This window comes from Nyctereutes procyonoides, unplaced genomic scaffold (assembly GCF_905146905.1).
Source record: "Nyctereutes procyonoides isolate TBG_1078 unplaced genomic scaffold, NYPRO_anot_genome, whole genome shotgun sequence".
NCBI lineage: Eukaryota > Metazoa > Chordata > Mammalia > Carnivora > Canidae > Nyctereutes > Nyctereutes procyonoides.
Window position 1 is genome coordinate 34,330,853 of NW_026575030.1, and position 72,089 is coordinate 34,402,941.

A 72,089-nucleotide genomic window follows, 5' to 3' on the forward strand; every position below is an offset into this window, starting at 1 on the left:
TTTTATTTTTTTATTTTATTATTATTTTTTTTATGATAGTCACAGAGAGAGAGAGAGGCAGAGACACAGGCAGAGGGAGAAGCAGGCTCCATGCACCGGGAGCCCGATGTGGGACTCGATCCCGGGTCTCCAGGATCGCGCCCTGGGCCAAAGGCAGGCGCCAAACCGCTGCGCCACCCAGGGATCCCAACACCACTTATTAAAACCTCCATCTCTTCCCCATAATTTGAGATGCCATCTTTATCAAATACTTAAAGTCCATATTCAAATGGGGTTCTTTCTGCTCTATTATCTGTTCATGAGCTAATGTAACACTATTTTGATTGCAGGGGTTTTACAATATGTTCTAATATCTACAAAGACAACCCGCACTTCATCCCCCACCCCCATACACCACTTTATTTTTTATTTCTTTGACTATTAATGCTAGTTTGTTTTTCCAAGCAAACTTTACGATCATATACTAAGTTCAGGGAAGCAAAAGGGAAAGGGAAAACGACGGTTAAAATTAATTTTATAGTTTATCAAAAGGACATTGATATTTTAAAAAATTTATTTGATTTATTTTTTTAGTTTTTTTATTTAAGTTCCAGTTAGTTAATAAGCAGTGTAATAGTAGTTTCAGGTGTACAGTATAGTGATTCAACCCTTCCACATATCACCTTGGTGTTCATCACAACAAGTATACCCCTTACCCCTATCATCTATTTCACTCATCCCCCCACCCATCTCCCCTCTAGTAACCCTTAGTTTGTTCTCTGTAAATAAGAGCCTGTTTCTTGATTTGCCTCCCTCTTTTTTCCCTTGTCATTTCTTTTGTTTCTGAAATTCCACATATGAGTGAAATCATAATAATATTTGTCTTCCTCTAACTTACTTCACCTTGCATAATACTCTCTAGCTCCATTCATGGAATTGCAAATGGCAAGATTTCAGTATTTCCTATGGCTGAGTAGTATTCCATGGTATATTTGTGCTACTTCTTCCTTATCTATCCATCAGTTGATAGATATTTGAGCTCTTTCCATAATTTGTCTATTGTTGATAATGCTACTATAAATATCAGGTGCATGTATCCTTTTGAGTTAGTCCTTTTGTATTCTTCAGGTAAATACTTAGTAGTGCAATTGCTGGGTCATAAGGTAGTTCTATTTTCAACTTTTTGAGGAACCTCTATACTGTTTTCCAGAGTGTCTCCACAGGTTTACATTCCTGTCACCAGTGCAAGAGGGTTCCCCTTTCTACACATCCTCACCAAAACTTGTTGGTTTCTGTGTTGTTAATTTTAGCCATTCTGATAGGTTGTGAGGTGATATCTTACTGTAGTTTTGATTTATATTTCACTGATGATGAGTGATGCTGAGCATTTTTTCATGTGTCTACTGGCCATCTAGATGCTTCTTCAGACAAATGTCTATTCATGTATTCTGCACATTTTGAAATTAGATTATTTGTGTTCTGAGTGTTGACTTTTATAAGTTTTTTATGTATCTTGGATACTAACCCTTTATCAGATATGTCATTTGCAAATATCTCCTCCCATTCTGTAGGCTGTGTTTTAGTTTTGTTGAAGGATACTGATATCCTTATGATGTTGAGACTCAAGAACATAGAACATTATAGTTCGTTCACATCAAACCTTTTATGTTTTGTTAAGTTTCATTTGGATATTTTACATATACTTATTTTTTCTATCTATTTATTTATTTCTATAGCAGTGTAATCTTTTTGCTTCCATTATACCATCTTATTGATACCTGTTTGTATATGCAAAGGCTATTAATTTGTATACGTTGGATTTTATAACTTGTTATATTTGAAATTCTCCTATAATTTGAAGTTTCCTATTTCTTTTTATTTTCTACATATTATCATAACTGAAATTACTCCAATGATCACTCATATCACTAAAAGAGAGACAATTACACATGAAGTACCATCTAATGGAAATATACAACACCATCTATGAGGTGTACTAAGTAAAACAAAAATCAAGCCTGGATCAGATCAAGCCTCTAAACCCAATTACTAATTGAAATGAAGCATAGGGAATAGTGGAACATATTAAATGATAATACAGGGTTCAATCAATAAAATTCTTAACTGAAGGAAATTCTATAAGGAAGTAAATAATTTATGCAACAAAAGACTGCAGCAACGTATAGAAAGTTAACATTTAAACATTTCAATGAAAATAGAAAAAGTATGATTTTTATATCACACTTGATTTTTTATAGTAATTTAAATATATGTAATTTATTTTATATTAGATTTTGTAATTATAGTTGTAGTAATTCAAATATGCATTTTATACTCTTTATAACAAAGAGCATAGCAAAGAGTGTTTAAGTAAGTTTCCCTTTAACTTTTCCCTTTGGGGAAAAGTCACATAATAAAAAGTTGATTTTGAAAGCAGGCAAAATGAAGCACTATTAAAAAGATGGGAAAACAGAAAACAAATCACCATATGGTAACTAGAAGCCTAAATATATCTATAATTTCACTTTTAAAATCCAACTATATATTGCTTATAAGAGATACCTGTTAAATATAAGAACATGCCTTAAAAATTAAAAGAACACATCTTAAATATAAATATAAAGGCTGAAATTAGAAAAAGACATATCTTTAACATGCCTTAAAAATTAAAAGAACACATCTTAAATATAAGTAAAAAGGCTGAAATTAGAAAAAGACATATCATTCAAACACTGAGCAAAATAAAACTGGTGAAGTTATACTAACACCAAAGTAGACTTATAAAAAATAAAAAGTCCAGAAGACATAAAAAATAAAAAGTCCAGAAGACTTATAAAAAATAAAAAGATACATCTCATGATAATAAAAAAGTCAACCCACAAGGAGGATATTACAATGTACAATCCATGTTCCTATAACAGAGCTCCAAAATACAGGAAGCAAAAATGGAAAGAAAACATAGAAAATCCATGTCACATATGAGAGACTTGAAAACAACCTCTCTTCATAGCTAATGGTATATACAAACAAAAACATTAGAAAAGATATAGAAGACCTAAACGAGATTAATGGTATTAACCTAATTGTCATATAAAGAACATTAAATCCAACCATTACTGAATAAACATTTTCTTCAGGGCAGCCTGGGTGGCTCAGCGGTTAGCTCCGCCTTCAGCCCAGGGCCTGATCCTGGAGACCCAGGATCAAGTCCAACGTCGGGCTCCCTGCATGGAGCCTGCTTCTCCCTCTGCCTGTGTCTCTGTCTCTCTCTCTCTCTGTGTCTCTCATGAATAAATACATAAAATCTTAAAATATTTTTTTTCTTCAAATGATAGTATGTTGAATCTGAAAGTAAGGCACAAAATTTTTTGAGCTTTAAAATCATCTCAAGGGATCCCTGGGTGGCGCAGCGATTTAGCGCCTGCCTTTGGCCCAGGGCGCGATCCTGGAGACCCGGGATCGAGTCCCACGTCGGGCTCCTGGTGCATGGAGCCTGCTTCTCCCTCTGCCTGTGTCTCTGCCTCTCTCTCTGTGTGTGTGACTATCATAAATAAATAAAAATTTAAAAAAAAATCATCTCAAAGCATTTTCTTTATTATACAGGAATTATGCTATAAATCATTCTAAATAGAGAAAAACCTAACATACCTGTTAGAAGTTAAGCAATTATATCCTAAAATATATTATAAGTAAACTAAGATATCACAATGGGAATCAGAAATCAATTTGAATTAAGTGATAATGAAAATAAAATATATGAAAACCTGTGGGATACAGCAAAAGATATGCTTGAAAGGACATCTACAGTATCAAATGCATAAAGTAGAAAATGAAAAAAATATGATACATAATGATCTAAAATTTCCTCTCAAGGAATTAACAGAGGAACAGAAAATTAAACCCAAAGAGAGTAACATACAGATAATAAAAAGAAGAAAAGGCATGAATTAAATAGAAAACACATACATTAAAAAAAGCAACACCACTAAACTTGGGTCATTTGACAACACTAATAAAAATGATACACTGCTATTACAGTTTATTAAGGAAAAATTAAAAGGAAGGAATGACTTCCTAGTATCAGTAATGAAAAATGAAACATCAAGTTAGAGATCCTAAACTTATTAAAATAATAAATAGATGTGATGAACTTTTGTGCCAGTTAACTTGAAAACAGAGATGAAGTGGAAAAGCCTAGCAAAACAGAATCCAATATAAATAAAAAAAATCTAATCTCATATCTAGTAATATGATCCTTGGCTATAGACCTTTCCACAAAGAAAACCTTAGACTTAAACAATTTCACTAATGTTCATCCAAAGACTTACTAAAGAAAAAAAGAATTACACAAAGTGTCCCAAAACAGAGAAAAAAAAATATTTTCTAGTTCATTAAAGAAGCCCAGAATAAACTTGGTATCAAAAGTGGAAACAGTCGGGATCCCTGGGTGGCGCAGTGGTTTGGCGCCTGCCTTTGGCCCAGGGCGCGATCCTGGAGACCCGGGATCGAATCCCACATCGGGCTCCCGGTGCACGGAGCCTGCTTCTCCCTCCGCCTGTGTCTCTGCTTCTCTCTCTCTCTCTCTGTGACTATCATAAGTAAATAAAAAAAAAAAAAAAAAAAAAAAAAAAAGTGGAAACAGTCATTACAATGTAAAAAAAAAAATTACTGAACAATCTGTACTATAAACACAGAGGCAAGACCTATATGCAAAGATTCTAAACAACATATTAGGAAACCACATTTTTTCATATATATAATGACTGTACCCTGACCAAGCTATGCTTATTTCATGAATGCCAAATTGGTTAACACTGGAAAACCAATATAACTCACCACATTAACAGAAAGAAGAAAAGTCATCATTGATCATGTCAATAATCCATTCATGATAAAAAAAAGGAATAATTTTTTTAATCTGATAAGGAACATCTATACAGACCCTCCAACACACATCAAAGTTAATAGTGATATTTAACTTCCCTACTGAGACTGAGAACAAGACTAATAATATGCTAGTGTCATCACTTTTATTCAACCTTGTATTGGACTTTCCAGGGAAAGGAAAATAAATTAAAAAATATATGGTTTTGGAAGGAAAAATAAAACTATCACTATTTATAAATTAGAAAATTTAAAGAGTCTACAGATAAATATCAAAATTAATAAGCAGACTGAGTATAGGCAAACCATAAAACAGGCTCTTAACTATAGAAAAAATGCTTAGGGTTGCTGGAGGGGAGGTGGGCAAGGCGATGGGTTGAATGAGTGATGGGTATTAAGGACCTGCACTGGGTGTTTTATGTAAGTGATGAATCACAAAATTCTACTTCTGAAACTAGTATTATGCTATTATGTCAACTAACTGGAATTTAGATAAAACCAAAGGAGAGAAGGAAGGAAGGAAGGAAGGAAGGAAGGAAGGAAGGAAGGAAGGAAGGAAGGAAGGAAGAAAGAAGAAAGAAAGAAAGAAAGAAAGAAAGAAAGAAAGAAAGAAAGAAAGAAAGAAAGAAAAAAGAAAAAAAAGAAAAAAAAGAAAAAAGAAAAGAAAGAGGGAGGGGAAATGGAGGGAGGGAGGGAGAAAGAAAGGAAGGAAGGTCAGTCACAAGATACAAAATTAAAGCCCAAGTGTCAGTTGTATTTCTATCTACCAGCAGTAAATAGAAAATGAATTTTTTTTTAAAAAAATCACACCTGCTACAAATAAAACAATAAAAAACAGTAGGAGTAAACTAATGAATTATGTTCTATTTCCTCGGAGGAAATCTCTACTAGAATACTACAAGACATTATTGAAATAAATTAAATAAATGGAGGGATATATGGTGTTCTTGGATTAGAAGATTCACTAGTATAAGGGTAATCTTTTTTAAGCTGATATCGTTTTGGCGCAATTCTAATAAAAAGATTAGTAAACTTTTTGTTTTTTAATTTCTGGTGGAAATTGTCAAGTATATTCTAGAATGCATGTGTAAATGCAAACCACCAAGTCAAAACAAACTAAAAGAAAATTTCTGGAGGACTTTACTACCAGATATAAAGCTGCAGTAATTAAAATACTCTAATATTGATTCAGCTCTATATACACACAATCTCCTGATAAATGACAAGGGTGTCACTGCCTTGTGAAGAAAGATATTCTTTTTAAATAGATGGGGCACTTCATTGCCCATATTTTTAAAAAAGTGAATCTTATCCCCTTCCCTACCTCTATAGTATACAAGTATAAATTCTTGTTAGATTGAAAGCAAATGTGAAAGTTAAAAAATAAAGTTCCTAGAAGACAACATATGTCTTTGTCCATTGGGGCTGCTATAACAAAATATCACAGATTGGGTGGCTTACAAGCAACAGGAATTTACTGCTCACAGTTCTGGAGTTTGGAAGTCCAAGATCAGGGTGCCAACTTCGTCAGATTTTGGTAATGGCCCTCTTCCAGGTTGTACTTTTTACTGCATTCTCACACAGTGGAAGAGGCTAAGGAACTCTGTGGGGTCTCTTTCATGAGGGCTCCACTCTACTGACTTAGGCATCTCCAAATGTCCCAACTTCTAATACTATCATGTTGGGCATCAGGATTTCAACACATGAATTTGGGAGGACAAAAATATCTAGGCCATACCAACATACAGTAACATATCTATGACTGTGGTACAGGTGACACTTCCTTCCATGGGACAGAAAAACTACTGACTATATAAAAGACAAATATTGATCAGATGATTACAACAAAAATGAGAGATTCTATTTATTAAAATATACCATACACAAACTCAAAATTTGACAAATTCAGAAATGGGAAAGGATATTGTTTAAGTATACGCACAAACACATAAAAGCAAAGGACTCATACAGAGAATATATAAAGCATTCCTATAAATCAAGCATAAAAGGCTACCCAATCGAAAACAATAACAGTGTTTATTTAGCCAGGCACTCTCAAAAAGTCACATCTGCTTCGTCATTTACAAATGTGACACACTTATAAATATATTTGGATGAAATGACATGATAGCTGGAATTTGCTTCAAAATCGCCCAGCACAGTAAGGGCCCGTAGCATGAAAACAAAAACGGGACAGGAGTGGCAATGCTTGATAACTATTGCAGCTGTTTGATGGGGATATGAGAGCCTTGGAGCTACTGTTGGGTCTTAACATGTTCCAGGATAAATATTCAAAAAGAAAAAGAAAAACTGTAGATAAGAAAAGTCAGGATGTATCATGGTTCTGAATAATGGCCAAGTATGCCATAGAAGCTTTGCTATATTCGCGTATAGAAACACTAGGACCCACAGAGGTCATACAGTGAAAAGGTGAAATTATTTTTGAATCCTAAACTCCCATTTAGCTTTTCAGTAAATTCCAATATTGGATGTTATGTGAGGCTGTCTCTTCTTTGCAAACTTAAAGACTTTCATATATTGAATAAATGCATTGAGAACTATTTGCTCATTCATTTAGCAAGTATTTATTTAGTATTTGTATGCTGGGAGAAAATATGAAATATTTGCATAACATGGTTTTATTCTCTAGGTTCTTTTAAGACACGAGCTATCGAAGTAACAAGTTGTGTGTGTGTGTGTGTGTGTGTGTGTGTAGAGCAAACATACTGACTTTCTCAGTGATTTAATTTTTTACTCTCACTTATGATCATTGTGAACATGTGTATATATAGGAGCTAAAGGGACAAATCAGCTATGTTCATTCAACTAAAATAATTGAAACAAAAACAGAGTTTTCTGGAGCTATTACATTCTCTCAAGAAGACCTTAGTGCAATTAACCAAACTGTATTGATTTATAATAGAAGTTTCATTTTTAAAAATAAAAAATAGGAAAAGTATTTTATTTTATACTAATTGCATTAAAATAAAACATATGGTAATAGACAATATAAAGGTAAAATTTTATATAATTTCTTCTTCATTTTTTAATAAATTAATTTTTATTGGTGTTCAATTTACCAACGTACACAATAACACCCAGTGCTCATCCCGTCAAGTGTCCCCCTCCGTGCCCGTCACCCATTCCCCCCCACCCCCCGCCCTCCTCCCCTTCCACCACCCCTAGTTCATTTCCCAGAGTTAGGAGTCTTTATGTTCTGTCTCCCTTTCTGATATCTCCCACACATTTCTTCTCCCTTCCCTTATATTCCCCTTCACTATTATTCATATTCCCCAAATGAATGAGAACATACACTGTTTGTCCTTCTCCGATTGACTTACTTCACTCAGCATAATACCCTCCAGTTCCATCCATGTCAAAGCAAATGGTGGGTATTTGTCGTTTCTAATGGCTGAGTAATATTCCACTGTATACATAAACCACATCTTCTTTATCCATTCATCTTTCGATGGGCACCGAGGCTCCTTCCACAGTTTGGCTATTGTGGACATGGCTGCTAGAAACATCGGGGTGCAGGTGTCCCGGCGTTTCATTGCATCTGAATCTTTGGGGTAAATCCCTAACAGTGCAATTGCTGGGTCGTAGGGCAGGTCTATTTTTAATTCTTTGAGGAACTTCCACCCAGTTTTCCAGAGTGGCTGCACCAGTTCACATTCCCACCAACAGTGTAAGAGGGTTCCCTTTTCTCCGCATCCTCTCCAACATTTGTTGTTTCCTGCCTTGTTAATTTTCCCCATTCTCACTGGTGTGAGGTGGTATCTCATTGTGGTTTTGATTTGTATTTCCCTGATGGCAAGTGAGGCGGAGCATTTTCTCATGTGCTTGTTGGCCGTGTCTATGTCTTCCTCTGTGAGATTTCTGTTCATGTCTTTTGCCCATTTCATGATTGGATTGTTTGTTTCTTTGGTGTTGAGTTTAATAAGTTCTTTATAGATTTTGGAAACTAGCCCTTTATCTGATATGTTATTTGCAAATATCTTCTCCCATTCTGTAGGTTGTCTTTGAGTTTTGTTGACTGTATCCTTTGCTGTGCAAAAGCTTCTTATCTTGATGAAGTCCCAATAGTTCATTTTTGCTTTTGTTTCTTTTGCTTTCGTGGATGTATCTTGCAAGAAGTTACTGTGGCCAAGTTCAAAAAGGGTGTTGCCTGTGTTCTCCTCTAGGATTTTGATGGAATCTTGTCTCACATTTAGATCTTTCATCCATTTTGAGTTTATCTTTGTGTATGGTGCAAGAGAGTGGTCTAGTTTCATTCTTCTGCATGTGGATCTTCTTCATCCTCCCCTTTTACAGGTATATAAATTCCAAGAATCTGTATCCTATAAAATTTTATATCCCTCCAAATGTTGCATACCGTAAGCACTTAGTAAATAGCTTACTTAAAATGAAGATATATATTTGTATATTATTTGAAAAACAGTGTACTATTATTTCAAGTAATTTATATTTAAGCATTTCCTGAGATCTGAAAGTAAAATTATAGTATTTTTTGATATTCTCTCTGTATAAAATGCAACTGAAATGAATATTAATTACTTGCAAAACTCATATTGTACAATTACAGTAACAGAAATAATTTTATATTTCAAAATACATTATTAAATGTAAGGGGCTTTTTTGTTCATACTCATTTCCTAAAATTTTTCAATTTGAAATTGGAATACACGGACTATTAATTTCAGATTCAGTGTTTTGCCTATCTCAAAGTTTATGTGTTCCTCTTTATCAAGTTGTTTGAAAATTTGTAAGTGTCAGCTGATTGAATGCTAAAGAAAACTGGAGTACAATTGAATTGTGTGCCGTTGATGAAATTCACTTTAATTTGTATCCATAATCTAATTTGAGTATTATCTAATTTTAGAAGGCTCATTTCTAGGAAGCCAGAAATTAAAACTCCCAGGAGTATAGTAGTATTTAGGTCAAATCCAGGTTCCAAACTTAATGATTTGATTTACTTATCCCTTACCTTGTTAGATTACAGGTACAAGAAATTATGTCTTCTAATATAGTTATATGAGCATTGCAATAGTCAGGAAAAACAGAAGACTTATCCTCCCAAAATGTCTGCATTCTCATCCTTGGTACCATTTAGATGTTATGTTACATTGCAAGAGGGAGTTAAGGTTGCAGATAAAATTCAAGTTTCTAATCAGGTGACTTTAAATTGGGAGATTTTTCTCAATTATCTGGGAAAGTCCAATATAATCACGAGGGACATTAAAGGATAGAGGCAGGAGGAGAAGTCCTTTTAGAGTAATGAAACATGAAAAGACTTGATTGGACATTCGCCATATAGATAAGGAAGATCCATCTGGATTCTGTTTCTGCTTATGGTACTCTTGGTGGGCCAGTTATCGAAGACTCTGCCAAGCTAGCTGCATATGCACACATTCTTGGGAGACCAGAGGAAAATTTCTAGAGAGGAAACTGCTTTGGACTGAATTGTGCCGCACCCCAAATTCATATCTAGAAACTTTAACCTCCAATGAGACTGCATTTGGAGTAAGAAAGTGGTTACAGTTAAGTAAGGTCATACGGGTGGGGCTCTAATATGATCAGTGCCCTAATAAGGGACAACAAAGAGCTCACTCTCTATGATGTAAGGACACAGTAGGAGAGAGGCTGTCTTCACATCAGGAAGACAGCTCTCAAGACGCCTGGGTGGCTCAGCGGTTGAGTGTCTGCCTTTGGCTCAGGCCGTGACCCTAGTTCAGGGATCAAGTCCCACATTGGGCTCTCTGCATGGAGCCTGCTTCTCCCTCTCTCTCTGTCTCTCATGAATGAATAAAATCTTTAAAATATTTTTTTTTTAAAGGAAGACAGCTAGCTCTCTTTAGAACCCAAATATGCTGGGATCCTGATGTCAGACTTCTGGCCTCTGGAACGGGAAGAAAATAAATTTCTATTTTTTAAGCCACCCTGTCTATGGTTACTTTGTTATGGTAGCCCAGGCAGACTAATACAGAAACATATTGAGTTAGATGAGGACAAGACAGATTTTTTTATTGCAAAATTCTTAAAGATTTGAATTCTTGAATTTTAGGGTGGCAGTGACTGTGGTTCTCTCACTCCTTGAAGGCTTGATTGACATCAGGCCTTAGTTTCTTCTAGCTCCAGCTCATGTAATTGTGGGTCAGTCCTCCTCTGCCACAGGGATTGTTAAGGTGTCGTTCATAATGTCCATCTCTACCTTTCCGCTCTCTTATATCCTGTGTTTCCCTGACCTCCTTGAAGTTGCTTCAAGAGTCAAGCTTGCATAGTACTTTCCCTCTGTTTCTTCTCAGAAGCACGTTACCATTACTGGCATGTCTTACATGGGTCCAAAACTACTAACAAGGACAGAAAACAAATGGTAAAAGAGCTTAGAGCAGAATAAACAGAAATCATTGCATCCCACATTCTAGTCCATGGTATTCTAAGTGGCTGCATTCACTTTAAATGTGTATGGTTCACAGTGGCTGTGGCTAAGAATAGATCTAGACATAAATACAGAGAAAGAGAAAGAGAGAAATAGACTTTTTATATTTATTTTTTTTATTTTTATTTTTTAGAAATAGTCTTTTTAAAAGACATTTCAATGATTCATAAAATAATGAATTGTTCCGTATGGAAGGTTATTAAGTGGGAATAGTACATAAAAATGAATTTGATTTTTCCTGTGTGTCTTTTGGATTTATTAGTATTTCTTTTTATATCAAGTTTCTTTTATATCAAGAAACTAGATCCACTAAGCACCTGGGTGGCTCAGTGGGTTAAAGTACCTGCCTTTGGCTCAGGTCTTGATTCCAGGGTCCTAGGATTGAGCCCTGCTGGGTTCCCTGCTGAGTGGGGAGTCTGCTTCTCCCTCTGCCCTTCCCCTTCATTCATGATTGTTCTCTCTCTCTCTGAAATAAATAAATAAAAATCTTAAAAAAAAAAGAGAGAAACTAGATCCACAAAAAACTCCTCGCTAAATTCTCATGAAAAAACATACTATATTTTTTATGACTCAAATCTTATTCTTTTATTAATTCATTGGTTACTCCCTTTAACAGTATTGATGGGTTTATTAACAATCATAGGCAAAGAACACAGTGTGTGGCATGTGATGGGGTGTGGTACCCATTGGGGCAGATGAAGAGTGCCTCCTCTTCCTTGATCACTCACAGCAAATAATAAGAAGCCCAGTTCTTTGTCCACAGACAACAACTATCATTAAAGCACAGTGGGCAAATGTGTGTATTCTGTACACTATACATCTTATTTTGTCTCCTGGTTTTAATCTCATGGAGTAACACCTCTGTGTCATCTATTGTATAACAGCAGTAGTGAAAGAAAGAAGGAGACCTTTTCTCATTACATAAAATCTAGGGAAGAAAATCTTTGGAAGTGGACTAAAGAGAAGTTTGTGCTCTCCTGGAAGACTTAAAAGAAAACTATGGGTGTTAAAATCCCTGAATCTTTTTATAACCATTATGTTGTTAATTACCACAGATTTTATTAAATGATAAAAGACGGGCTCCACTTGCCCTTTGTTGAAGATTATCCAGCCACACAGAGAAATCAAATTAGAAATTTGGTATCCTTAAATCTGTAGACCTTTCCTGTGTGTGCTGAGGGTTTAGAACCCGTCATCATCTTAGGACTTGCCTCTGTGTAATGACTGGAAGTGACTCTAGGGAAGAGTATGAAATGAATGAGATAGAGAAGGTACGCTGTTCCACCCCTTTTTCATCCCAAAATGCTTAGCACCATCATACTCCGATATACTCATTTCCACCAAAACAATCTGAAGAAAGGTCTGTCTTTACCTTATCCAATCAGAGCCACTACCTCAGTAAGTTAGAGAAAGCAGCAATTAAGACAACTAATACTTTCACTACCCAACTGTCATATCATTGTTCAGGATCAATGACCAGGATCTCTGCCTCCTGGGACGCCTGGGGAGATGCTGGCCAGGTGACAACTGTAACTGCAACATCAACTACACACACACACACACACACACACACACACACACACACACACCCTATTGCACTTTAATCTAAGCTGCTTCCAAAACTTCCCATCACTGTCTTGCTTTGCAATTGCAATAAAACAGAATAGGAATGAATGAGTTCTGGCCAGAATACAGAATGAAAGATTTAAAAACTCACAGAAGGAAATATATTCTCCGTACTCAGGTAACACCCAGGCAAGAGGAAGTGACTTCAAAGAGACGTCTCTTAGTGTATGCCCTGTGTTTACTTCAGGCTGCAAGCCCCCAACACATGCTTTCTTGCCCCACTGGACTTTATTCATAAAACATAAATTCAAAGATAACTTTATTAACAATTCCAAGTTAGAAACTTCAAAGCATCATGCCCCAACCACAAGCCCTACTGAATCTGGCACCCTGTGTGACTCACTGAATGAAGTAAGTTTCTAGACGCAGGATGGAACTGTTCCCAAGGAGGGCGCCACACCGGCACGCTGGAACTCTGATAGCTTTTGTGACGCTGTAAATGCTCCCTTTGACCAGAATGGCAATCTGGTCATCTACTCAGCCAATCCCCCAAAGCCAAGCCAGCTCTGTGCTCCATACTTACTTCTTTGTTCCCTATTCGATACCCTCTAAAAGCTTCTCACCTTCTGCCCTGTTTTGCAATTTTCTTGACTGCTTTGTGAAGTTTTAAATAAAGTTTGTTTGTATAACCGAAATTGCCTTCTTTAATTATTTTTTTAGCAGACTATACTGGTCACATACCCATAAAGCCAGAACTAGATGGATGGCATCTGGATGGAGAAAGGAGGAGATGTGTGAGTAAAATGAGCATCTGCTAAAGAATTCCAACTTGCTTTCTGTACAAGGAAATGTTATTTATCACATGTTTTGAAATAGGAAGATTTTATCCATCATTGTCCCCAAAGATCTTTTCTTTTCTAGACAGAATGCCCAGGAAATTATCAGTATTGCTAAAACTCAAATAAACCATCAAAACCAAAACAAAAGCAGTAACAAATATTATAAAAGTCACATTATAAAACAGCAGTATTTAGAGACTCTTATAGAAGGTAATTCTGAGAACCATCTTGACGTTCATGACTCAACTGCTCAACGTCTCTACCTTTAAGAATTTATTCTTCAGGGGATCCCTGGGTGGCGCAGCAGTTTGGCGCCTGCCTTTGGCCCAGGGCACCATCCTGGAGACCCGGGATCGAGTCCCACGTCGGGCTCCCGGTGCATGGAGCCTGCTTCTCCCTCTGCCTGTGTCTCTGCCTCTCTCTCTCTCACTGTGTGCCTATCATAAATAAAATTAAAAAAAAAAAAAAAAGAATTTATTCTTCACCAGCGTGAGAGCAGAGGACTGTAATTTATAAGTATATGTAACTATGTCCTACAGGCCAAATTGCCATTACAACACATGAAAAGCTGAAATCCAAGAGTGAAGCATCGCCTGGGACTGTGGACTTTGAAACCCAAACATAGCCAGGCTTTGGGAAATAGTCTCACAGTTTCTGCTTATTTCTTATTAAGCAGCTGTTTTTTCAGGAAGCAGCAAAAAAAAAAAAAAAAAAAAAAAAACCACATATTGTTTTGCTCTTTTGCTCTGTTTTTCTAAAGGAAATAAGGGAGTTCCCAGATTCTAAGTAGTATGCTTGTATTCCTAATCATGCACAAAAGTCTCAGAAAAGGTGATTGTTAAACCAACCAATTGTTTTGTTTTTAGAAGCCTTCAGGAAAATGCAGCATTATTCCTAACACTTTCCACTAAAGCAGCAGCAACTTCCATAGAAACTTGCCTGTACAAAGCTCTTGTTTCACAGCAGAGAGACCGGTGGAGAGAAAGCTCAAGTATGAGAAAGGTGAGGGTAAATTCAAAATCACAAGAGTCCATGGGAGCGACACAGTGGCCAAAGAACACAAAAACCACATAGTGAGCTTTTGACACCCTGAGAGTGGCTCAGGAGTTCTTTAGTATTCAAACAACAACAAAAAAGATTATTTTTCCCTGACAAAGATTAGTATAGGCCATTGAACAAGAAGGAGCTCTTGGGACCACAATGTGCTAGGTCTTGGTTCTCACAGAAGTTTTCTTTCCTCTAATGAATGCCCAGTGTTAATGATTTGCAGAGCTATCCTGTAATCCCCATGAAGGATACTCCAGATGGAGCCACTCTGTCCTCGTCATCTCTCTGCACTCTCTTATGTTAGCAGCGGGGAGACCCTCAAAGCTGGAGATTTGCAATGTAAAGAAAAAGACACAATTTATTATTCAGCTGGATGGATGTTGCCCATATGTCCATGTGTGACAACAGTGTTCTCTTTTCCTACATATGACTTTAAAAGGGACAAATTAAAACTGCAGCCTTGAGTAGGTATGGGGCACATGAATGCCCTCTTGATGTTTAATTGCAGGGGAAGTGATCCCTGGAAATGAGCCAGGGTATCTTGTAAATCCAACAGCCTTCATTTAGTGCTGCCTCTGCCTCACTGACACCGAGGTGCTATGATCTTATTCACTGCCCCATACCAAAAAGCTGTGTGCAATTTTCTGCTCTGTCTGGTAAAGATGATTTAGCCATTGTTATGTTTAGGTCATAGTTAATTTAATCACTCCTAATGTTAATGCACTGTAATGCATATGTTAATACTCATAGCATGCTGCTTAGGGGACCTTTGGGTTCTTTAGTGTCAGCCCATTTCACTAGCATAGACCAGGTTCAGGAAGTTTCTTTCACAAACGCATTTTGCACTCATTAATTCTTACAATGCTCTTGAGTATGAGGCAGATTATACTCAAAGCTGTAGCAGCAGTACTAGAAGAAATAGTATTTTTTGGTACTTTCCTACATGTGTAGCCTTCTTTGACATTCTTTGCCAAAAAAAGATTCGGTTACCAGCTAGGCATCACACTTTTATTACCTACGGCCTGTAGCTGGTGGAAGTCTGGTGTTAGAATCCTGCTGTGCCTGACATGGTGCTCAGGGAAACGATCCCTTCCCTGATGCACTTGCAAACATCTATTATAACCTATCTGGAAGGACCACAATCACCCAGACATTACCTCTGACCACAGCATTGCCAATAAATATTTTATTTACAGTCCTTAGGAAAAGTTTTGGTTTATTTCAGGTATTATCAATGAATCAGGGACTCCTACTATAATATTATATCTAAAAGTTACTCTGGAGATCATCTCATTCAACACACCTGAATGTCAAAGAAGGTAGGTGATTTCCCCAAGAGCATTCAGCTAATTAGTGTCAGAGATGGTAGTAAGGTGGATTTCCAGAATCTCTGTCCCTTCACTCCCCAAGCTCTCCAGAGACCTGTCTGTCAAAGCCTTGACTGAACTCTGTGGAAGCTTTAGATCCTAGGATCAATGTACTTGGTCTCTTAGGGCAGTGCTAAATGACCACCCATCATTTGATGAGAGAGCATTGAGCACTTACCAAGTGCTGGACACTGGACTTAAGAGTGGGGATACAGTTATAAAAGCCATATTGAGTCACTATGTTCAGAGAAATCTCTATTTTAGGCCATATATCCGGCACCCAACCTGGCGTCTGATATTTTTCAGATAGGTCTGGAAAAACCTCTTATTTTGTTGGGTAGAATTAGAAGATAGAAAGTAATGTCCATTTTCAATGGGGCTGACACCTGCAAGTAGAACTTAAACACTTTAGAATATAACCTATGAAATAGGTAAATATGCAGCTGGAATGATAACATAAGCAACTGGTTTTATATAAATAATGAAATTAAGGCCAAAGTGTCTTTTTATTAGCTATAAACTGGGGGGGGGGGATAAGTGCATTTAGTAGGTACGTAGAATAGAAGAGCACAATGAAAGTGACATATTGGAATTAATCATTTCTTCTCTAATTTATTAGAACTGCTTCCTGTGGGAGATGAGATTTCAAGAACTGTTTGAGTGATGAAGAAAAGGGAATTTGTCAGGGAGAATCAGAAGTTTTGTGAGAGAAAGCAATTTGCTCAAGGTCACTTAACTAGCCAGTGTCAGAGTACGGAATTAAACACACTGAAAAGAAATGAATGTTTCTATAGTGAGTCTCTTATAAGAACACCTTCAAGCTGATGTCAAGAATTTCCTCCAGCAGGTAGATGAGAATTATAGTAACCTTCGTGAAATTACACATTGTGTCTCGGAGAAAAGGGGCTCTGAGATTTTTTGACTGAGAAATCTGGGTTCCAAGGGCAGATCTAAACTTCCCTTCCATATTATCCAGGAAGATGCTTTTCAAATTTGTATTGAACCTAGAGCAAGACAAAAACACCCCTCTGAAAAAGATGAAAAGTTACTTCACTTAACCTTTCTTCATCTGACAAATTTAATCCCCATTTTCCTCTTGAAAATAAGAGTAATAAATGAATGTAAACATTCATGACAGTATGTCTGTCAAGAATCTCTCCCAACTAATTAACCTGAGTAAGAATGGAGCAAAGCAAGCAACTTGGCTGATCACATAAATGCCAAGTCAGAGAGAAATTTCTTTCAATTAGTCGTATCATCTGGACCTGAAAATGTACCTTCCTTATGATCTCCACACTCCCCAGCCCTGACTATTCCGTTCCTTGCTTGTTCTTCATAGTAAGCATCCCTATTTGAAGTTATATTACTTTTTTCCAGCTTCTCTTTCCCCTCACTGGAATGAAAACTCTATGAAGGCAGAGTCCTCTTAGTTCACTGCTGCAGCCACAGCACTTAGAATAGGACCTAGCACATAACTAACATTCAATAACTATTTGTTAAATAAATGTCTAAGAAATGTCATGAAATACTCAAAGTAATTGTTTTTGTTTTTCCAAATGACAGCAAAACACTCAGAGAGTGAAATTATTGAATAAAAACAAAGGGTAAAGAAAAGTCATTTTCCATGATACAATGTTTCTCTATTTTTAAATAGTATATTTTATATATTGTGGACAGTATCTTCTAGTGCAATGTATAGGATTTCGCCTACATATACATGGGAGCTTCATCTGAGACACGAAAGGTCTAGAGATCATGCATTAAAAATGATCAATGGAAATAAGAATACATTTTTTTAAACATACATCTTATCTCAGAATCAAAGAAGTCCAGATAAGAAATAATACGGTTTCTTAAAAGATGGTATGACTACAGGAATGGTCACAGATCTTAAGAATCTGTTACATCTGGGATTTGGATCTTAGATCTGCTATTCACTGAGCCTGTGACCTTGGGGGAACATAGCCACAGTGAGATTTCATTTCTCTCTCAGTTAATTGGATAAAATAACATTCACCTTACACTAATGTTGTTGATATTAAAATAATACAAATTATCAGAATGCTGTTTATATACTACTGATATGTTACATAATATCACCACCGTCACCTTAATAAGTCATGTACCTAAAGCCTGAGGCACAGTAAAGTTAACCAATTCTTGTTCCTGCCCAGTCCACCTTGCACCATCCACTGTCTATTTCCCCAACATCTTTTTCCACCCAACCCGCACTGCCCATAGTGCCAAGTGCATGGCATGTTTAAGGTATCAGTGGAATTAGATGTATTTCCAAGTTTAGTAATAAGTGGACTGGGGAAGATGGGTGTTAGACCACTCAATCAGCTGTGAATCATAAAGCATCTTATCTGCATGTTTTCGGATCTTATAAGCTTTCTCAGATGCATCTTAGTGACTTGCATGCACACTCTATTTCTCCTGCAAGATTGTATGTGCCTCAAAGGTAGGAGGTGAATGTTTATCATCATTGTGTGCCTCATAGAATCTTAGTATCCTTCACATTGGTAGTGCTTAAAGCACTGTTTAATGACTAAACATGAATTTGATGAGGATCTCAGACAAATTTTTGCCTTCACCATATATAATATGTGCATTTAATCATTATACAGCTGTACAAATTAAAGTTATAATTTTAAGCCTTATCCTAATACTGTACTATTGTTCTGCAAACTAATTTTCAGTGAAAATTCAAGTTTTTGTGATTTATCTTAGTACCTTTTTACTAATGAAGTTAAGCAACATTTCTTAGAGTATTTTGTTTCCTAGCCTATGAATGTGCATTTATAATCTTTCGTGTTTTGTATGCTAAATTGTTTATTTGAAAGAAATTGGTACTTTTGTTGTTGTTATATGTTCTGAACACTTCCAGCCAACAGCTTGTCATTTCATTTTTTTTAAGGTAACTTTTTAAGAGAAATTTTTAATTTTAATGCCACCAAATTTGAAAGTTTTAAAATTTATGTTTATTTTTAAAATAGATATATCCAAAGTTGGCTGGATGTCTTAAAAATAGCCTCCTATATTTTCCCTATCATGCTGAAGCATAACTTTTACTTTAGGATTTTACTCCACCAAGATAGGTTTTTTTTTTTATTTTTATAAATTAATTTTTATTGGTGTTCAATTTACCAACATACAGAATAACACCCAGTGCTCATCCCGTCAAGTGTCCCCCTCCGTGCCCGTCACCCATTCACCCCCACCCCCCGCCCTCCTCCCCTTCCACCACCCCTAGTTCATTTCCCAGAGTTAGAAGTCTTTATGTTCTGTGTCCCTTTCTGATATCGCCCACACATTTCTTCTCCCTTCCCTTATACAAGATAGGTTTTTTAATTATATGGTGTGAGGTAGAGATTTGTTTGCTTTTTTCCAATTTGGATAACTAACTCCCAATAGCAGTTTCTAAGTGATCCATCTTTTCCTTGTAGATTTACAATAACACTGCTGAGGCATTTGAAGTGTTCATATGCATGCAGGGCTCTATTTGGATCTATTGATTTATCTCTTCTTGTGATAATTCCATTGACTTAATTACCAAAGATTTACTTTAAACATTGATACCTGGTAAGGTGAGTCCCTCTCAATGGCTTCGTGTTCTGGTTTGTTTTGCTTTGTATCACCTCTTCTCAGTGCATAATACTTGATGATTTTGGAAAACTCAATCATATTGAAAGAGTACTTACGGTTTTATCTACTTTTTAAAATTCTATCATTTCTAAGTGTTTGTATTGAGGCTTCCGAGGTGATTTTGACAGATGCTAATGCATCTGTACTGCATTTCTCTTGGATTACTTTATCTGCCGAGCGGAACAGGCAACATAATTTGTGGGGCCCAACATAAAATGAAAATGTGATGCCCCTTAATTGAAAGTTATTAAGAATGTCAAGATGGTAAAAAAAACAGAGCATTGAACGAAGCATTCTAACCTTTCTTTCTAAACATGTAGGTGTCATTCCCATGGAGCCAGTTCTACTGTCCAGTCACAGGCTTGAGTCAACTGCTACATGCTTTTGACTCATTCCTCATGATCTCTCCTTCAGCCAGTTTAATGCCTGTTTTTGGAGGTTCCATGTAAGTCCACAGCCCTTGCCAGTCCTATGATTCTTTTCTAAATTCCTTCACAATTTCATACTTGGTGTCCCCACAATTATAACTAGGGCTTCATAGTGCCTGGGAAAGCTCAGTTATCAGATCTGCCATACACATCTCTTGGTTGCAGTAATGTTGGCAAATTTAATAAATGTTTATACCTCATAACTTTGTATCTGGTATAATCAAGAAGAAGGCATGACACATATAATTAGAAAGATAAGTCTAACACAACTGGCAAAACAGAAAAAAAATAGAAGATAATATAAGATAGGAGAGCCCGTAGTATTAAGAAAAACGCAGCTGGGTTCATATATCAGTTCTACTACCTCTTAGCTGCAAGTTACTTAACCTATCCAAGCTTCAGCTTCCTCTTTTTCAAAAATGGGGATAAAAATACTGCTTACCTCACAGTGCTATGTGTAAATTAGATACAAAGTCTGTAAAGCACTTGGTGGAATTACTAGAGAATCATAAATAATCAGAACTCTTTATTGTAGTTATTAAATTATGAAATTGTCTTACATAAGTGAAATGTTTATGGGAGTTCAGAAAAGAAAGTGTTATTTAAGCAATAAGGGAAGGGTTCATGCAGTATACAAGACAACTAGGTCTTCTCCCCATCTCCACCATGATCCCACTTTTTTTTTTAAGATTTTATTTATCCATTCATGAGAATACACAGAGAGAACAGAGAGAGAGAGAGAGAGAGAGAGAGGCGGAGACACAGGCAGAGGGAGAAGCAGGCTCTATGCAGGGAACCTGACGTGGGACTCAATCCTGGGTCTCCAGGATCACACCCTGGGCTGAAGGTGGCACTAAACCGCTGAGCCACCCGGGCTGCCCAGATCCCACTTGTTTAAGTAAACACCACTATTCCCTCAAATTTTCAGAATAACCTTCTAACAGGCACCACTGTTTCTTACTCTTCACTCTTTAGAAACCATTCTTCACAGAGTAGCCAGTGTAATAGTTTTAAAACATATAACATTTCCCACCCTTCCACCACTTACGAGCATTCCAGTAGTATTCCACAACACCTGTAAGTCACAATCCTTACCATGGCTTAGAAGTTCCTACATGATCTACTACTCTTGCTTACCTCTCAGAATTTTTCTTCTACTGCTTTCCATTCTACTGAATGACTTTTAAGTTTTATATTTTAAGTTTCACTGGCCATCTTTCTGTCCCTTGGGTAATTAAACTTGGTTCCTGACTCAGGCCTTCGTGCTCAAAGGTCTTTCTGGCTAGAAAGTTCTCATCCCAGATCTCCACATGGCCAGCCCCTTCCCAATGCCAAGGTTTTAACCCAAATGTGACCTTTCTAGGAATGTTCTTTCATTATTTTAAGTTTTGTTCAATTCAGTTACCATCTATTTTATCTTAAGCATTTTTTTTTCATAGCACTATCTGAAATTGTATTAATTTGTGAGTTCATTACAGGTTTCCACCCACTAGAACCAAAGTTCTTTTAGAGGGAAAGCCATGCTTGTTTTGTCTAGGTTTCTATTTCCTGTTGTTAGTTGCTAGATTAATAAATATGTATTGAGTGAATTAATAAATTCTAGAGGTTTAAGAGGGGGAGGGAATGGGGATAGTCTGGAGCTTTCCAGAGGAACAATACAATACACAGGACAGTGGAGATGAACGTGGCATGCAAAAAGTGTGAGAAGACTTCAGTGGGCTGTTTTTAGAGCTTTAATGTTGAAGCCATCGATTTTGCAATTATACAGTGAATTCCTTCAAGCCAGGGAACTGGTGACCCCAAATCCCAGTGCAGTGTGTAACTTATATTAGGTTTTCAATAAATGGTTGTTGAAATGAATTAGTTGATTTCTCTTAAATAGTGCACAAATACATTTATAGTTCCAGTCTTAAGCGCAGGAAAGACTTCCTTTTTTTCCTTTATTAGAAAAAACTCTTTTGTATTAATTATCAGCAATGAATTGTGATGAAAAGCAGGTCACATAGGTGCTGTAGTATGAACAAACATAGGTTTTATTTAATCGCTAAGATGGCATCTAACAAATCTATCAGTTGAGGTTTATGATGGTGGTTGGGGTAGAGATTCACTTAACTGCATATATTTGAAGGTGACCTGTGAATTCATTTTACATCAAAGCTTAAAAGGATGACTTTCTGGGGAGATTGTTTAGGAGACGAAAGGAACTTCTGCCCTCAGCTGAATATGTCACTAGTACGGCTGGTATGCAGTGCTACCACCCTCAGGAAGTGAGTCAGTCCTTGCAATTGCCTGACCCTGAACGTTCAAAGGCACCCAAAAGTTTCCTTGGCATTTCAGTGGCAGGGACATTTGATCAAAATGTATTTATGTCCAACACGAAACCTTAGTATGTGAAGTTATTCTCACTTCCTCTGAGTGAATATAAAAGGTCTGGATGAAGAGTTGGAAGTAGAAAGAAAAAGAGAAATGACTTATTGTTTGCAAAGAGGAAAACAACAGGCACCAGCATATTAAACAGAAGTTTAATGCAGATCACAAAGACTCATGGAGAAGTAGGTGATGTGAATTTGACTGCCCACGTAGTCTTGAATCTCATTGAAAACCGTGATAGATTCATTTATCTTTCCCCTCCAAAACACATAGCAGATATTACTTTAGAAAGTAAGTAGAGACAGGTGCTCAATTCAGAAAAATGGGTCATGGATTGACTCTATACTCACTTGCTGATCTCTTTTGCCAGCTCTTGGTCTCATGTTAAACAAAGATTAATTGACTACTCCTCTGTTCAAGATATAAGGTTAAATCCCTGGTCTCAAAGACTTTAATATATGGTAGGAAAAGTCTCATAAGTATAGCAGCAGCTAAAATACATATGAAGAATAAGGGCCATAGGAAAAAAAGAAAGAGCAGATATAGGCCACCTAAATAGTATCACAAAGTAAAATTTGTGTGTCACTGTTTAAGTTGAGCGATGGGTCTCAGGAGAAGTGAACAATGAAAATCTAAATAAAAAGATCCTCTTGTGGGTTTTAGGATTGAGAAACATTTTCAAATAGGGGAAATGGAAACAAGTAATGAAGGAGCCTGACTACAGGCATCGAGGTGGTGGCAGGGGGGCATGTGATAAGAAACACCAAATGGTCCCTTTAGGACTTAGGTAAATGAGCCACATTGGGCCCACAGACCATTCTTAAATAGAATCTAACTGATTGCAAAGACAGTATGTGTGGCTGAAACTGGGTTTGAATCTGTATACACTTTTCAACTCAGATTTTAGGGGGAAATGATGCAAACATCATTCTTTTCATTTGAGAAATAGAAATTAATTTAAGGATAGGGATAGGGTTAAATGTGATAATGTCAGAAACATAAGCACTCAGAAAAGGGTAGCTCTTAGCCTATATTGCATACCATCTGGCTATGCATATTCTCACCATGTAAAGGAAACACCAAAGCTGTTTACCTGGATATTTTGAATTATAAATCTAGAAGACCTGAAACAGCATAGTAGCTACATCCACAAGAAACAAAAATGCCAGAGGTGGTAGAAAATCAATAGCAATGGAAGCAAGTAAGGTCAAATAAGGTGATGAAAGGCAGTTTCATTTGTCAGGTAGGCAAATAGCTTCATATTTCATGTGGGCTAATTATGGTGCTTGTGGATAAGTAGGATGTACAAGAAACAATTTCCAAATAGTCTTTCTTTGTTTAAGTGATAACAAACTAAGCTACTTTAAAAGGGAGGAGGAGTCCTGAGAAGCAAAATGTCCATTTTCATTCTGGATTAATGATTACTATCCAAGTGTGAAATTAGATAAATACACATTCCTTCATGCCGAGCAAAAATTTGAAGTGTCCAGGGATTTTTGACAGTGTCACACAGTGTCTCTGTTTTTTCTTTCTGCTTATTTCTCACAATTTGCAGAATGGTGTCAAAATGTTTGTCACTATGATAGAGCAAAAGAGAGAAAAGAGAAACAAGAGGGCAGCCCGGGTGGCTCAGCAGTTTAGCACCGCCTTCAGCCCAGGTGTGATTCTGGAGACCTGGGATCGAGTCCCACATCAGGGTCCCAGCATGAAGCCTGCTTCTCCCTCTGCCTGTGTCTCTGCCCCCGCCCCCCTCTGTGTGTCTCTCATGAATAAATAAATAAAATCTTAAAAAAGAAAGAAAAGAGAGACAAGAGGTTTTATCATTTGCCAAAAGCATACTGCAAATCACTTCCAAAGCTATTTGGCTCCCTGATAAAGCAGATGAAAAGCAAAAAAAAAATATGGTTCTGTGTAAAGTAAGGTAATCTTCTATTTTAGTGATTCTGGAAAAGATCTCACATAAGCCTCTCTTAAGAAAGAGGAGGTTTGGCAATTGGGTGGCTCAGCAGGTTAAGTGTCTGACTCTTGATCTTGGCTCAGGTCATGATATTTTCTAGAAGTAAAAGAGTCAATTTGCAAATTGAAATAGCATATTATGCCTCAGAGAAGAATATTTAATGTAGAATGATGAGCACCAAGATATATCTTAGTAGAATTACTGGACTTTGAAGATATATAAAAAATAAAGAATTTTCTGAGCATCCATAACCAAGAAAGAAAAGAAAGGAAGGAAGGAAGGAGGGAAGGAAGGAAGACAGGAAAGAAGGAAGGAATAAAAGGAAGGAAAAAGGAAGGAAGGAAGGAAGGAAGGAAGGAAGGAAGGAAGGAAGGAAGGAAGGAAGGAAGGAAGAGAGGGTATCCTTATACATTGATTCATCTTCTCCACTTTTTTCCAGCAACATTCAGGGGGAATTGCAGCAACTGATTTAAAAAAAAAATCTTAGGAACAGGATAAGCTCTCAAGAAACTTTTTAATAAAAAACTATATTTGTTTCTGATAGAACAACAGGGTAATGAAGCCTGATTTTTTTTTGCACATTTGCTATAATTTGTTCAAAGAACTTTTCACTAACTTCTTTCATGGTTTGATATGAATAAGAAAGTTCTGCCACATTGAAGATATTTTCAGAGCAGAGCAAGCAAACAATGACAATCATGCACCAGAAAGAGGCTCTGTTTTTCCTACGCAGGAGTTTTATGATGCTGCTCGACATTCTCCTCCCCACTGGGAGGGAGAAAGGTAGAGCAATCCCAGAATATGTAGTACATTTCATCAGGAAAAAATAAACTGTCTATATCAAGAGGGCTACGATTTGATCTGGTGTGCACAACAATCTTCTGGTTCATATTATGCAGTGACGTAAAATTCTCCATCCTCAATCTAGGTAAAGAGGGTGAAGTATCCCTACCCTGGCTACACAATCAGATCCTGTGAGATCTGCTGGAATTCAATAATAAACACTCATAGACCTTGTTGACTCAATATTCAATTTGACACATTTGGATAAAGCCAGCATTGCCCAGCTGTTTCCCCAACAAGGTGGCTAGGGAAGCAAGACTGCATTGGAGAAGCCTCAACAAAGAGCTGACATTTCAGCAAATTTGAAGGGGCACATTAGATGACCCAGAAAATGCCATTCCAGCACTGCAAGAGCAGACGTCGCCAGGTCAGAGGGAATGGAGAGCACATAGGTACAACTGGCCTCCCCTGTTCTTCCAACAGGGAGCATACACTGGGAAGCTGTCCAATGTGTTTGAAAAGTTTGGTAAAGAGCCTTGATTTTTATAACTCACCATTTCAAAAAGTCAAAATGCACTGCTTACTGAATTTTCAACTTCCAAGCAGGAATTTTTTTTGAGAGAAGGCTGTCAGCTCATGTATTGTATTTCAAAGGTCTCAGAAAATACATGTTTGTCTTGCCCTTAGGCCTCATTAGGACTGGTGTGAATGCCATAATTTTCATTTTTCTTACGGGAAATAGAAGGTGAGGAATAATAAGTAAAGTGACATTAAATATTTTCCGAGCTGCTATCAGATTATATTCTTGTTTTCACCCCTTGTCACTGACCTAACATACCCCTTAAATACAAATGCACACACTTATGCATATAATAATTGTCTGAAGAGCAGCATTATTTAGATTTCACATTTCAAAAGCTCCTTCTGTCCCTCTGAATCAATTCTGACTAAAACACTTAGAGAAAGGAGAAGTCAGTGGCTCATTCAAAAATCAACCAGTAAGAAGTTGACTTATTTGACATCCCTAGAGGCAAACCTCCAGATAAAGAAAGTATCAGATAGCAATACTGGTAAGTGTTCCTCTCTCTTTTCTTGCTTCTCTCACGGTTGAGTGACAATATCAGTTCCCTGTTTAGAGGGCAGCAAAATAGGATGGTTCACAGCCCTTATTGCTCATGTCCTGCAGCAGAAAGAAAGTGAGGAGAAGCTGACAAAGATATCTCACCCTCAAACAGCCTTTATGCCAAACAGAAATCCTTTTAGCCACTGGGCTCCTATGATAACTATTATTTCCATTCTGTGGAAAAGAGTCAGCTAGCAGAGGAGTTGAATTACAGAATCGTATAATTGAATATATTTCAAAAACTCTGGCTACAGTCAGTTTAGCAACCAATATTTTAGCTTTGGACTTTTGGTGAGTCAAATTTTATTGAATATTGAATCCTGCTCTTTCCTATCAGATATTTAAGAATTTATGTATTTATTTATTTATTTGAGAGAGTGTGTCTGAGTTGGTGGTGGGAAGCAGAGGGAGAGGGGCAAGCAGACTTCACGCTGAGTGCAAACCCAACATAGAACTCAGTCTCACGACCCTGATATCAAGACTGGAGCCGAAATCAAGAGTCAGATGCTTAACAACTGAGTCACCAGGAGCTCCTTTTCTCTATTAGATTTTAATACCAACTAGTAAATACCATATGCAGAAATTATATATTTAACTGTTTGTCACCAGAAATCATTTACACAAGTGTCCACTCTGCCTAGAGAGAAAAATTGGGGCATATAAGATACTGCACTGCAGAACTATTCAACACAGAAACAGGAAATTGTTAGCAATTTTTTTTAAAAGATTTTATTTGAGAGAGAGGGAGATAGCTAGAGAGAGAGCACAAGCAGTGGGGAGAAGGAGAAGCAGGCTCCCTGCTCAGCAGGGAGTCCTATATGGGGTTTGTTCCCAAGACCCCAGGATCATGACCTGAGCCGAAAGCAGACACTTAACCGGCTGAGCCACCCAGGTGCCCCTTGTTAGCAAGTTTTAAAGGTGACTGTCACTTTTAAAAAACAGCTTTTATGCCACATTTAATTAAAGTGCTGCATTCATTTGGATATACTGTTGGCAAATCATGCTGCAAGTACATATCTGTTTATGGCTCATCAGGTATCATTTTAAAGTACAGATAATGAAGGTTTTTCTTGTCAATGGACTAAATGACTAGCCAACTGGCCATTTTCCCAGTGTGATATAAACAGCTGTGAAACTCCACTAGCTGATGTTCTATAATTTTAAATGAATGTATAAATGCATAAATGATAATTTCTGGTTTCTTTTATTTGGGTCAGCCCTCCTGATATCATTTTGGTTTGTTGGTGTCTGGCCAACTGTCTATCACTAGCAATACCTTGGTTATTAAAACATACCATATGCATCTACCAATCATCTATGTCTAAAAAAAATATCAGTTATCTAGTCTACTAAAATCCAGAAATTATGTCACTTACTTCATAAATGTGTTCCCCAACTCAGCCTTCTGTGATGTTCTCATGGCTCACGTTTTCTTCCCATCTCCAAAAGGAAGAAATCCAGCTTGGATCCATTTTTCACTTCTTTCTAGCCCCAAATGAGTGTGTGTGTGTTAGTCTCTGAGTGAGTAAGTGAGTGAATGCATTGGGGTGAGTTCTACTAAAGATGAGAAAGAAGGAGGGAAAGTATATCAACATTTCTCTCCTCAGAATAAAGCGTCTTAGATAAATAGATTCAGCAGGTGTACCCCAAGGAAACACTTTTACTGCCCACAAATTAAAATCTCATCAGTAAATAATAGTCTGGGTTTATAGAAGAATGCCTCGGGTTTAACAGGCATAGGAGTTACCTTGAGACTTGCTCAGTTCTGGTCCTCAGACCAGATTTTGAATAGCAAGGTAACAGACCATACGTGTTCCTTAAAAAGGTGCATTATTCTTATATATCAAAATTATGCAATCATCCTGTTTTAGGGGGTCCCAAGATGATTCTGTGTAATACTAGTTAAGTTTGATTTTATAAAAAGGATTTGGCAGTCATGAAATTTCAGGAAATGATCACTATTTTTTCCTCTTGGAGATTGCAAAAGTAGTATTACCATACCAAAAGGTAGAAGAAATGCTACCATCAAGAAATCACTTTACATTAATTTAATTCAATGTCTCCTGCACTTATTTCATAAACATTTTTAAGCATAACAGCTATAAAGGGAAGAAGTAGTTTTCCATGGAATGCAGTTTATAAATGCCGTTTAGAATACACTATTCATGTTTGTATTATTTTGTTCTCAAATTCTCTAAATTATGAGGGTTCAGGAGCAGGTACAGAACACATCATAGGAAAAAAAAATAGGATTTGGAGATGCAGAGTTGTGCTTGAACTATACTTTGGGAACCAAAAAAGCAATGGTCCTTATTGTGGAGAGGAGTATGTGGAAGTGTGTGGAAACAGCCTGAAGAACCCACTAGGCTCAAGTATAGGATATTTGAATCTAGCCCTAGAAAAGAAGCATTTTAGCCAAGAATAAGGCCAGTGACCACAGTTTTTGTCTTCAGGGAAAGACCTCCACCAAAAAGTGATGTTCTTTTTTTAAAGATTTTATTTATTTATTTTAGAGAGAGAGCAAGAGCCAGCAAGAGTGAGGAGGGCTCAATCTCATGACTCTGAAATCATGGCCTGAGCTGAAAACAAGAGTTAGACATTTAAATGACCCAGGTGCCCCCCAAAATGTCTGACGTTCTTGGTGACACTGGTAAGTATGGTCTCAGAGCTGAATTGTGTGTGATTTAGAAAAAATAAAATCATGAAATATCATGATTTGGGGGCATTAGATATTTTAGATTTCATATTTATAATATCTAAAACATGTGTAAATGAAAGCCCTTATTAGATACAACACCAAAACAGCGCTAATTAAAATAGGGGCATAAAGGAACAAAAGAGAAAATAAACAATAGGACAGATATGTAAAGCTGTAACATAAAAGAACAATTACAAATTGGCTGAGATCCAAAAAGGAGAGAAGAGAATAAAGGGTCTTGATGACAATTAGAGACACGACACAGGATATGTGCCCTCCTGCTCCCTTCATACTCCTTAACACTTTCTTGTAAAAGGACATCTTCAGGCTATTTTGGTATGGTTATATATAATGTAGAACTACATTGTAAATAGGTTACGGGGCTTGATGTGGGGGACATAAAATTGACCACTTTCCCTTTACTTTTATGAACAGTCATAGTGTTGGACTATTTTTTGCTTGATGTAATTATTTCAGAGGAGCTGCAGATAAAATTTGTTCTCACATAATACTATTTAATGGTGGGACTAGCTACTTAGTTATTGCATGTAAGTAAGTCAAACAGAGTAAGGTATTAAGAATTTTGTGACAATCTCATGTACTGTCATCCTTTAGAGAGGCTGTGGGCTCCAGGAAGAGGGTCTTGGGGAATCCATGCTAAATGTTCTAAATTAAACAATTATTTAAAATTCAACAGAAGCATGTATTTAAACCATTTACTGGAAACTGGTCAAAAATGAAAGCACTGCAAACTTTATGGTTTCCTAGAGGCTATAATTTTTGGCTGCTCTTAGTGATATTTCAGAAAAACGCATATGGGTTAAGACCACCTTCCAGATGCCCTGATTTAAGCACTATATTGTATGAAAGTATTAAATAAACTTTATTAAGCAATTTGTAGTTCTTTCATCTCAGCAATCTAAATTCACAAAACAATGTGACTGTGCATACATACTACTATATTAATATAACATTCACTAAAGTCTATGAGAAAGTTTACTTTATGATTAAATAGTGGGAAGTCAAAATTTGCAGGCTGCTATAAGATATTTAGGAATATTTCATAATAGTTTAAATTGCCACCAAATGCCCAGAAGTCAGAGAAATAAGACTAAAGAATTTGTTAAAGATTATTTTCTTAGTTTGTGAAAATTTCAGGGTACAAGTGTTAATTCACAGTATGGGCACACATAGTTAAAAAGGTGTATGAAACTATTTGATAATATTTTGATCACACTGATCTGCAAGTGAACTTTATTTGATGTTTAAAAAAGGTGCAGTGGGAATGAGAGGTACAGGCTTGCAGTTATGGAGTAAGTCATGGGGATGAAAGGTACAAGATAGGGGATAGAATCAATGGTATTGTAACAACCTTGCATGGTGACAGATGGTAGCTACACTTGTGGTGAGCCTGCCATAAGGTATAAACTTACAGAATCACTATGTTGTACACCTGCAAGTAGTGTAAAATTGTGGGTCAACTATACTTTAATAATTTTAAAAACAATCACATGTGTTCAACTAAGAGGCAGAGACTATGGGGCTGACTAACAGGTTACCTACAACATGAAATTCTTTTCCTTCTAGATGTCCCAGAGTTTGAAGGGCAGTAGTCATTACCCCTGTAATAGAGGGCTCATGAATGAATGGGGGGTTTATAGGACCTTCTGTGTTATTTTCCTAGGGCTGCCATAACAAAATACCATAAACTAAGTGGTCTAAATGACAGAAATTTATGTCTCGCCGTTATAGAGGGTAGAAGACCAAGATCAAGGTGTCAGCAAGGCCTCGCTCTCTCTGAAGGCATGAGGGAAGGATCTATTCCAAGCTGGGTTCCTTTGTTTACAGTAGCATAACTCCAACATTCACATGGTATTCTCCCTGTGTGCATGTCTGTGTCCAAATTTCTCCTTTTCATAAGGATACACCATCTCAAATTAGGGGCCCACCTTACTCCACTATGACCTCATCTTTACTTATTATATCTGCAATTACTGCATTGCCAAATACAGCCATGTTCTGAGTCCCTGGTGTTAGGACTTTAAAATATGAATTTGTGAAAGGACACATTTCAAGACATTGCTTTCCTTATCAGGGGATGACCCAGAACACACCTCATTTTCCAACTCTTTTAGAGCATTGGTACAATTGAGCTGTTATATATCTAGTAAGCCTGTAAGTAGCCAGTCACCTACAGTGATTTAAGTTTATAAAGGATGGGAAAGAAGAAAGATTTGGAAGAATGATAGCCAATCAAATCTCAGAGAAGCAATGAATGACTCTCTGGACAGAAGAGTAAAAACTAGAGAGAGGAAAACAGAAGGATGAAGATGATAACACACTGAGAGAAAAAAAAAGGTAACTTTATTTAAAGAAAATGAAAACCTTATTTCTCTTTTCTCTTCCATTTAATTCATGAAGAGTGCAGAGAATAAAACTCATAGCCAAAGATAACTCATAGGTGGCAGAGACTTCTCCATGAATTAGAAAGAGTATCCTTAAGTGGAGCTCTGAAAAAGAGGATGACCTCTCGAAAATTAAAATAACCCATTGGCAAGGCGAAGGCCATCCCTACTTTGGGATGATGATAGTTATTTATAAATGGGTTCCCCTTTATGAATTGTGGAACTCAGTTCATTATTTTGCATATTTTGCTAATTAAAGTACTGTGGTAAAAATGTGGACATATGTGGACATAATATGACTGTCTCATATCTCAGTTCTTACCAGGAGGAAATGAGGAATGTGTCAACAATAGTAGAGAACTTGTGGGAATGTACATGAACACAGTCATTGCATTTCGAATTCAAAGCATAATATTTTCTGATTTGTAGTGTCCTACTGTGGCAATACCAAATTTTCCACAAACTTACTAGCTTAAGATAACACAAACTTACTATCTTATATTTCTATAAGTGATAAGGCCAATGTTGGTCACTAAGCTAAAATCAAGGTGTCAACAGGGCTGTATTCATTTCTGGCAGCTCTAAAGGAAAATTCATTTCCAGCATCTAGAGGCTGACGGCACTCTTTGGTTTGCATCTCCCTTCCCCCATATCTGAAGCTAGTCACACTGCATCTCTCTGACCATTTTTTCTTAGCTATGTCTCTCTTTGACCACAGCTTGGAAAGGTTCTCTGCTTTTAAGGACCACTGTGATTAAATGGAGCCCACCTGGATAACCAGTATCGTCTATGTAACTCAGGGTATATACTCTTCATAATAATTGCAAAGTATCTTTTGCCATGGGAGGAAAGACATTCCCAGGTTCCAGAAGATGTGGACATCTTCAGAAGGTTATTATTCTGCCTCCCTCATGACCACCTTCTCCTATTCTGAGACTACCTTCAAAATGGAAACTGCAGCTATCAATATATTAACTACAGCATGTACTCATTCAATAAATACATATTGATCAATTTGTTAGCATATATGAATGCATAACTTCTACAAAAATAATTCTGAAGTATCCCAACTAGTGTCATACCACGCCAAATATGGTATCATTCTGAACAAGCCAAGCAATTGATCTTCAGCAGATAAGAACCACCTGCAGATGCTAAGATGAGTTGAAGTATGCCTTATAAGCCAAATCAGAATTGTTTATCCTTGGGCAAAGCAAAGGGCAAATGGATAGTATAATAAACACAAACTAGGGCTTGGGGGATGAAGGGAGGGATGAGTAGGTTGAGAACAGAATATTTTTAGAGCAGTGAAATTATTCTGTATGATACTATAATGGTGGGTACTTGTCAGTACACATTTATCAAGACCCCCCAAAATGTACAAAAGCAACAATAAACCCTAATATCAACTATGGACTTTGGGTGGTAATGATGTGTCATGTAGGTTCACAGATAGTAGCAAATGTACCACTTTGTATGGGATATTGATAGTGGAGAGCCTATATATGTGTTAGGGTAGGGGGTTTATGGATACTCTCTACTTTCCACTTAGTTTTGCTGTGAATCTAAAACTTCTCTAAAAATTAAGTCTATTGATAACAAATAAATACAGAGATCAAAATCAGACACAAGTATTCAAGCATGAGAATATATAATCATTTAAGAGTCTGACTTTGAAAAAAGAATTACTGGACCAATGCATCATTGTTCTTGTTCACCTGAAGTATCCTAAACAAACTTATCTTTGATTTTGGATGAAAATAGAAATGTCCAGAATAGTAGTCTATATGTATAGAGAAGACTATAAAATGGTAAGAGGAAAAAGCAATGAACAGGAAGTGAAGACACCTGGTTCCAGCCTTGACTAGAACTCCCATCAAGGCCACAGTGCTTATGTCTTCACCTTTCTGGAGCACAGTCTCTTTGTGTGCAAATAAAGTACAGAGAATAATTTTAATGTCTCTTACAAAGATTAAAATTTACAATTCTTCAATGATAGTCCACAGGCATACACAATTGCTAGTATCATTACTAGTGAATAATTCTGGATGGTTCAGAGGGCAAAGGGTGGTAGATGGGGCGGGTAGGACACCAAGAGAACACATGGGAGGCAGCATGTTCCACTTGATGTAGGAAACAATCTGAGCCAAAAACAAAACAAAAAAAAAAAAAGAAACAAAAAACAAAACTAGATTTAAATCTTTGCTCTGCAATTTAACAATCTGTGTGACCTTTGGGTAAGCTACTTAGGGTTTCTGACTCAGTTTCTTCATCTATATTATTACATAGGTAGTAAAAAATTACCTTATTGAATTGCTATTAGAGATGCATGAGTGAGCAGAAATGAAAATAGATTCTAAATAATATTAATTGAATGCCTATTTATGTGACAAGTGGTGTTTTAAATGTATTTTATTTGTAAGGTTTCTTATTCTGCATGTCAGCTCAGTATAAATATGGACCATTATTGGCCCATCAAACATAGGAAATTGAAGTACAGACAGATTATATAGCTTTCCCAAGGCCACAAGGCCAGCAAGCAGACAGGACTGGGATTGAACTCATGTGGTTCTCGCCTGTTTATTAACAGGCTGGCAAAATTTCCCTTCCCCAGTTTTCCATCCTTTTTCTCCTGTCTCAACCTTCCTAAAGCAATGGTTTGGGAAATTTAAAGAACTTCTATGTTGGCATGCACATAATCATTTTACAACTGTGGCTAATTCTATCCTATAGGATGCATACTATATACCTTTCATTTTGTAAAAAAAAAAAAAAAAAGAATATGTCAATGTATAAGATATTATTCTGTAAATTATTACTTCATCAGCATGTCATATTTGCGAACTCCTTGAAAAGATAATGTGCATTTATTGTGTGATAAATTTTTAGAATTGGAAAGAACCCTAGCGATCAGCTAAAACCAACTGTAACTTACCATAGATAAGGAAGCCAAGGTACAAAACAAAAATGTCCTGTCCAGGTGCATATGATAAATAAAAAAAGAGAACTGACTCTTTGAACACTGTTATTAATATTTTCTATATATTAATCATTTGTCAAGACTGACACATTCTCAAATAGCATTATGTAACAAAGGAATCAATAAGTCAAGATCGTATGATGTTAGAATATTAAAAAAGAAGAGGTTCTAACATCCTCTAGCTGACAAAATAACCCATTTTTCCCCACCTGCCATGTTTTATTAATGATGGACCAATAGCAATACTCATTCCATAGCTTAAAATCATGGAGAACCAGTGCAGTGATTATACTATGATTCAATTCATATATTTACCCTTATTTCATTATGATTTTTATTAACTCAGTCTTTCTCAGTATTGTATGAATGTGAATGTTTATGGAGTACTTAAATTCAGGACTATTACTGGTTGCATTTCCGTTACCTTGTTTGTTCTTATGTTACAATTCTAATACGGTATGTTTTTATTTTATCAATAATTCATCCTTTTATGCATGCCTTTACCACAAAATCATAAAAATACACCTTTCCCAGGCTGGCCTGAATAGTTACAAACATACCTGGATGTGTACAATTCTAAAGTTTGTTCTTATACTATATTTACCCAAGAAGTTGAACAACTGTCTCTCAAGCAAACAATGTAATCTTATCATCACAGGAGAATTAAATTCTTTTAAAGAGAACTCTAACAGGTACTAAATGTCAAGTACTTCAAAACCCTTAAAAATCCAACTTCAACTAAAATCACCAAGAAACCTAATATTAAGATTTTATGTCTCATACAGCAAAATAACCAATAATTCTACCCAGCATATTAGCCAGAAAACTCAACCTGGGGTTTCTAAAGTATCTTCAGCTTAAGAAGATTATTTAAATAAGTTCCTTTGTGCTTAAAAACCGATTTCCTCTTCCTTACAATCAAAATAATCGTGGCCTTAGCGTTGGCTACTGTGGCCATCCAGACATTGATTTGTGCTGATATCACCACATTTCAGTTTTCAAACGTATGCTTGTCTCTAATACACTTTGCTTCTAGTCATTTCAATTCCATTATTTTCTGGTATGAGAAATCAGAATATATTATTGGCAGCCATGCATTCTAAGGAGATGCAATTGATTCTTAGGATAAAAGAACCTCCATCCAACACATTTTAGCATAGGCAGCTATTAAGATCCACATTCCTAAGGACAGATGAAACCCGGGAAAGCTTCGATTTAGATTTAGATGTACATCTCAATGCTGCTGTAATGGTTTACCATAAATGTGTGTAGAAGATGAAATGCAAATAAATACAGCATTTAGGGCTGTTACTACAAAGGCAGGTGTAGGAAGATCGCCAAGTTTTTTTTAACTCAAGTTTTTTACTTTGCCTCAGTTAGCCAAATGAATGTTCCTGGGTAGGCTTCAGGTTTGTGGTGAGCTAGTATCTCACCAGGGAGAACGACTTAATATTCAGGCCCCGAAGGCTCTCTGACAGTCTTTCTGAACAATCTCTGAAGACTAGGCGGTATCTTTAATTGTGAACAAGCAAACATTAGTCTGGATCTTGTGAACAATTCAACAGATGAAATGAGACAGAAGTTTTCTCTGCAGGTGGGTTAACAGCTGCTGCCAAATACCTCTCCATCTTCGTATCTTGGAGCAAGCCTTACAGCAGATAGGTTGAATCATTTTCTCTGTCACGAAGCCTCAAGAACTGAAAAGTTCTGTTTCTCATGAAAAATGTGATTGATGCCAAAGGCTAGGCCCTTTGATTCTCTAAGAGACAAAGCTTTTGATCCCTTGAAACAATACCATTTTACTTCCTAAGATGTATTTATCTCCTATTTTTTCTGAAGTTGAAATCATTGGAAAAATTAGCCCTCTAAATTTAATTGCCTATAATTTTGCTATCAAGACAGCCCATCAAAGTGCTCTACAAACAGAGGAGTGATTGAAAATGAGAGACAAGTGTCTAGCTATCTGCAAAACTAATTTGAGCACTAAATTAGAATCACCCTGTTTTGCTTTGCCTGGATCTCCTTCATTTGCATCTTGTGTACATACCACTCCCAAAATGCATATCTTTCTTTTCCACATCTCTTTAACATTATGTTAAATGATAATTCCAGGATGCATCTCCAGGGCTGAGCTTGCAATCAGTTTGATTTTACAGAACAAATCCTAACTGTAGGAAGTGAACAAAATTCAGGGATGTTGTTGATTTAAAGATCAATAAATATGTAGTTGAGGCGAAGAGGAAAGAGAAAAATGAGAATTAAAAAGTAACCTACCATTAATATATGCTTATTTAAGGACATTTTTGTGACTTTACAGAGTCCAATAAAGTAGTTGGCTGATTGTCCAATTTATCTTATCTCAGCCACAATTAGCCTCATGTCATCTTTTTGGTAAAATTGCTTGTTCAATTTTTACTTTGTTTTTAAAAGAATTGCTCTTCCTGTTCCATAGGTACAACTTCAAATACTAATGTCAGTGTAAGGTTTTTTAACATACATGGGTTAAGAAATGGTTCGTTACGATATGTTGTGCTGTGATCCGAGGGCCTCTTCTACTCTGGAATTTCATGTCAGCATTCACCTGGAATGGACTAGGACCATTGCACCACTTGATGTGTGGTCTTCCTAGTGTATTTTCACTAAAACAAGAGATGAGGCACGCACTAAAGGTGACCATACTGTAGTATTTTTCCAAGGAGGGAAATTTTTTTTGAAGTTATGAGCTTAATTCATCTACGAGCATGTCTAGCTAGGAGACTCTAATTCAATATAAGTCTTTGTATTACAGTGATCTGCCTTTTAATGAATCATTGAGAGAATGAAAACTGATGGTGTAATGATGTTGTCGTATTGGGATGTTACTAAAATTGAAGAAAAAGTCTGTCTGTAACCCTTTTATTTACTAAAATTTTATATTCAAAGAATATGAACGCAATATGGATAATACAAAACATTAGATGATTCAGAAGAACTTTCCTAGAATTTCTCTTGCTATAGGGAGAAAAACATAAAAAGGGAGATATAAAAATGCAGATAAAGAACATTTTTCTGAATCTGTGTTTATTATTTCAGTAAAAAAGTTAAAAACAAACACAGCAAAAACTACATATATATAAAGCTTGCAGGGTGAGAGGCCATTTGCAGCTGAAGACTGCGTTTATACCCACATTTCTTTGCATTGTTTGCCCCTGCCTGGACTGAATGTACTTGCTACAGTTTGAGATGCAGGATTCTTATTAGGGGGTGCTCTTGGTTTTAAAACCTAAGTAGGGGAGAATTAGGCAGAAGGAGAAATTAGTTTGTAATTGAGTCCCAACAGAACCAACTCCACAGATAGTTCTTTAGTTGGAATGGACCTTCAGAGTTGTTCTGGGTAAAGGGTGGGAGGTCTAAACTTTTAAATCCCATGTGGATCAGTCATTGGTTAAGGTGTCACCCCTAGAAAGAAGCTTGACCTTAGGCAAGGCAGTTTAGTTTTGTTCTTTTGTCTGTTTTTAACTGAAGGCCATCGTAAACAGAAATATCAGCTGAGAGTCATCACTCAGAACTACTATCAATGAGGGGAACAACTCCTACGCTACTCAAGAGGGCACCAGGAGAGGCCATGACCCAGCATTTACCAGGGGCTTACCAGTTTTCTACAATGTGAATTCCTACAGATTTTCTAAGACTCTTGTAAAATATTACCGTACCTATGAAAACTTCCCTGATATCACATGAAGAAGCGGCCATCCCTTTTTTTTAATGTAACTATTGAGTCTTGTACAGACATATACCATTAAGCCTTCAAATTTTTTATTACCGTATTCCTTCAAGTATTGGTCTTTCCTACTATAATCTAAGCTGTTTGAAGACAGGGGCCATGTCTTTTTCATCTTTGTGTTTTTATTACCTAGCATATGACCAAACGCGTACAATGCAAAAAAAAAAAAAAAAAAAAGATCAGACTGCAACATGGGATTCTGAATCTGCTAATCCTTACTGATAAGCAATTAAGCTGGAACGTTAAGAGTATACCATAGAAACAATAAATGGGGAAAATTTGTCTGTTGAAAATGGCATGCATTGAAGAGAACCAATAGGCTGTGCAAGTTACTTTCTAATGGCTGTTTAGTGTCCTATAAAGTAGGATGACAATTCATTTGACTGAATTGAGCAAAAAGTTGATGAACGCCTCCTATATGCCAGGTAGTGTGGTAACTATGTGGTAATAAGAAATGCAGAGGAATAAATATTTTTTTAGGTAGCATAACAGTGTCTATCTTCCAATTAGAGAAAAAGTGAGGGGCGTCTGGGTGGCTCAGTTGGTTAAGAGTCTGTCTTCGGCTCAGGTCATGATCTCAGGGTTCTGGGTTTGCACCCTGCATCGGGCTCCCAGCTCAGTGGGAAGTCTGCTTCTTCCTCTCTGTCCCTCCCCCCAACTCATGCTTGCTCTCTCATAAATAAATGAATAAAATCTTTAAAAAAAAGAAAAACAAAGTGAGGGTAAATTATGATAAAAGATAGGTTTTATAAAACACTCTTATAAAATATAAATATAGAGTTTTCTTGTTGGAGGGAATTCAAAGAATAAGGTGTTATAACCAGTTAGGACTAGAGGAGTCTTCATCAAGGTAGTGGCATTTGAGGTTGGGCTTGATTTTTCATGAGTGAAGGGGATCAATTTTGGACTGTGTGCTAGTTCAAGTACTTTACCAAGAGGAAATTAAGTGTGGGAGAGATTTATTGGGCAAAATGCCTGTAAAAGTTAGAGGGGAAAGTAGCAGGAGTAGGTAGAGAAGGTCTTCAGAAAATGATGCAGATCATAAACCTAAGAAAGAGAGGGTAGGTCAAAAGATTGAGTAGGAAAAGCCTCACGTTGCAGGGAAACCCTAAGAAAGTCTTGGTCAGGCTAATGGAGAAGCCTCATAGGACAGTAGTAGTTACTGCCTGAGAGTAGCCTGGAAAGAGCATGCCCTTGGTGTGAATATTGTCCTGGATCCCAAATGGGGACAGCCAGAGAGAACCTCAAGCTCTTCCTTCATGGAGATCTAAGAAGTGCATGTCCATGGACATCAATGGTAGAAAGAGAATATATTTCAGGAGAAGGAATAATGTGGCTCAAGACATGGTGACACGAAGCTAAATTCTTTGGTCACCAATATCGTCATGCCCTATGAAACACCACTGCCCTCTATGCTAAGCAGTAGTGGCTGCGACTTTCTAAGTTTAATTGTTATAGTATTTATTGCCTTGCCTTTTTTGTCAGTTCATTATACTTTCTGCTTTTCTTCTCTTGCACCAAAGAATAGGGCCATGTGTGTAACAGCCAAAATTGTGACCTTCTGACCAGAGTTGAAGAAAAGATAAATAAGATAAATGAAAGTTCATGGGCACTTTTTCCCCCTCACAAATGGCATGCAGATCATATAGTACCTCTCACTTTCTTATCCCTATAGCTCATCATACTATGCCCCTCTCACCAAGAACATGGGACTCGGTTTCATTGCATGCTCTTTTCCAACATGAAACACTTTTAGAGCTAAACAAGAATAGTTCCAAAATAGTTCACATATGGATATGTTGGTAAATATTCATTGCTGCATCTGTGCTCTAGTATTTATCAACCTTCTGTAAAAAATCAGGTTTCGACAGGTGGTTTGTGTGTTCAACTGGAAATAGCTACTTTCCCTGAAAGACAATGAGAAGCACATGGAAGTATATTCTAATTATTCTTCATAAAAAATTTCTTGGCAATAATTTATTTGTGTAAGTTTAAAGTAGCCCTGGTAATGCCAAGACTATGGTAACCTGACCGAGAGCACATATTGGGTGTTGAGATATTGTTATTTCCTTTGACTTCTTTGAAAAAATACTCTTCACTCTTAAAGCTATGAAAACACTCTCTAAAAAAATGCTATGAATACCAATCGTATTGATGGAATGAGAGACTTTGCTCTCATAACAGCCTCCTGCATTCCAAAATAACTTTTGGGCTTGGCCCTCCTGATTATCTGTCAGCACCAGAATATGCTTTGGGAGGACAGACACAGATTCTCTTAATATTCTGACTTAATGAAGCAGAGATGACTGTACCCCACACTTCTAAAACAAAATCAGCAGGATGTCTAAACAAAGCAAGTGATTTCTGATATTGCATCTCAGGGTATCAGGTGATGGCCCAGAGCCTCTGAAGTGGGGAAAGGAAGAACTGGTCATATGTTCCCACAGAAGAATGATGGGGGCTGGAGCAAAGAGGTATGCATGGCTATGTATAATCTGTAACCGCCAAGTTTAGTATCTAGATCCTCACTGAGCATTTCTTTTTTTTTTTAATTTTTATTTATTTATGATAGTCAGAGAGAGAGAGAGAGAGAGAGAGAGAGAGAGAGGCAGAGACACAGGCAGAGGGAGAAGCAGGCTCCATGCACCGGGAGCCCGACGTGGGATTCGATCCCGGGTCTCCCGGATCACACCCTGGGCCAAAGGCAGGTGCCAAACCGCTGCGCCACCCAGGGATCCCCACTGTTCACTTTCTAAGAGAAAACAGATCTCCCTCTGCTGTGATTTGAATTAAAGACCTTCTGATCCCCAGAGAGCTGCTCCTTCACAAGACCTCAAAAGAGTTTACTTGGAATAAATGAATCTGATTAATCTAATTTATATTAAAAATAGCACAGATGTGCCCTGAATTTCTAGGGGAAGGATGAATCAGCAGTCCTGTCCATCATAAAGGCTGTATTTTTCAGGCTTTCAAACACAGAGACGATCTTTGCTTACTGAGGGATAAGTTCTGCTAATTGCATGGCATCTCTTAGGATTTGGGTCAAAATAAACAGTCTATTTTTCTGACTTTTTAAAGAGACGCTATGATCTTGTTTCCATGCTTCTCTACCTTGCCTTGTCCTGACCTATAAAAATAACTTTGACAGAACAGAGAACTAAAACTAAATAGATTGTTTGTGAGAACGTCCTATGAATAGTTGTATTTCCCCATACTTTGATTTTTCCTCTTAAGATTTGTATATATTATTCTGTTTTACATTTCCATTCTCACATCTGCTTTTCTGAGTGGCCACTGCCTTTAGAAGCATCAATATATAACCATAGAATATAAAGTTTTATACTACATTCAACTTTGATATATTTTGAATAAGGAGCCCTTCTCTTAATCGCACACTTACCATTTCATGAATGTAGTTACCCTCTTCGCTGACTGACCTATTATCCACCACCACCACCTTCACCATCATTATCACAACCTCCCCAATTTCTCTATTTTCATTTTATCCTTTGTATACTTCTTCCTTTACATAACTTTTGTCTTGTTCACGCTTTTGAACTTTAAGGCTTTCACACCAAACTGACAAACTGATTTATGTTCCATTTTGAAAAGCAAATTCATATCCCTGTCTTTTGTGATTCCCTTTCTGGCTTAATATGCACAGGTCTGAAAACAGCTCTACAATTAAATTAAGAATATTAAAATATTTTTCATTGGGAAAATTTTTTCATCTCCAACTCTGATATATGACAAAATAGATATCAAGGAAGGGGTATAATTCTTTTGATAGTGGTCCTTTTTAATGCTGAACTAAAGAAGGGAAGTGAAGGAGATGATAAAGCACTCAGCAACTCAAAGAAAGAGAAACTAAGTGCAAGAAGTATTCAAATGAAGGATAAGTCAGTTCCAGTCAGGAACATCAAGAAGAGCCTCCTGATGTTGCTCTATTTTGGTTTGATCATTGATGAATAGATAGGGTTCAAGTGCAAGACACGTGTAGCACTTGGCCAGCTTCAGATTTCTTAAAGCTGCTGACAGATGATATTCTCAAAGAGAAATGTGTACCAGAGTCAAAAGGTGGAACAAATCAGAATGGTAAGCAGTATTAATCAGCAGTCCTACTCCAGGATGCCCAGACACATAAATAAAGAGTGATTGCTGTGAGTGCCATGTGACTTTTTGAGACTGTAGGCAGTTCTTTTTTTTTTTTTTTAATTTTTTTTTATTGGAGTTCAATTTGCCAACATAGAGCATAATACCCAAGTGCTCATCCCATCAAGTGCCCCCCCCTCAGTGCCTGTCACCCAGTCACCCCAACCCCCGCCCCCTCTCTTTCCACTACCCCTTGTTCATTTCCCAGAGTTAGGAGTCTCTCATGTTTGTCGCCCTCACTGATATTTTCACTCATTTTTCTCTCCTTTCCCCTTTATTCCCTTTCACTATTTTTTTATATTCCCCACATGAATGAGACCATATAATGTTTGTCCTTCTCTGATTGACTTACTTCACTCAGCATAATACCGTCCAGTTCCATCCACGTTGAAGCAAATGGTGGGTATTTGTCGTTTCTAATGGCTGAGGAATATTCCATTGTATACATAAACCACATCTTCTTTATCCATTCATCTTTCGATGGACACCGAGGCTCCTTCCACAGTTTGGCTACTGTGGACATGGCTGCTATAAACATCGGGGTGCAGGTGTCCCGACGTTTCACTGCATCTGTATCTTTGGGGTAAATCCCCAGCAGTGCAATTGCTGGGTCGTAGGGCAGGTCTATTTTTAACTCTTTGAGGAACCTCCACACAGTTTTCCAGAGTGGCTGCACCAGTTCACATTCCCACCAACAGTGCAAGAGGGTTCCCCTTTCTCCACATCCTCTCCAACATTTGTTGTTTCCTGTCTTGTTAATTTTCCCCATTGTCACTGGTGTGAGGTGGGATCTCATCGTGGTTTCGATTTGTATTTCCCTGAGGGCAAGTGATGCGGAGCATTTTCTCATGTGCTTGTTGGCCATGTCTATGTCTTCTTTGGTGAAATTTCTGTTCATGTCTTTTGCCCATTTCATGATTAGATTGTTTCTTTGCTGTTGAGTTTAATAAGTTATTTATAGATCTTGGATACTAGCCCTTTATCTGATACGTCATTTGCAAATATCTTCTCCTATTCTCTAGGTTGTCTTCTGGTTTCGTGGACTGTTTCTTTTGCTGTGCAGAAGCTTTTTATCATGATTAAATCCAATAGTTGATTTTTGCTTTTGTTTCTCTTGTTTTCATGGATGTATTTTGCAAGAAATTGCTATAGCCAAGTTCAAAAAGGGTGTTGCCTGTGTTCTCCTCTAGGATTTTGATGGATTCTTGTCTCACATTTAGATCTTTCATTGATTTGGAGTTTATTTTTGTGTATGATATAAGAGAATGTTCTAGTTTCACTCTTCTGCATGGGCTGTCCAGTTTTCCCAGCACCATTTATTGAAGAGACTGTCCTTTTCCCAGTGGATAGTCTTTCCTGCTTTGTCGAGTATTGGTTAACCATAGAGCTGAGGGCACATTTCTGGGTTCTCTGTTCTGTTCCATTGATCTATGAGTCTTTTTTTGAGCCAGTACCACACTGTCTTGATGACCACAGCTTTGTAGTACAACCTGAAATCTGGCATTGTGATGCCCCCAGATATGGTTTTCTTTTTTAATATTCCCCTGGCTATTCGGGGTCTTTTCTGATTCCACTCAAATATTAAGATGATTTGTCCCAACTCTCTGAAGAAAGTCCATGGTATTTTGATAGGGATTGCATTAAATGTGTAAATTGCCCTGGGTGGCATTGACATGTTCACAATATTAATTCTTCCAATCCATGAGCATGGAATATTTTTCCATCTCTTTGTGTCTTCCTCAATTTCTTTCAGAAGTGTTCTGTAGTGTTTAGAGTATAGATCCTATACGTCTTTGGTTAGGTTTATTCCTAGGTATTTTATACTTTTGGGTGCAACTGTAAATGGGATTGACTCCTTAATTTCTCTTTCTTTAGTCTCATTGTTAGTGTATAGAAATGCCACTGACTTCTGGGCACCGATTTTGTATCCTGCCACACTGAGGAATTGCTGTATGAGTTCCAGCAATCTTGGGGTAGAGTCTTGGGTTTTCTATGTACTGCATCATGTCATCTGCAAAGAGGGAGAGTTTGATTTCTACCTTGCCAACTTGAATGCCTTTTATTTCTTTTTGTTGTCTGATAGCTGAGGCTAGGACTTCTAGTACTATGTTGAATAGCAGTGGTGAGAGTGGACATCCCTGTCGAGTCCCTGATCTTAGGGGAAAGGCTCCCAGTGTTTCCCCATTGAGAATGATATTTGCTGTGAGCTTTTCGTAGATGGCTTTTAAGATGCTGAGGACTCTTCCTTCTATCCCTACACTCTGAAGAGTTTTGACCAGGAATGGATGCTGTATTTTGTCAAATGCTTTCTCTGCATCTATTGAGGAAATTATATGGTTATTGTTTTTTTCTCTTGTTGATTAGATCTATCACATTGATTGCTTTATGAGTGTTGAACCAGCCTTGCATCCCGGGGATAAATCCCACTTGGTCATGGTGAATAATCTTCTTAATGTATTGTTGGATCCTATTGGCTAGTATCTTGTTGAGAATTTTTGCATCCATGTTCACCAGGGATATTGGTCTATAATTCTCCTTTTTGGTGGGGTCTTTGTCTGGTTTTGGAATTGAGGTGATGCTGGCCTCATAGAGCGAGTTTGGAAGTATTCCATCCCTTTCTTTCAGAACAGCTTTAGTAGAATAGGTATTGTTTCTTCTTTAAATGTTTGATAGAATTCCCCTGGGAAGCCATCTGGCCCTGGACTTTTGTGTCTTGGGAGGTTTTTGATGACTGCTTCAATATCCTCCCTGGTTATCGGCCTGTTCAGGTTTTCTATTTCTTCTTGTTCCAGTTTTGGTAGTTTGTGGTTTTCCAGAAATGCATCCATTTCTTCTAGATTGCCTAATGTATTGGTGTATAGCTGCTCATAATATGTTTTTAAAATCATTTGTATTTCCTTGGTATTGGTTGTGATCTCCTTTTTCATTCATGATTTTATTAATTAGAGTCTTTTTTGTTTTTAATAAGGCTGGCTAATGGTTTATCTATCTTATTAATTCTTTCAAAGAACCAACTCCTGGTTTTGTTGATGTGTTCTACAGTTCTTCTGGTCTCTATTTCATTGAGTTCTGCTCAAATCTTTATTAACTCTCTTCTTCTGCTGGGTGTAGGTTTTATTTGTTGTTCTTTCTCCAGTTCCTTTAGGTGCAAGGTTAGCTTGTGTATTTTGAGTTTTTTCCAGTGTTTTTGAGGGATGCTTGTATTGCAATGTATTTTACTCTCAGGACTGCTTTTACTGTATCCCAAAGATTTTGAATGATTGTATCTTCATTCTCATTAGTTTCCATGAATCTTTTAAATTATTCTCTAATTTCCTGGTTGACCCTTTCATCTTTTAGCAGGATGCTCTTTAACCTCCATGTGTTTGAATTTCTTCCAAATTTTTCTTGTGTTTGAGTTCTAGTTTCAAAGCATTATGGTCTGAAAATATTCAGGGGACAATCCTAATCTTTTGGTATCAACTGAGACCTGATTTGTGACCCAGTATGTGGTCTATTCTGGAGAAAGTTCCATGTACACTGAGAAGAATGTATATTCAGTTGCGTTTGGATGTAGAGTTTTGTAAATATCTGTGAAATCCATCTGGTCCAGTGTATCATTTAAAACTCTAGTTTCTTTGGAGATGTTGTCTTAGAATTTCTGTCATTTGTAGAAAGCACCATGATGAAGTCTCCCAGTATGTGTATTATTATCTAAGTATGTCTTAACTTTGGTTATTAATTGATTTTATATACCTGGTAGCTCCCACATTAGGGGCGTAAATATTCATGATTGTTAGGTCCTCTTGTTGGATAGATCCTTTAAGTATGATATAGTGTCCCACTTCATCTCTTACTACAGTCTTTGGGATAAACTTTAATTTATCTGATTTGAGGATTGCTACCCCTGCTTTCTTTTAAGGACCATCTGAATGGTAAATGGGTCTCCAACCTTTTATTTTCAGGCTGCAGGTATCCTTAGGTCTAAAATGAATCTCTTGCAGATAGCAAATAAATGGGTCTTGCTCTTTTATCCAGTCTGAAATCCTGCGCCTTTTGATGGGATCACTAAGCCCATTCACATTCAGAGTTACTATTGAAAGATATGAATTTAGTGTCATCATTATACCTATTCAGTCCCTGTTTTTGTATTGTTTCCTTGGACTTCCTCTTTCTTTTACAGATTCCCCCTTAATATTTCTTGCAGAGCTGGTTTGGTGGTCACATATTCTTTCAGTTTCTGCCCATCTTGGAAGCTCTTTATCTCTCCTTCCATTTTGAATGAGAGCCTTGCTGGATAAAGTATTCTTGGCTGCATGGTCTTCTCACTTAGGACCCTGAATATATCTTCCCAGCCCTTTCTGGCCTGCCAGGTCTCTGTGGAGAGGTCTGCTGTTAATCTATAAGTTAGGGATCTCTTGTCTCTTGCTGCTTTATTTAAGGATTTTCTCTTTATCTTTGGAATTTGCAAGTTTCACTATTAAATATTGAGGTGTTGAATGGTTTTTATTGACTTTAGGGGGGTCTCTCTCTATCTTCTGGATCTGAATGCCTGTTTTCCTCCCCAAGTTAGGGAAGTTCTCAGCTATGATTTGCTCAAATACACTTTCTGGACCTCTGTCCCTCTCATGCCCTCTGGACCCCCAATTAAACATAGATTTTTCCTTCTGTGGCCATCATTTATTTCCCTTAACCTTTCCTCATGGTCTTTTAATTGTACTTCTCTTTTTCCACAGCTTCCTTCTTTGCCATCAACTTGTCTTCTATGTCACTCACTCTTTCTTCTACCTTATTAACCCTCTTTGTTAGGACCTCCAGTTTGGATTGCATCTCATTTAATTGATTTTTAATTTCAGCCTGATTAGATCTAAATTCTGCAGCCATGAAGTCTCTTGAATCCTTTATGCTTTTCTCCAGAGCCACCAGTTGCTTTATAATTGTGCTTCTGAATTGGCTTTCTGACATCAAATTGTAATCCAAATTCTGTAACTCTATGGGAGAGAGTACTGTTTCTGATTTTTTCTTTTGTGGCAAGTTCTTCTTTCTAGTCATTTTGCTCAGTGCAGAGTGGCTAAAAATGAGTTGTACTTGTTAGAAGGCCAAACTCTTCTCTCTGTAGCATTCCAACCATTCTCTCTTTAAATCTCAGGCCAAATTTGTAGGTTTTCAGGATGATTTGAAAGTTATCTAGGTATGGTGGTGGGGACAGTTGACCTGGGGACCCTAGTCTTCTGCCATCTTGCCCCGCCTTCTCAACTGTAGGCAGTTCTTATCTGAATTTAGGTTTAAAGCAGAATTAGGGGATCCCTGGGTGGCACAGCGGTTTGGTGCCTGCCTTTGGCCCAGGGCGCAATCCTGGAGTCGGGATCAAATCCCACGTGGGGCTCCGGTGCATGGAGCCTGCTTCTCCCTCTGCCTATGTCTCTGCCTCTCTCTCTCTCTCTCTGTGTGACTATCATAAATAAAACTTTTTTTTTTTTAAAAAAAAAGCAGAATTAAATTGCATGACCTTAGAACTTATCATTTCTTTTTTTTTTTTCCTTTTGGGGCTTTCTCCTCTTTTCCATTTTAAAAGATATTTTAGAATATCATTAATTATTCTGAAGCTTGATAAATATTATAATTTAATCCCATTCATTCATTAGGTACACATGTAGACTACTGAATGTATTTCTGATTATCTCAAGAGAAATACAGTGAAATAAGTGGTAAGAAAATTAGTGTAAGTAAGTTAAATGTACTTCAGACTATTCTTTATAAAATAATGGTTCTATATTTCTCTGACAGAACACATACATGTATTATCTCTGGAAAATTTTGTTCTAAAGTTGAAATTATAGTCTTTGGTATTTGGTATTTGTTTCATATTTTCCAAAGGAACCTGGAAGAATTTAGGCAGACTGTTTCTTTTTCTTTTCTTTATCAAAGAAATTATTTACTTTTTATCTCTTGGGAAAAGAAGAAATACAAGGAAAATGAGGAAAAACTCAAATCATCAGCAACAAAAAGAGAAAATAAAAAATGTGAATTATATATTAATAAAATTAGTATAAAAATCAAAATTTATGATATTACAAAAGTGTTTAAAGCATAGATTTAAAATTATCTTTCCTCAAATCAGAAGAAAATTACATATGCATTCTTAAACCAATTAATAGTGCCTTTGTTTTCAAAATCTTAATTTTTGAGGAAAAAAACACCTAATAATTTGTCCTTATATAATATCAAAATATGGCACTTTGGTATGTTGGAAAACTGTGTTTATAATTTCAGCTGAGAAGGAATCAACCCTATTTTACTTGTAATACACAGTTTGACAACTGTCTGTGTTACCATGAAAATGAAAGCATGTAGTTTCTTTCTGTTTTCTGAGAGAACAGTTCTCTTACTCCAGGATGACAGATCTCAGCAGCAATACTATAACCTTCTATTAGTTAAAAATTATGGAATTCCAGTGTCTAGCACTTACTACCTGAGATAACTGGAAATATAATGCCTATTTCTTATGATTGCTGTAAGAATATGAGAGTTAATATATAAGCAAGAAGGTAGGCAGAATAAAAATGGATTCACTCTCCACCTATTCCACCATCACTTGCAACTTTAGTACTCATATATCTGGCCTACATGAGAAGGCATGATTAAACTAAAGGGGTAAGTAAACTTAAAACTCAGAAGGAGTTCTTACTATATTCATCAAAAATTCATCATAAAAAACAAAGAAAGGCTGCAAAAATATGTCAGATTAAAGGACACTAAAGAGACTTAAATGCAATATGTGTCAATTAGACTGAATCTTGCACTAGATGGGAAAAATTCTTACAAATGATTACCATTGGTTCAATTAGCAAAGTTGGAAAATGACAAATTAGTGCATCATCATTTACTATATTAGAGTTAGATAACTGTACTGTGGCTTTTTAAAAAAGAATTTAATTATTTTTAGGAAATACACATTGGATTTTTTAGGAATAAACAACTATAATATATGTAGTTTCATCTTAAATGATTCAGGAGAAAATGTGTGTGTGTGTGTGTGTGTGTGTGTGTGTGTGTGTGTGTTAGAGAGAGAGAGGGGAAGAAAGACAGAAAATGATAAGGCAAATAAAGAAGAAAAGAATAAATAATAATAGACAAATGTGGATAAAAGATAAATGGTTATTTTTTCCTACCTTATTCTTAGAACTTTTCTGTAATTTTGAAATTATTTGCAAATAAAAAAATAAAATAAAAGCAAAGTAATTTCTAGGAAACATGTTATATATATTTTTAAAAAGTACTAAAGGAATTCTTTCAAAAGAAGAAAATTATTTGAGGTGAAATCACAGAAGAAACTTTTCCCAGATGAAACTAAGGAAAGAATGAAGAGCAAGAGAAAGTATAAATATGTAGATAAAAATAAATATTAGCTATATCAAATAAAAGAATATTATCCAGATTATTTCAAAGTGTATGTGGAATTAAAATACATGATAATAATAACACAAAAGTTTTCTAAGATTCTTTCACTTTGATACATGAAGTAGTAAAGGTAATAATTCACATAGAATCTATTATGTCAAGAATGAATATTTTAATCTATGGTTACAAATGATAGAAGATATAAAATAAAATAACATGTAACTAATAAGTAAGAGAAGTAAATAGGATTATAAAATTATTTGCATAAATCTGAAATAAGGCAAAAAAGGAAATTAAAAAAAAACAGTATATCAAATATAAAACAAATAATAAGGTGGTAGATGTAAATCCCTAATATTATCAATTACACTAAATGGAAATAAACATATGTCAGTGTTTCCTTAGACCTATTAGTATGGTGGATCCTATTAATAGACTTTCTTAATATTGTAACATCCTTGCATTTTTTTTTTAAGGATTGTATTTATTCATCTGAGAAACAGCATGTATGGAAGGGGAGGGGCAGAGGGAGAAGCAGACTTCCTGCTGAGCAGGGAGCCAGATGTGGGGCTCTATCCTGGGATCTAGGATCGTGACCAGAGCAGAAGGCAGACTCTTAACTGACTGAGCCACCCAGGTGCCCTCATCCTTTCATTCTTGGTATAAATCCCACTTAGCTCTTGGCATGGTGTTTTGTTTTGTTTTGTTTTGTTTTGGGGGGGTGTTTGTTTTTACTGTAGCAGTAGGGTCTTAATAATTTAGTTAGGAATTTTATCAATTATACCTTCTCAATATGTTTTTATTTTGTTTTTATATTTGAAGGATTTTTTTTTCTGGGTATAGGCAATTACTTTTTTCAGCTTACTGATGATGTCAAACCTCTGTCTTCTTGTTTTCAGTTTTGGTTGAGGAGAAGTTGGTAATTTCATTGTATCTCCTGTGATGGTAATGTGTTTCTCATCTACCAAACCACACTGCAACTCCTACCCTCACTGATTTTATATTTTATTCATGCTCTTTGATTTCTATTAAATATCCTATGATGTACCTGTGGTTTTCTTTATATTTATTTCGCTTAGAGTTAATAAAAACTTGAATCTGTGGCTTGAAGTCTTTCATCTCTCATTTAGACAATCTGTGTCAGTATCTCTGCAACCATTGTTTTGGCCCAATTTTTATCTTCTTATTTTGGGACTACATAATAACTTCTTCATTTTCCTATTTGTCTCTAATGGCCTTTGTATATGTTCCATTCTTCTTTTCTCTCTCTCCAGATTTTATTCTGAAGATTTTATGTAGACCTTATTATTCTACCTTAGTAGTACCCACCTCCTATATGTCTAATATATTGGTAAAACCATCTATTAACTTCCTAGTTTCTTTTTTTAAGATTTTATTTATTTATTTATTTATTTATTTATTTATTTATGAGAGACATAGGGAGAGAGAGGTAGAGACATAGGCAGAGGGAGAAGTAGGCTCCTCGCAGGGAGCCCTATGCAGAACTTGATCCCGACCCCAGGATCACATCTTGAGATGAAGGCAGATGCTCAATCACTGAGCTACCCAGGGATCCCTAACTTCTTAGTTTCAATTATTGCATTTTCAGTTAAGAATTTTCATTTGATTCTTTTTAATGAATCAAATTCTCTGGTGACAATTTTCCTCTTGTCATTTTTTTTTAAATTATTAATCAAAGTTTTATAAAAAACCTGTGCCTCATAATTCTACTAGGTCAGCTCTAGGTCTGTTTCTATTTTTGTTTAATTTTTGGGGGTTTGGTCATTTTTTTCCCTATCTTTTGGATTTTAACTGAATGCTGGGTTTGCCATATTAAAAAAAAACCTGCAGATTCTATTCTATGTTATATTCTTCCAGAAAAAAATGTACTTTATTTTGGCAGATAATCAAAATAGAGAAAAATCATAGACTGGAATCGGGGTAATGTGAAACTTGAGGATTTTTATATTTCCTGTTCATCTTACTTCTATGCTATATTTCTAACTGAAAGTTTCATGCATTTTCCACAGTACTTCTCCACTGAAAATCCTAAACTCAATTTTTTTCATCCCTCCAGCAGTACAGACCTGTTAGTAGCCCTGTTTTACTTCTCAGCAACTATACTGCCTCTTTCTTCATCTTACAAATCTCCATATGCCTTGAAAGGAAAAGCATTTGATAATACCAGTGGTTTCCCTATTTCTCCTTAATTTTGGTGCTTCAAACATGGCTGTTTTGGAATACCTAAACACCACATTTTGTCTCACCAGTACTATGACTCTATCAAAAATTCTGCACAGTTTTCCAGTTTCTTATTTACTGTTTCCTGCTCAGCTTTTTGACTTTTTGGTTTCACACCATTTACTTATCAGAAAATACTTTCAGGCAAAACATGGCTTCCCTACTTGTACTAGTTTGTTAGGACTATTATAACAAAGTATCACAAATGAGGTGGCTTAACCAACAGAAATTTATTCTCTTACAATCTTGTACACCAAGAGTCAAGTGTTCAAAGGGTTAGTTCCTTCTGAGGGCTGTGAGAAAAGGATCCATTCAAGACCTCTCTCTTCGTTTCTGGTGGTTTACTGGCAATCTTAAGTGTCCCTTGGCTTGTGCATGTATAAACCCCAGTCTCTGCTTCATGTTCATATAGTATTCTCCCTCTATGTCTCCAAATTTCTCCTCCTTCCAAGGATACCAGTCATATTAGATTAGACCTACTTACTCCAATATGAACTCTTAATTTAATGATACCTGCAATGACCATATTTCCAAATAAAGTCACATTCTGAAGCATTGAAGATAAGTAGTTTAACATATGAATTGGGAAGAGGTGCACAATTCAACACATACTATCATCAAAGCTCTGGGTTCTTTAATTCCTATTTACTTGAGTAGGTATTTAATGTCTTCAAAGAAGTATTTTTCATTCCATTCAATTTTTCTAAGTGTCTTGCCAGAATGATTGGTCAATAATGTTCACAATGGAAGTCTCAGGTTTAATTTAAAATCAGTAATTAATCATAGAAATATCATATCCTCAAGCTTCTCTGTGAGTTTTCCTAGTTTAGAGTAGGCAAAGAATTGAGGACATCTGTCCCAATATCTCCATTTTACTTGATAATCCTTCCACTGCCTTCTGAATTTTACTTACCTGTGTTAATTTAAGGGCCATATGGGGACACCTGAGCGGCTCAGGGTTGAGCATCTGCCTTAGGGTCAGGGCATGATTCCAGGGTTGGGTACTGAGTCCTGCATTAGGCTCCCTAAAGGGATCCTGCTTCTCCCTCTGCCTATGTCTCTGTCTCTCTGTCTCTCATGAATAAATAAATAAAATCTTTAAAAAAAATTAAGGGCCATATGGAAGGGTGCTGTATGATGATCAGAGAGAAAGGAAACTGACCAAAATGGCAACTTAGAGGGTCTCTAACTGTTGCTTGTCCTTCACACTGTGTACTTGTAGAAAAAGGATATGTTTTCTAGTTACAAATGAAGTATAAATGTTAAGGCTATAAAAAGCGAGTGACAGCTAGAAAGTGTTCCAAAATTCATCCAGGAGTTGTGTGACTAAAGATTTTGAAACAGTTTATAATTTTTATCATGAGAGCAATAAATAGTAAACAATGTCATCTGAAGCAGATATAACAAAGACAACAAAGGATTCCCACAACATAGCAAAAAACTCCATTTTAAATTCTAAAACAGCATTATCATGGCTGTCATATATAAGTGATAAAAGTATTGGATCCACCTGTCTCCTAATTTTTCATATTTCACTTGGTTCTATCAGTAACAAGTCTTTTAAATTTGTTGTATTTAAAGGAAATCATTGTAATACAACTATATGTTTAAGTCCTCGTAATAAATCTTCTCTTGTGGGAATTGATCTAGATGTTTTTCAAGAAGGTAAGCCTAATTCCTATAATATCAATGCTTGATATGTTACTGCCTTTCCCATTTTCCTCTTTCTCACACGTAAATTTGCTTTTCTAAAGACTCCATATTCAGTTGATTTATGCTTCACGCTGAACAAAGATGTATCGAAGTTAAGAAGTCAGTTTTTGATAGCATAGACTAGCTTTAAAACTAAACTATGGGAGAGAAGGAAGATGACAGAGTAGGAAAATCCCAAGCTCACCTCATACCACAGACACACCACTGATGTAATGGCTACACTTCTGCAACTGACTCTAGAAACAACCTGAAGACTGCCAGAATAGATCTTTCACAGCTAGTCACAAAGAGAAGGCCGTATTGGAAAGGATAGGAGGGGTGGAGATGCAATTGAGAACCAAACCTTCAGTAGGACTAACCATAAATAGGAGAAACATCACATACATGGAGAAGTAACAGTATCAGGCCTTATACAAGGCACCCCCCAGGCCTAGGAACCCACATTGGGAAAATGATAAGAAATAACAAGTGTTGATGGATCTTTAGAGAAAAGGGAATCCTTGTACACTATTGGTGTGGAAGACAATGTGAAACTGTCTTCAAAAAATTAAAAATAGAAGTATCATACAATCTAGTAATTGCACTGCTAGAAAACAAAAACACTCATTTAAAAAGATATACACATATGTTTATTGCAACATTTACAATACACAAAATATGAAAACAACCTAAGCATCCAAGAATAGATGAATGGATTAAAAAAAAGTAGTATTTATGCATTTATATACAATGGAATGATACTCAATCACAAAAAAAAAATAAGATTTTGCCATTTGATACAACATGAATGGACCTAGAGGGTATTATGTTAAGTGAAATAAGTCAGACAGAGAAAGACAAATACCATATGACTTCATTTACATGTACTATCTAAAAAACAAAACAAACAAGCAAAAACCAGAAACAGATTCATAAATACACAGAACAAACTGGTGATTGTGAGAAGGGACATGGGTAAAGGTTGGCTGAAATAGGTGAAGAAGATTAAGAACTACAATTTCCAGCTACTTAAAAAAATAAATAATAATGAAATAAAATAAAAAAATAAAATCTGTCAGACGACCAAAAAAACCTAACTATAATATAAATTCTGAGTGATATCATGGATAAGATTCTTTCCATTCCATGCTTCAATATCTAGGAATAACACATATCTTACAGACTTGTTAGAAAGATTAAAGAAGGCAATGTAAGTAAAGTTCTAGGTAAAGTGCTTCCTACACATTAATGACTAAATGAGTTATTATTATTAATGAACAGATATAGCTTGAACCACATTTCCTACTACATTACAGGATGAATCCTCTATTCCAGACACACGAGTTTTCTAAATCTCCAAATATACACACCTACACACATATATATACACTTACACATACGTGTGTATATGCACGTACATATATATACACACACACACATATATGTATGTAGGTACTTATTCATTGAACTTCAGTGAATTTAATTGAATTGGGAAAAAAAAATAAAAGGCTTACCTTAGGTAAAAGTTAAAGATTTTAAGGTTGTCTAAAATGATTAAGAGAAAAGCAGATTATTAAAGCTTTAGGGATTCCACAGGAGGAATGGAGAGGAAGTAGGGTTACGAATGTCATGCTGAGAGAATATTTTATAATAAAGTCTTCAGTTCCACTGACTTTATTGTGTGATTCATTTTTTATACAAGCATAGATTCTTAAATGTATTATTGCTAATATTTGATATACCATCAATAATGTATTATATAAAGGCTATTCTTGTTTTATTCAGCATTATTTTAAGAAATTTGCTGAATCCTAAAATATTTTATTTCTATCTTCTTTTATCTAAAAAATGGGTTTGAGGCAGGAATCCTATAACATAATGAAATAGAATGGACTCAGTTTTGATTAATAAATCTCCTGGGAACCTGTTCTGAAATGAAAGCCATTTAATACACTGAAGAATGGATTTAAGTGAGAGCAGTGAGAGAACTACAAATAATTTCTTGCTTGTTACAATTATTTTACAAAGGAAAGATATTACTGAGAAACAGTTTTGAATACAGTTATATACACATTCATTACTGATATACTTAAGATTCTTATGGATCTATGATAAAAAATATTGGTTCCAAACATCTTCTATATGGTGTTCTCAATTATGTGGAGAGAGAAAAAGAAGGCAGAGTGAAGCAAGTATATCAGCTAATGGTTTTTCATTGATCAGTGATCTCGCCAAATTTAGCTTCCCAGCTCCCACTCCAGGAACTTCTTGACATATAATATTAACATTTCTGTTTCATTCTTGCCTACTAATAATAGTGGTAACTATTCTAATGATAACTGTTCTTTAAAAAGATTTAATAGTATTTACTCTAGACAGAGGCTTCCTAGTTTCCTTTACTTATGGACATTTCAAAACACATATACCTCCTTCCTGTATTTACCTTCAATTTATTCATCCTGCTGGTCTCTGTGGCATCCGCGATTTCTTTTCTTCCCTCTAATACTAAGCCTGATTGCAATTCTCAAGTGTGACACAAAATATACCACATTAATTTTTCCTTTCACCCTCCTATCACCATTCTACTTGTAAATTATCTCCCTACACTACAGCCCATATTATTTTTGAAGTTTGTGTCATTAATCCCAAGTAATAATCAATTTAAGTTTATTATATATTATTTATTACAGCTCCATGGCTATATATGGCATACCGTAACACAGAGAAATTTGTATGGAATTTGATGCCTACAGCATCATCAAAAGCAGGTAAGATAAGATAGTCCCTCATTGGTCCTAAGACCCAGCCTTTTACCTGAGATTACTGAAAGAAAATGAGAAGGTTCAGCTCAGGGTCAGTGGTGTCAACATGGAGAGAAGAGCAGGAAGCAATAAATGTTCCACAACTGGAGCATAAACAGTGAATATTTTATTGGCTTCCTACATTCAAATGTGGTCTATCATTTCTGACCCATGAAAATTACTGATTGGCAATAAAGATCTTCTTTGATGTGTTTTTTTCTTTTGACCTCCTTATGGAAGATGCTTATCTAACCCTGACGCACCACTTCTCCTCCCTTCTTCTCCCTATATAGTTGTTTAAAATAATAAGTGATGCATATGTCATTATAATTTATAGCCAAGTAAGGTCTGTGATTACATTTCTTTATTTGTGTGCCTTTCTATTTTCAATAGATTAATAATTGCTTACATTTTCATTTGCTATATCCAAGTCATACCACAGCCATATGATTTTCCACATTAATAAACTATGCTGAATATATTCATTCTATCTATTTCATAAAGATGTCCCTCCCATAGAATTTTCTCTTTAGAACAAATCAGTATCTTTATTCTCTAGTCAGAGGCTATATTAGGAATTCTCTCTTTTCTTCTGTGTTTAACAGACTTTACCCTAGATCCTATTTCTCTTTCTTCCTTGATCTCCTTATTTGCTTTGACAGAGCACACGCTGCCTCTAGTAGCTTTCTGAGAGGTATGCAAAAAAGAGGAATGCTTCAGTCCTTTCATCTCTTAAAATGTTAATATTATATTCTCCTATGTGTTGGGGGGTTGGCCAGTTTTATCAAATTCTATTTAGAAAACTTACAAGGTATTGTTCCACTGTCTTCTAGTGTCTCAAATTCCTATTAACAAATCTGATTTCAATAGGATTTCTTTTTTTTTTTTAATGTGTTTCTTTTTCTTCTACAAGACTTTTAGGATCTTTGTTCTATTCTGTACATCCTGAAATTTTACCACAGCATCTATTGAAAATGTTTATTCATTGTACTTTAATCAAAACATTTCAATGGAAACATATATCTAACATTTCAGGTTTTCTCAAAATACCTTTGATTTTCTCTTCATTGTTTCTGGACACCTATTTGTCAGACTAATGGAGTAATCCACAATTTTATTATCTGTTCATTGTTCATCTCCTTATTTCTTAAGGAATTTCTTTAATTTTATCTCCCAAACTTTTTACTGAATTTTATTTTTTAGCCATAACGTTTTTAATTTCCCAAAGCTCTCATTGTTCCCTGATTATTCCTTTATGCCAACATCATACTTTCATTTCAAAGTTGAAATACATTCTTTTAACCTCACTGAGAATATATATTATGATTTCTCAGTGCATTTAATCAAAATATGTTGGTTTAGAGTACTTAGTTTTTGCTTATGAAATGTCCTTTTTCTAAGATGCATTGAAATAATCTAGTCTTTTAGGATGAACTGTATAACATAGTGGTTAAGAAGAGCATGAGTTGTAAAGCTAGATTCCTAACTTTATATACTTGCACATCTGTGTAATAACAAAAACAAGTATTATCTTCCCTGTGCTTTAAATTCTTTTGTAAAATAGGGATGTCATTGAAGAAATATTTTAAAAAATTGATTAGTTTTAACATATGAAACACTTAGAATATGCAATATTAAAAATTCATTTGTACAGAACCAATTTTGTTTTCTAAATTAGAGATTGTGTCTGTCTATAAATTCTTCTACAATTTGTAAGAGTTGTTCATTTTAGCTTCCTAGACTTATCTGAAAAATTTAGAAAGATCTTAAACCTTTAAATGAATATTTAGCATTGTATTGCTACCAACAGCATAAATATACTGGAATTATAATTAATGGTCTTGGTTAAGAATCAGAAAATAATGTGCTCCTAGGATAATGTATATGTACCATGGATTGTGGGAGAGGAGAAAAAAGAAGGGAGAGAGAGAGAAAGGAAAGGGGTCTACAACATGAGTTTGTCAATGTCTGCCATCAACTCAAAAAGGTTGCTGCAGGATCTAGAAGAAAGTTTGCTATCATAGCAGAGCAGGTGAAGTTAATGCATTATTGAGGAACTGGGTGCAGTCTAGGTCAGAAGGGAAATTGTATCCACTATCTTTTAAAAATAAATTTAATTTTTCAAATCCTTTAAACTCCAGAGTTCTACGGCGAAGTCTCATTCCTACATAACTAATTGCTGCTTTGGCCAAATCCATTCTCTTGAATTTCTGTTTATAATTGGATGCCCATCAATCCACTCATTAGTCAAATCAGCTATTAATCATCAAAACCCAAGTCAGATGAATAAGTGCTTAAATTTTTTAACTGGTTAATCGACAAATAGAAAGTGGTCAAATTCCACTAAGGCTAGTAAATGCTTCATGTGAATGTATGGGTTTTTGGTTCTCCATTTTTCTTCTTGGAAACAATTTTTGGTTCTATATAGATGCAGTTAATGTTATTTGTTTGAAAGTAAAACTACTTTGTAGTTACCAGAATATCAACAAAATTTACATGAATTATTGGTTCCTTAAAAACCATAATCCTTTTGTTGATACATAAATGTGTATCAACAAAAACAATTTTAACTTATGCTGTTTTCCTAATGAAAATAGCCCCCTAGGTTAAGGGAATAGTCAACATTTGTTTTTGGAACAAAATGTTGTATCTCCAAGTACAAGATTTATATGGAAATTCTTATTTTATTTTTAAGTTGAAATATTTAGAAATTAGAATTAAGGGCCAATTCTTCTGTCAGAAGTCTCTCAGATATTAAATCTTCTGATAGTTTGAGAGAAAGAAAATGATACAAACTGTCACTGATTTTCCTTTTGAGCTCTTTTTAATGTTGTTTTAGTCAAGAATGGCTGAAGAGTATAGAAAGAAATACTAGTAATCAGTATGACCTATCCTTTGTAAAATATAATAAAAAAATTAGCATGTATGCTGCAAGATTTTCCCAAGAAACCCTACAAATATTATTTAGTGTACAGGAAGTGTGATTTCCATAACCAGTCACGTGCTAGTAAATATTTAACAACTGGCTCTTTAAGGAAGCAGAAACCCTGATTTATAGTGTTTTATCAATGTCTGTGATGTAAATGCTCTCTCCGTGGTTTATTTCAAGCTAATAAAGTGATGTTCATGAGCTCACAAAATTTCTAAAAATTTAAAAAATTGATTAACTCTATCATACCGCTGTACCATCTCTCCAGTCTAAGGATACAGTTGCTCTAAATGTTGTTGATTCCATTTTATGAGTTCTATTTCAAGTTTCTATCAGGAAACATTTGAAGGTACAACACTTTAGTATAAAATGAGGTCTCTCCTCAAAAATTTACATTTTTGTTTCTATTGTAATCTATTATAGATATTCAATGTATGCTTTTCTATGTATGTCACTGTTCATTGCCCATCCCTTGAAATGAATCATACTAGATAGTTAATTTTGTAGTACTTCATTTGTCATGAGTGTGCTTCATTTTGGTACTTATTAATCATAAGCAAGATTGTGTATGCATGTAAGTAGAAGGCACTCTGGGTAATTACAATGAAGGATGAGATTAAAAATGAGTTATAATACCACCTATGTTTGCTTTTCCAAAAATGCCTCAAACTAATACCCATAAAATCAAACTTAATTTCAAAGCAATTCACAAACACTCTGGCATTGAGAGCCAATTCCAAAGTTACTCACAATATTTAAATCCACATATCGTTTAATGGCTAATTAGCTACAACACGATATGCCTTGGCCAAAGATGAATCAAAATTTTTAATTCAGTCAAAAACACATAGTTACTGTATTTTTATTGAAGATATTATTTCCTCAAGAATGTCTCTCTTGCCTAAACCAAAACTAACCCTTTCTCCTTATTTTTTTATACCTTATTCTACATCAGATGGCATGTTTCTTGATTTGCTATTTGCTTTTATACTTACATACTTCTAATACTCCTCAAGATTAACTCTTAAAGTATTCTGCATCATCTCATGTATTTAGGAGAATCCACAAATCTAACGTTTATAAAAATCAATAATTTTCTAAAAATCATTATTCTATACACAAAATTAGTGGAGTCCAAAATTCCTTATAATCGTTTTGAAATAAGAAGATCTGGATCTTTCTCATTCTGTACCCATTTCTTAGATTTCTCTTCATATTTTGTGTTGAAATTGATCACTGCTCTGCATAACCTATATCAAACTGCCCCAGGTTTATGAAGTGGTGACAGCCTAATTGTGATAGGTAAAATGTCAATTGACCTAAAAAAAAGGTACTTAATGCTTTAGATACATTATGTCAATCAATTTTAATTAATCTGATAAAGTATGTTCTCGATATTTTACAAATAAATTGAGACTTACAGAAATCCAGAAACAATATAACTAGTTTAACTGAGAAAACTAGAATTAAACCAAGTTCTATCTGAATCAGAGCCTATTTTTTCAGACAATATCATACTACGTTTTTAAATTAATAATTCAGTGATGAGAGTATAAGAAATGTTTCTTCCTTTGTATAAGAAGTATTTCTTTAAGAAAATTAAAACCATCAGAAAAATATTCCCTTCTCTCTAAGATAAATTTTTAGACATTATAGCAGCAATTGTAAAGTAGAGATATGGGATTTTGATCTGCCAATAATCATACTGAATGGAATTTTTGATAAGTTGGATTTTTGATTAACCAAGCTAAGGGCCTGCTGTTTCCATAGAAAGAGAAGAGGAACACAGTTTTAAAAAGGGAGTCTTTTAAATTGCGTCACTGAAAAGTTGAGAATAACAGGTGTGTGATAGGGCTTTGGAAGACATTAAGGATAAAAAGAAACAGCACATTTCTTCAAGGTTTAAACACTAATAAGGAAAACCCTGAGAGGAAGGCATTTTGAGTGAGTTCTGCTCATTCAAGAAAAAAAGAAATGCAAGGAGTTGTCCCAGACTGGAGACTAGAGGATGACAGGAGACAGCTTCGGAATAGGGTGCAGACTGAAATGAAATGATGGTTAAGATTGAAATAAATCAGAAAGAAAACGTCTGTTTTGGTAGTAGGGACCCTAGAGGAAAGTACATCAGGGGATCCTTGGGCAGGGAGAGTAGGGCTGGAGGATCTACTTCCAAGATGGCTCCATTGCAAGGCCTAAAAGTTGTTGTTGACTCCCAGTTCTTCTCCATGTGGGACTCTCCACACACAGCTTCTGCTCCTGCACAGCATGGTGCTTGGGTTCCAAAAGCAAGTACACCAAGAAATGGAAAGTAGAAGCTTCCAGCCTCTTAAAGCTAGAATCTGAAAACTGTCACAGCATCCCTTCCTCCATATGCTACTGGCTAGTCAGAAAGCCCAGACTCAAGGGGAGGAACCATGACCACTCACCTCTCAGGAGATCTGGGATCATGTTTTTAAACTGCCAAAGTCATCCAGCCTATATTTAAAGACATCAATGGGGACTATACAGTTCAATGTAAATCATACACCTTCGAAAACTGTTCTATAATCTGTGTTTTTGTGTTTTTATATTAATTCCTCACATTGTCCCTAGTTCTATATTCAGTGGACTTTATTTGAAAATAAGTAAGATGTCTCTGATCTTATTCTGTCTACAAGCCTAACTCTAATATGGAGTATTCTTGTAGTATATAATTAAACATTATTGGCTCCTGCAATTGTTCATTCATTATCTTGGTCAAAAGGCCCTTAACATGCTGGTTTGTGTATGCCCACTTGAAAGTGCAGCTCTAAAAACTGCATACCACACTGCAGACTTTGTTGTCTGACCAGCACAGAAACAAAGCAGGAACATCATCATTCTCTCTTACATGCATTTTAAATTTCCATAAATGCAAAGTAGCTATTGTAGCAACTATGTTAACTTATAAGCACTTATCAAGTATGTTTTTAATTAATATCTATAGCTATTTTTCACTCATCCTCTTGCCTTAGTATATGTTATAAAACCTTTTTAATTTTAAAAATATACTTTTTTTCCCCTGGGAAATAATTTATTTTCCCAATAAAAATACCTATATCATATTTGTCTATATCCATTTCTACTAACCTTAAAGGATGTTTGATAAAGCAAAATATTATGTGAACTGTATTTAATTTCAGGCTTTCTTGATTCTTAAATATAGTACATACAGCGTTTTTTGTACAGTAAAAATATAGTACATACAGCAATTTTTAATAGCTCCTGAATCTTACTTGTATTGTTCTTCCTTTAAAAAAAATTGGCTACAGTCTCAGAACTGTTTGTGTCAATTGGCCATTTAAGTTTAATAGTAACATACTGGTTAATGATAACAATGCATCATAAAACCTTCAGAAGGAAAGGAGAATGTTTTGTGGACCATTTGTGTGTGTGTGTGTGTGTGTGTGTGTGAGTTTTAAGTTATTAGTTTTTAAAATCAGTATTTTTTAATGGAAACAACTTGACCAAAAATCTGTCACAGAATTTTTAGACCCATTAAAACAAAAGTTTAACGAGAAAAGAAAAATTTAAAAAAAATTGGCCAGATACTATGGAATAAGAATTATATAAATATTCCACATTTGTAGGTCCTTACCTGTGCATAACTGTCAAAAAATAAATTAACAACAAACCGGAAGTGTAATATCAGACCATGTGCATCTTTTAAGCTCTAGAAGCACAACAGAAGTTAACATTTAATAAGCAGAACATTTAAAAATTAATTTTAAATCAATGGATAATACAGGAAACTGGATAAACTCCATTCACCTCTCCTCAAGTTCCTGACACGTTTATCCTCCATGTTATCATTCCAAATGGGACAGATGAAAAAAAGAGACATGCTTCCACTGGGATTGCTAGGTCAAGGCTCATCAAATTCTAAGGATATGAGAATCATCCTGGGTGTTGTTAAACAAGCACAATCCTTGAGATTCTCCTCCCCCAGCAATCAGACTTAGTCACATTAGTATTGGTATATACTCGTTTAGCGCCTTTCCCCAAGTAAACCTGATGTCTGGGCTCTTGTGGATCATAGCTTGGGAAGCACAGCTCCAGCCACTGTGCCTGTATTTTCAGTGTGATGGAGTAGCTATCTGCCACACCTGGTGTTTCCTGGCTAAGCGTCACTGACTTCAATAGCATACCCTACTCCCCACACCCCCAAATTTCCTGCTCTTCAATTTCAGGAATTTAATTTCTTCCTACATTCTACCTTTGCTTTCTTGGTCAGGTTGTTTTGTTTTCTCTTGTCTTTTTTTGTTTCTAGCAAGAATCACATGTGTTCCCTTCAAATCATTTTCTTTTGTTCTCCTTTGAGGTCTCTAAGAGAGTCACTTCTCAGACTCCTGCTCTTTTCTGGCATATAGCTGTATTTCAGTGGTGTGCCTTCTACCTCTGCCCCTCTGCTGGGAAGAAGGTAAAGATTAGGATTAGGCATTGGTGAGAACTATCAGCAGCCAAAATTGGGCTTTCTCTGAGCTAAAACTACACACGGCATATTCTTTTCTGACATAATGTTATAATCTGGGTCCTCACCAAAAAGTTATTTTTTTTTCATGAAGAGGTAACTAATATTATCAAATACTTTTTTCTCTAACCTATTTAGATGACACAGTCTTTATCCTTTAACCATTTAACAAGCTGTTACATTAAAATATTTTGAAATATTTTTAATATGGGAAAACACAATATTCCTAGAATAAGCCAAAATTATCCATGATTCATTACTTCTGTATACATTATTGTATTCAAGTTACTAATATTTCTCTTCTCTGAAAGCATTTGTATAATTTAAGAAATATCTCTCATATGAATGTTTACTAGAACTTTCTATAAATTCATCTAGGCTTGGACTTCTCATTGTGAGAAGGTATCTTACTACTGTTGAAACCATAAAGGTAAAAAAAAAGACAAAAAGATTTCTGATTCTGTTTTGGTCTATTTTTTTATAAAGCAATAGTTCTCACATTTTCAAATTGATTAGTATAATGTTGTTCTTCATTTTTCTTCTTACTCATTCGTGCATCTATAATAGTCTTATTCCATTTTTCACTCCTACTAACACATCCTCTGTCTTGTGTTTTTTTAGTCTGATAAATTTTGCCAAAGCTTAATTTTATCAGTTTTCAAAAGAACAAAGCTTCATTGATCTTTCTAAAGTAGATTTTTCTTTTATTGCTTCATTATTAATTCATCTTTATTAATTCATTAACAATCATATTCTGTTTTTATTTGCTGGCTTCAGAGGTCATTCAGTTTTAAGCCTTTCTTCTTTCCTATTATAAAATATGTAAAGCTACAGAGTTCTCTTTAAGTAGGTAACTTTAGCCTTACACAACAAATGAAGATATAGTATTTTGTTATTAAATATTAGCATTTAAAATGTTCCATTATGATTTATTTCTTTCCACATATAAGCTATTGAGGTGATTTGTTAAATTTTCTAATTGTATGTTTTCTACTTTTCCAGTTTTTCTAATTACCTGTTTCTTAGCTATCTTAGTTACTCTTATTGTGTATAAGTTACTTGCATTATAATCAGAGAATACACTGTTATAAATTGAGTAACACTAAGAAGTGCTTCATGGCCTTGGTTTGAAAAACAGGTGTGTTTCTGTTCATTATGGTACTACATATATACACATTAGCTTTGTTACTTATGTAGCTAAAATAATCTGCATCTTGACTTTTTGTCTTGACTTTTTGTCTGTTTCATTCATCAATTGCTGAGAAAGGTTGCAATCTAATATAGTTTTAGGAGATTTGTCAATTTTAATTTTTCTTCGTATATCTTACCAGTTGCATACTGCTTTAGAATTTCTTCCTAGGAAGTGAAACTGTTTTATGCATAAATGATAACACTCTATATTCTGTCAATGTTCTTTGACTTAGCTTCTATTCTAAATTATCTATTAAGTAAATTTTCATTTGTTTACTTGTCTTTTGCTTAGCATTTTCTTGATATTTTTTTCTTCTCCTTTATTTCAAAATTTTTACTACCTTACACTTAGGTATATTTCTTTTTTTTGGGGGGGGGGTTAGGGAGGAGGAGGGAGAAGTAGGGAGGAACAGAGAGAGAATCTTAAGAAAGCTCTACACCCAGCATGAAGCTCAACCTGGAGTTTGCCATGGGGCAATCCCACAACCCTCAGATTGTGAACTGAGCCAAAACCAACAAGAGTTGGGTGCTTAACTGACTGCACCACCCAGGCACCTCAATTAGTTGTATTTTTTTTTCAAGGAATTTGTTCGTTTCACATGAGTTGTCACATTTCTTTGCATAAACTTGTTAATAATATATCTGCAGGGTAAAATTGATAATTCTTCTATTTTTGATACTAGAAATTCATGTTGTTGGCCTATCTGGATATCTAGTGGTTGTCATTTTTTAAACTTTGTAAAAATCTTTTTAAAGCTTCTCTATTGTTTGTCTGTTTTCCATTTTACTGGTTTCTCCTTTAATCTTATTTCCTTCTATTTATATTTAACTTTTTTGCTCCCCTTTTTCTAGCTTCTTAAGTTGGTACCATATGTCATGAATTTTATAAATTCTTCTCTCTAAATATGAGCATTTAAAGCTGTGGATGTGTCCCATACAACTGACATGTTGTACTTTCATTATTATGTTTTCTCAAAATATTTTGAAATTTTCCTATTTATGTGATATTCATGTCCTATATTTTGGGTCTTCCATTTTCAGCCTCTCAAATTTATAATCATTCTATTGTTTGGATTAATGCACATTTTTCTGGTGGTATGATACCTTTTCATATCTCAGTTCTAACTTCTGGCATCATTTTTCTTATTCTTGAATTCCATCTTTCAGTTGTTCCTGTCTGTTTTTAGTGATGTCTTTCAATTCTTGCTTTAAAAAGTCTGTACTTAGCCATTACTTTTGAAAGATAGTTATACTGGGTAGACAGTTCTATGTTGTTATTATTCTTTCATTCTTTGGAGGATATCAGGAGAATGAGGCAACTACAAAGGGATAATACAAGACAGGGGGAGGAAGAGTAGACTCAATATATAAAATATACCTGCATATGTCAGAGTAAGTCCAATATCTATTGTATGGTCATGGACATTTTTTATATTACAATTTCTGAAGCTTAGATTCCAGACTTGTGATTCTGTTTTGCATTTGCCAATAAGCCAATCATTTTGACTGTGCAATCTTAAAATCCAAAGATAAAATATAATAGGTAATATGCCACATATGTTATATTTTTAATGAGTCGATGACATGTGAAATCAATAACTGCTATTTTTCACTAATCAAAGAGATGACATAAAAATTTTTAAGCAAGTGATGCTTAAAATGGATGGAACTTCAAAGCTAAGTGGGAATTGTAAACAAATGGCCCAGATACTTACATAATTTAGTGGCTTGATGTAGGCTCTGAGAAAAAGCTTTTTCTTAAAATTGGTGCCATATAAGCAGCAGTATAAGTACTGTAATATGAATTCTTTATTATTTGAAAACTTAAATTCTGCTATGGAGGACAAGTAAATGAAAAACATGAATGTAACTCATAAAAAGTGATAAGCCAAGGTAATAAACTGATAGATTGTGAGATATAGGCAAAGCTCAGAGGATATGTGACATACAGATAATGAATAAACAAGTAACATGTGAGATATAGGCAGAATCTGTAAGCTGAGTTCTAAACAGTAAGTAATAAATAATCTATAAGATATGCTAAGGATGTAAAGAATAATTGTAATGTATGCTGAAATAAACAAGTGTCACAAAAAGATAAAAAGAGATGGAAAGATGACATACTGATACGCATCTTATGGGCTAAAACCTATCTCATCCCTACATCCATCACCCGTTGGTGACATCTAGTATAGTTGTTTTATGGTCTCAGATATGCTCTACCCATGAAAGGCAAATAATGCCCATGGCTAGGCAGCAAACTAACTGGCAAGTTACTTGTCTCTGCATCTCTCTGACAGAGCAATGTGTGTCCTTGGCCCTGGTACCTTTTTTCTATGAGTCCTTTGCACAAACTTCAAACTCTGGTTCTCAAAAATCACACCATTTGCAAAGAAGAGCCAAGTGAAAGAGAGACAGTACATCTGAACATTGTAAAACATAGGATTCATATAGCACATTCTTCCTTTCATGTACAACCTATTCTAACTGTGTTAGCCTATCCCATCTCTCACTCTTGTTTCTTCTCTGAGTTTTAAACACATGTAATAGACTGTAATTTGGTCTGTCACAAAGTATGGCTTTCTACTCTGATTTCTGGGGTAGTTTGTTTATTAAAGTGCCCAGAAGATATTCCATCAAGTAAAGTCCTGTATGATAGATGATGATAAAATAATTAGAGTATATTTTCTAATACTCTTTAAAATGGATATTTAAGCTCAATTATTAAGAAATTTTAAAATCAAGAACACAACAAATGTTAGGGTTAGAAATACTTGTTGTACTTATCACAGCAAATCAATTATTTATCTATGTAGCTTCACTTTAACCTTGACCAATACTAGATATCTCTAAGGATGAAAGGAAAAGATAATCCTCCATAAAGCTGTTAATTAATCTCTGGATTATCTTGGGGGCACTGCTGATACCATCTGGACAAGATCATATGCCCTAGAGAATGGGAACTTGTGGTCCATATCATTGTAATCTCTATTTACATAATTACAGATTGTTTTATATAAGTCTGTAATCCTTTTCTAAAATAGTATTCTACCCCAATGGATTGCACATACTCGATAGTATATCAAAAGCTACCTTCCAATGATGCCTGCAATATTTCACTAACTGTGCTCTTTTCTGACTCGTGTCAGTGCTCCCATCTATCATATACTCTGTTATCAGATAAATCTTGTTAAGGAGACGCTCTGAGTCATTCTCATGTTTAAAATGCTTCAGTGGATTCCAGTCTGGATTCAATAAAGTCCAAATTTCTTATTCTGGCATTCCAAAACCTTAGAGAATCCAGCCCTGCCTCTGTTCTTTTCTATTATTGTAAATAAAAGCTATGGCTACAATGCTTTAATGCTTAGTCAACTACCAAATCCAACAAATCCTAAGAAATTATGGTATTTTGAATTATTAGCCTATGTCTTTGTTGTGTTATAATCTATTCATTAATGTTTTGAATAGTCACATTATCTACAAAGTGGGAAGATCATAATTCCAATTAATCACAGTCATAATTATAGTACCCTCACAAAATTTTAAGGAGTAGTAGATAATCTCAAACCCCTCTCCCCCTTCTCTTTCTATTTCAGAACACTATTCTGCAGATCAGCTACATCCACAGTTCAAATTCCCATAGAGTCCTTAAAAAAATCAGAGTTCATTCCTTTCCCAATACCTAAAGAAACAGTAATTCTACTTTCTCTTTATTTTTTAAAAGATTTTATTTATTTATTCATGAGAGACAGAGAGAGAGAGGCAGAAACATGGGCAGAGGAAGAAGCAGGCTCCATTCAGGGAGCCCGATGTGGGACTCAATCCTGGGACTCCAGGATCACACCCTGAGCCAAAGGCAGATGCCCAACTGCTGAGTCACCCAGGTGTCCCTCTACTTTTTCTTTAAAACTTTTTCTGATATCATCTTGATGTCTTTTAAAAAATATTTTTAGAGGTTTATTTATTTATTTCAGAGAGAGAACGGGGAAAGGGCAAAGGGAGAGGAACAAGCAGATTTCCAGCTGAGCATGGAGTCCAATATGGGGCTCCCATCTTCTGACCTGGAAATTATGACCTGAGCCGAAACCAAGAGTTGGATGCTTCACTGTGCCATCTACATGCCCTGTAACATCTTTCATTAATCTCAATTCCTTGGATAAAGAAAAGCTAGGTTTCTTTATGGTGTTGTAATAGGATATCATATTTTATTAATGAAATGATGTGAGGCAATGTGTATAAGGTTAAGGACCAGCCTTATTGTTAATTATCTTGTTAATAATCAAGATGGATCCAGGAAGGAAACAAATAGGTCAAATGGATCTACATATAAAGTCTGAGCTTTTCAGTAAGCAAACAGAAGCAATGCAATACAAGTTTTGAAAATTGGACCATAGTGTAGTATTTCCCAGGTTTTGGATTGGCACGGTAGCACACAAGTGATATATACCAAAAGAGCAATGCTAAAGCTCTGAAACTAAACTGCTATTTGAATTATGGGCTATAAAATTAGGCCAGGACATTCATTCTAAACCCAAACAGGTGTACTAAAAAACTAAAATATAAATAACTCATAAAAGGTGCAAAACACAATCCCAAATCACCTGTCATACCAAAAAACAAGAGCATCTCAACTTTATATATATATACAAAATAAATAGAAGGAATATAAAGAAGAACCAAATTGGAATTTAAAACCGGAAATAAAATAATAGAAATTAAGAATCCACCAGATGGATTTAATAGAAGAATGGAGATATCAAAGGAAATTGTCACTGAGCTCATAAACAAAGCAATAAAAATGATCTAATCTGAGCATCCATGGAAAATATAAATTTTAAAAAATGAACAAAGACTCAAGAATTTTTGGACAATTAAAATAAATGATATATCTATAAAAAAGAACATGTAGTAGTAAATGGCTTAAAAAAAACACTTTAAGAACTGAAGACTGAAATCTTTCCATGTTTGATTAAGAAGCTAAATCTAAACAAATCTATACATCTATACACTGACACATCAAAATAAAATATTTTATCTCTAAAAGAAAGACAAAGAAAAAAAATCTTAAAAATAGTAAAAAAAGATGTAATATATTACCTCTATGGAAATAATAATTTGAGTGACAGCAGAGTATTTCATTAGCAACTATAGAGAACAGAAGGAAATTGTCCAGTATTTTTCAAATGCAAAACAAAACAACAACAACAACAAAAACAGCTGACAGCCTCAAATTCTATATCTAGAGAAAATACCTTTCAGGAACACAACAGAAATAAAAATAATCTCAGACCATAGAAAACCATGAGATTTGTTAACAGGAGAGTTGCTATAAACAAAATGCCAAAGAAAGCCTTACAACAGAGAGAGGAAATAATAATAGAAGAAAATCTGGAGCATCAATAATGAAGAAGAAATAGTGAAATGGAAAGAGGAGATAAAAAGTCAACATAATAGACTATAATTCTGTTAAGTATTTTTTTAAGATTTATTTAAGAGAAAAAAATAATGTTGATAGTGGGGATCCCTGCGTGGCTCAGTGGTTTAGTGCCTGCCTATGGCCCAGGGCATGATCCTGGAATCCTGGGATCATGTCTCACATCGGGCTCTCTGCATGGAGCCTGCTTCTCTCTCTGCCTGTGTCTCTGCCTCTCTCTCTGTGTCTCAAATAAATAAATAAATAAATAAATAAATAAATAAATAAAATCTTAAAAAAAAAACCCACAAAAAAACCCCAAAATGTTGGTAGTAAAAGACAGTGATAGTAAAAGATAGTGTCCCTCATGAATAAATAAAATCTTAAAAAAACACACAAAAAAACCCAAATGTTGGTAATAAAAGACAGTAACAGTAAGAGACAGTAAATAGTGAATTCTAAACCCAAACAGGTACACTGAAAAACTAAGTATATATACATATACTATATATAAAATTATATATATATACACACACTGTATACTATACATATTATATATAAAACTATATATATACACCATACACTATATACATATATATGTATATATATATAATATATATATATGTATATATATAGTGTAATTTCTAGGAGAACCACTAAATAAAAAAAGAAAGTATGATAGATATCCTCAAACACTATAGATAATTCAAAATAAAAATAATCCATAGGAGAAAAGAAATGGGAAATGAGGTAGTGAAAAATAGAAAGAATAAATATAAAACAAGTAATGAAATGGCAGATTTAAATTCTAACATATCAAATATTACACAGATGCAAATGAGAGAGAATAAATCAGAATAAATATCTGAAGTAAAAATGACTAACAATTTTCCAGAATTAATGACGTATGTAAAACCAGGAAGCTCAGAAAATACTAAGCACGATAAAAACAAAAACAAAACACCTGGGTATATCATATTGCAATGTGGAAAATCAAAAACAGAAAAATCTTGAAAGAAGCCATACAAAAAAAGAACAAGTATAAGAACTACAGTAGACTTCTTGTCAGAAACCATGTAAGCGGGGATCCCTGGGTGGCGCAGCGGTTTGGCGCCTGCCTTTGGCCCAGGGCGCGATCTGGAGACTCCGGATCGAATCCCACATCGGGCTCCCGGTGCATGGAGCCTGCTTCTCCATCTGCCTATGTCTCTGCCTCTCTCTCCTTCTCTCTCTGTGACTGTCATAAATAAATAAAAAAAAAAAAAAAAAGAAACCATGTAAGCAAGAAGAGCATGGAAATATTTAAAGTGCTGAAAGGAAAAAGAAGAACAACCTGAAATACTATATCTAGTGAAATATTCATCCAAAAATGAAGGAAAAATTAAAGTCTTTCTCAAATAAAATTGACTATATTTCATTATTAGCACTACTGTCATGCCAGATAAAGAGTTCTCAAGTAAGAGAAAAAGATTCAGGTCATAAATTCATATATATATATATATATATATATATATATATATATATATAT